The 67,354-nt window shown below is 28.6% G+C and overlaps 7 protein-coding genes across 7 annotated transcripts; 4 read left to right on the top strand and 3 right to left on the bottom strand.

Moving 5' to 3' along the window:
* Nucleotides 1-11,776: 11,776 nt before the first annotated feature.
* Nucleotides 11,777-12,720, top strand: Phum_PHUM556440 (uncharacterized protein; the record flags this gene model as incomplete). The annotated part of the gene is made up of 3 exons (XM_002431839.1): nucleotides 11,777-11,816; nucleotides 12,358-12,468; nucleotides 12,629-12,720. The coding sequence occupies 3 exons, from the start codon at nucleotides 11,777-11,779 to the stop codon at nucleotides 12,718-12,720; spliced, it is 243 nt and encodes an 80-aa protein (XP_002431884.1).
* Nucleotides 12,721-31,822: 19,102 nt separating this feature from the next.
* Phum_PHUM556430 (phosphatase and actin regulator, putative) lies at nucleotides 31,823-37,266 on the top strand (the record flags this gene model as incomplete). The annotated part of the gene is made up of 7 exons (XM_002431838.1): nucleotides 31,823-31,961; nucleotides 33,437-33,667; nucleotides 33,819-34,061; nucleotides 34,868-35,147; nucleotides 35,903-36,045; nucleotides 36,640-36,956; nucleotides 37,072-37,266. 7 exons carry the CDS (start codon nucleotides 31,823-31,825, stop codon nucleotides 37,264-37,266), a joined length of 1,548 nt encoding a protein of 515 aa, XP_002431883.1.
* Nucleotides 37,267-41,205: 3,939 nt separating this feature from the next.
* Nucleotides 41,206-44,707, bottom strand: Phum_PHUM556420 (uncharacterized protein; the record flags this gene model as incomplete). The annotated part of the gene is made up of 7 exons (XM_002431837.1): nucleotides 41,206-41,601; nucleotides 41,682-42,217; nucleotides 42,341-42,606; nucleotides 42,697-42,974; nucleotides 43,769-43,918; nucleotides 44,033-44,250; nucleotides 44,329-44,707. The coding sequence occupies 7 exons, from the start codon at nucleotides 44,705-44,707 to the stop codon at nucleotides 41,206-41,208; spliced, it is 2,223 nt and encodes a 740-aa protein (XP_002431882.1).
* A 562-nt stretch (nucleotides 44,708-45,269) lies between these two features.
* Nucleotides 45,270-46,781, top strand: Phum_PHUM556410 (vacuolar protein-sorting protein BRO1, putative; the record flags this gene model as incomplete). Its single annotated transcript, XM_002431836.1, has 2 exons — nucleotides 45,270-45,820; nucleotides 45,842-46,781. 2 exons carry the CDS (start codon nucleotides 45,270-45,272, stop codon nucleotides 46,779-46,781), a joined length of 1,491 nt encoding a protein of 496 aa, XP_002431881.1.
* Nucleotides 46,782-47,823: 1,042 nt separating this feature from the next.
* Phum_PHUM556400 (lactoylglutathione lyase, putative) lies at nucleotides 47,824-48,980 on the bottom strand (the record flags this gene model as incomplete). Its single annotated transcript, XM_002431835.1, has 3 exons — nucleotides 47,824-47,934; nucleotides 48,017-48,664; nucleotides 48,882-48,980. The coding sequence occupies 3 exons, from the start codon at nucleotides 48,978-48,980 to the stop codon at nucleotides 47,824-47,826; spliced, it is 858 nt and encodes a 285-aa protein (XP_002431880.1).
* Nucleotides 48,981-49,277: 297 nt separating this feature from the next.
* Nucleotides 49,278-50,959, top strand: Phum_PHUM556390 (uncharacterized protein; the record flags this gene model as incomplete). The annotated part of the gene is made up of 6 exons (XM_002431834.1): nucleotides 49,278-49,508; nucleotides 49,756-49,765; nucleotides 49,821-49,994; nucleotides 50,068-50,223; nucleotides 50,305-50,802; nucleotides 50,934-50,959. 6 exons carry the CDS (start codon nucleotides 49,278-49,280, stop codon nucleotides 50,957-50,959), a joined length of 1,095 nt encoding a protein of 364 aa, XP_002431879.1.
* A 103-nt stretch (nucleotides 50,960-51,062) lies between these two features.
* Phum_PHUM556380 (DNA cytosine-5,-methyltransferase, putative) lies at nucleotides 51,063-56,767 on the bottom strand (the record flags this gene model as incomplete). The annotated part of the gene is made up of 22 exons (XM_002431833.1): nucleotides 51,063-51,072; nucleotides 51,140-51,318; nucleotides 51,396-51,636; nucleotides 51,712-51,878; nucleotides 51,951-52,100; nucleotides 52,185-52,296; nucleotides 52,396-52,598; nucleotides 52,685-52,816; nucleotides 52,907-53,191; nucleotides 53,267-53,451; nucleotides 53,524-53,767; nucleotides 53,853-53,976; nucleotides 54,056-54,241; nucleotides 54,320-54,529; nucleotides 54,600-54,905; nucleotides 54,969-55,099; nucleotides 55,164-55,305; nucleotides 55,378-55,577; nucleotides 55,697-55,941; nucleotides 56,026-56,144; nucleotides 56,237-56,570; nucleotides 56,680-56,767. 22 exons carry the CDS (start codon nucleotides 56,765-56,767, stop codon nucleotides 51,063-51,065), a joined length of 3,993 nt encoding a protein of 1,330 aa, XP_002431878.1.
* Between the last annotated feature and the right edge of the window lie 10,587 nt (nucleotides 56,768-67,354).

Below are 67,354 nucleotides of genomic sequence, written 5' to 3'. Positions count from 1 at the left end.
CCGAATGAATGAATGAATGAATGAATGAGTGAGTGAGTGAGTGAGTGAATAAATAAATAAAAAGAGAAAAAAAATTCTCGGTTGAAGGTTAAAACTATAAAACCTTTCGAAACAGGAAATCATCCATCGATCGACCGACATCATCATCGTCATCCACCGCCTTTTAAAAAATTCTTTATCGATCTCGAATCTCGAACGAATAATGAATTTTATGTAACGAGAAATCGTTAATAATCGTTTAGTATGAATGTATTCATCCTTTGTTTGAAACCTGGAATTTTCCAGGTCGTTCCAAATAAAATTCATTTTCTGGGCAGGTTTTGTGAACGAAGTGAAATTTTTTTGTTTTTTTAATTTTTGTTGTTAGTGTGCCACATAAAAAAAAAAAAATGTGCGATTGTGTCACGATAATAATAATAATGATACTATCGTTCGCGAGACAAATTTTTTACAAAAAAAAAAAATTTCTTTGTTTTTGTTTTGACGCATAAACATGGTTGAACGGGTGTTAAAATTCTTTGCGGTTTATAAATGATTCGATTCGTGTCGTACTTTCACTTGTTCGCATTATTATGATGACCGTTGGAATTTTTTTTTTTTTTTTTTTGTCGTCCGTTCGACCGTTCGTTCGTTTGATTAGGGAGAAAACGGGTTAAATATTTGATTTCGATTCCTCGTATAAATTTTTGGCATGGTTTTCCTTTTTTCGCCCCCTCCCTCTCCCCAAAAACAAATTAAATTCTGATGCTGAATGAATGAAAAAACGGACTCAAATTTTACGATCGAACGTTGTGATAAAAAAAACGATTTGAAAAATCTTCTGCCACGTTTTTTTTTTTTTTTTCGGGGCAACATACGTACATGTAAACATAATTTTTTATTTCTTTTTTTTTTTTTTGGCTTTAAGAAAACGTTAAAATTATGATTGATGATTTTTTGTGTTTGTTTCCTAAGAGTACTCGGGGGGTTTTCTTTTTCCTATTTTCCCCTCATAGAAAAACAAAGGTAATTAATTTTTGTGTGTGTGTGTGTGTGTGAGATGTGGTGTGGGGTGGAAAAAGGAAAGAGAGAGGATTCGTTTTCCACGTCGCGATAGGTACGAACTTGACAAAAAAATTTTTTTTTTTATTTCCCGTTCGAGGAAAACGCACAGAAATTCGGGATGAAGAATTCTGGAAACGATTCTTGATATCCATCCAGCATTCAACCAGTCGTCATGGTAACCCCTTTCGGCGAATCTTTTCCCTTGCTTTCAATTACAAAATATACTACTACCATCCAATGTTTTGTGTTAAAACGCTTTTCCCTTTTTTCCTGTTGGAAACAAAAAAAATTTCGAATATTCATTTAGCATAATGAGTATTAAACGTCAACGAATTTCGAAAATTGTTTTTGTTTGATTATTTGAATCGATTTTGAAATCAATTTTCTCTCTCTCTCTCTCTCTCTCTCTCTCTCTCTCTCTTCGAATTATCTTCGCGTTTATTTATTTTTTTTTTTTTTCGGAAAATTTTACGGCTTTTGATTTTTAAATCATTCAAAAATTTGAGTTTTTATTAACTAGGAAAAGGTTAATTTTCCCAAGGGTTAAAAAGATAAAAAAAGGAAAGGTTCGAGCAACAGTGAATGAGGCTACCTCTCTCTCTCTCTTTCTCTCTCTCATTCTGACGAATTTTTTTTTAACCTCATCAAAGAAAATCGTGATTTTTTTTTTCAACTGTTATTTGTACTGTGTTGTCTGTCTACGCACGCTTTTCCTAACCGTCAAATAAAAAAAAAAAAAAAAAAAAAAGAAAATTTTTTTTTATTTTTATTTTTAAAACGTTTTTCGTTAATTAAATTTTTTTTTTTTTCTTTTTTTAATCTTTTTACGTCGTGGATGGAAAGTGAAAGAAAATCTTACGTGGAATTTTAAATGAGAAAAAAAAAAAAAGAAAAAACGGGAAAATGTGTTGTGTGTGTGTGTGGGGGTGCGCGCGTGTGTGTGTGCACACATTCAGTCCCATTAAATCCAAATAACTTTTATGGAGTCAAAAAAAAAAAAAAAAAGCAGAAGGGAAAAAGTTACGGGAAACCGGAGTAAGAGTAAAAAGGTTGAGAAAATATAAAAAAAATTTTTTTATTTTTTTGGTTTTTTTTTTAATTCTATCGGATAGAGTGAGAGAGAGATGAAAAGCGGGGGGAGGGGAAGGGGAAAAAAGTCGTAAAAAAAAACAATTTTTTTCTTTTTTTTTCCCCCCTCCCGTTTCCAAAAATTTCATTTCGGGTTTACGACGGATTTTAAAATGGAGAGAAAGGGAGTGAGGGAGGAAGAGGAGGAGACAGAAAGAAAATGAAAAAATTAGGTATTTGAATTTTTGCGGTTGTTCGGATGTTGTCGGATTTTGACGGAACAAACAAAAATTCGGTCATGAATGATGATTTAAACGTTGTTATCCGTGTTTGTACGCGTTTGTCGAATGAAAATTTTTTTTTTTTTTAATAATCGAAGGTGTTAATGATGGAAAGTGTGATTTGGTTGGTGACACGTGTGTGCGTGTGTGTGTGATCGTCACTTAAAAATCCGTTACGATCATCGTCGTCGCCGTCGGACATGTTTTTTTTTTTTTTTTTTTTTTTTTTTCATTTCGAATAAAATTAAAATATTTATTAGGCTTTCGTTCGTTAATTAATAAAAAAAAATTTTCCCCCCAAAAAAATATTTGATTACAATCGCGAAAAAGCCGGTATTCCATACACCAACAAGTTAAAATGGGGGGAGGGGAAAAGTGGCATTAACTAGTGTGGCTACTAGTGTTTATTGTAAACTAGGATAAAAAAAAAAACGTGATTTTCGGCTGCTACAAAAAAAAAAAAACTACTTTTTTGTTGTTGTTGTTGTTGTTCTTTTTGTTTATTTATGAATACGGGATTTAATAATAGCCTGAGAGAGTACGAAAATTATTATTATTATTATTATTATTATTATTATAACTCGTCATTCATTTTATTTATTATTAATTTATGTATTAATAACTAAAACGAATGAAACTTCATTTCGATGTTTATTTATTTATTTTTTGAAATAATCGATGGGTCGTGAGTGCTGTCGGTATCGAGAGTGACATTAAATTGATTTATCGATTAATAAATTTCCTGCCCCCTCTTTCTCCTCCTCACCACCCTTCCCCCGCCCCCTCTTATCGAAAATACGTTTTTATAATTGTCAGAATTAATAACGACGAATTTTGATTATTATTATTATTATTATTATTTGTTTTGTCACGATTTATTCGTTTTTGTTTTCAATCGCGATGCCGGAACCTGATTTTCCATCCTAAAATTCATATTTAAAAAAAAAAAAAAGGGAAAGGAAAAATGCTGGAGAAAAGAGAAAAAAGCGAGTGATAAAATTTTCCAGTCGGAAAAGTCCGAAGTTAACCGTAGATTTAACGATTTCCCGTAAAGATTTCATTCGATTTTTTTTTTTTGTCGTTTGTTTTTTCAATTAGGTTTATCAAGCATAAAAATGTGATTTTTCCCCTTTCCCCCCTTCACTCCCCGATTAAATTTTTTTTGTTTTTTTTTTTTTTGCGGTTAGAATTTTTGCGAATTTTGTCGTTTTTACAATTTTTTTTCTTCCCCCCTTTCTTTTTTACCCTTCGAAATTTTTGCAAATGTTGTTGTCGACAAGGTTGGTAGAACTGTTTGTTATCAATGGCGACGATAACTCCACGAGTTCGAGGTTTCATTTTTTACTTTTGATTTTACTCGTTTGTTATTTCAAAAAAAGGCGCTAAAAAAAATTTTTTTGTTCTTAAAAAATTTTCCTCTCTCACTATCTCTCTTATTCTCGCTCTCTCTCTCTCCCTCTCTTTCTTTTTTTTCCTTTAATTCAATCAATCGAAATAAATATCATTGTTTTTTCAATTTATTTGAAAATAAACCGCGAAAAGTTAAAATTACGAGACACGAAAAAGAAAACTCATCCCTCCCCCCAAAAAAAAGAGAAAAAAAATTAAATTTTTCGTTAAGAAATATTATTATTATTATTATTTTTTTAAATATTGTATTTTACGTGTAAATGAACAAACACAAGCACGCACACACACACTCATAAAAAAAAAAAAAAAAAAATCGAAAAGAGCTAAAGAGAGAGAGAAAAAAAAATGATAATAATGACATTGCTTTTTTTATTATTTTTATATTTTTGTTTCCTCCGGACATTTTCAAAAGCAGATGATTTTTTACAATCGAAAATATAACAACCAAAAAAAAAGAAAAAAAAAAAAAAAAGGAAAAAAGAAAAAAAGAAAAAAAAGAAAAAGTTTGTTTGTAGATTTGGAATTTTCTTTTCGCCAGGGTTTCCTTTTCTTTTTTTCTTTTTTTCTTATCCGGTTATTATATTTTTCGATATAAAAAAGTCCGGGAGATTAAAAATAAAAAATTATTATTATTATTATTATTATTATTATTATTGGAACGATAGTCGTCGAATGAAATTAATAAATAATAATAATAATAATAATTTCTTTTTCTTTTTTGTGAATAAAAAAAAAGAAATTTTAAGGAGGGAAAAACAAACTTTTTGTAATCGGCCATTTTTTAAAGGTACACGAAAATTTATTTTAGTTTTTCTTTACGAAGAAAATAAAATTCGTCTGCTCGTCTGAATTTTTTTTATTTTTATTTTGCTATCGTCAATTTCGAGATCTTGATAAAAGCAAAAAAAATTTATAGAAGAAAAAAAAAAAAAATTATATCTCGCGCGATATCAAAACGATGTAAAATATTTATTTATTTTTTTTTTTTTTAAGCCCTTCAAGATAATAATTTGCTTTAAATGGTGGTTGTTTTTCCTGTTTTCTTCTGCTTTTCGAAACGATGAAAATAATAATAATAATTTATATATATATTTTTTTTTGAAGTAGATGCGAAGGAAAAAATGAAAAAAAAAAAAAAATTTCTTTTTCTTTTCGATTTTTCTATAAATTTCAGTTTGAATTTGCAGTAGTCAGGATATGAAAATGATTGGGGGAAGGAAGGGGTGGGGACGTGAAAATAAATAAAACGGGGGTGAGAGGAGGGAGAAAAAAATTTTTTTTTGTTTGTGTTTTATTTTATTTTTCTAGTGTCGTCGTTATTATTATTATTACGATCGTTTATCCGGGACGCGTAGCTTTACTCGTTTCGAAACCTGAAATTTTTAAAGCGTGTGTTAATATGGTAAGGGGGGAAAGGAAACGGGGGGAGAAAAAAGCTCGAATGACGTAATAAATGTCCGGAAAGAAAAAAAATTTTCAATTTGTTACGTTTTGAATATATATATACATAAATGCGTCCGTGCGTGCGTCCGTGCGTATGTGTGTGTATTTTATTTTTTTTTTATTTTATCCCGTTTTTTTTTTTTTTCTCTCTCTCTCTCTCCGGTTCGATTGACCGGAAAAATTTTTGAAAAAGTTTTTTTTAAAACGATAATTCCTCCCGTAGGATAATAATCGCGAATTGAATTGAAAACAAAAAAAAAAATAAAAAATAAAAGGAAGAAACGTCATGTTCAATTAAACTTTCTCTCTTTTTTTTCGTTTTCTTTTAATTCGTTCGTTTGATAAATTTAAACGGTTTTTTTTTTTGCGAGAATAATAAACGAATGATAATAATAATAATAATAATGATAATAATAATAATAATGATAACAATAATGAAGTTGCATTTAAAACGCGGCTGGTATTTTTTTTTTTTTTTTTTTTTTTTGTTAAGATGGGGATTAAACAAAATTTAACAGTTTTTTCAAAAAATTTTCCGATAATTTTTTTTTTTTTTTTTTTACGCTTTTGTTTGTTTATAAATAATTTCAAAAAAAAAAAAAAAATTTACGTAAAAGAGGAAAAAGTTGGCAGTAATGACGGCAGTTTGCTGTTGTTGACGGCGTGGGTTGCTGTCGGCTGCTTTTAATATTTTTGTAAGTTAAAAAAAAAGAAAATTTTTCCTTTATAAATTTTAAAATTGAATGTTTTTATACACAGTCGCTCATTCATTCATTCATTCATTCATTCATTTTCGTCTGTAAATTTTTTTTACTACGGGGAGGGGGTGGTGGTGGTGGTGGTAAATGTTTTGATTTAACTTAGAAAAAAAAAAAAACATTGATTGACTAAAACGATTTCGTACTTTCTTTCTCGACGTACTCTTTAAAATTTTCATTTTATTTTATTTTTAAAATAAGCCGGAGGTGGTAGCCATGTTTCCCCTCCCCCCTCCTCCTCTCCACCAAAAGTTTGTAAATTTTGTATGCGCGTTAATAACTAATTAATTATTATTATTATTTTGTGTGTTAAAAACGTGGAAAATTATGTATTTTTTAAATAATTTATTTATTTGTGTTTTACAAGGGTTAACAACAAATTTACTTTTTATTACCGTTTTTGCTTGAGGATGGGGGGTGAGTTGGTGAGGGGAGGTAGAGGTAGGGGTGAAGGAAAAACTGAAATGTTTTACTTATTTATTTTTATTGAAAATCTAGTGAATTGATTTGAATTTTATAATTTTTTTTTTTTTACGAGTGCGTGTGTGTGTGCGTGTGCCTGGATTTAATTTTGTCGATGCGAACATGGAGTTTCCTTCGTGAGGGAGGAAACGAGAGGAGAAGGAGAGGGGAGGGCGGTTTTGAATTTTTTTCTGGAAAATTAAACATTCCAGACACACGTCAGTTGGTATGGTTACTACCAATATTTGTATTTGTGTCTTTGGTACGTACGTCTGGTCTGGGGAACCCTTTAAAAATCTCATGAATCTTTTATTATATTTATTTGAAATCGTCTTTTTTTTTTATTTTTATTCTTGTCTCTGTCTGTCTGTTTCTCTCTCTCTCTCTTTTCTCTCTCTTAAAAGACAATTCGATAATAAGTCGAAGGAAAATTTTGTTTTTCGCAAAACGAATTTAATAAGTTGATGGATTGTAAGTTTATAATAGGTAGAAGCATTCGCAGCATCCACATTTTATTAATGATTATTAATCGTTTTTATATTTTTTTACTTTTGTTTTCAACGGTTCGTTTGTTCCTTTTTCTGTTGTTATTATTATCGTCGGGGTGGGAGAGGGGAGTGGCGGGGTGGGGGAAAAAAAAAAAAAGAAAAACGGGTTAAAAAACAAGTGAAAAAATATTATCGTTCAAAGGATTTTTAATATTAAATCGTAGGCTGCAAAACAAAAAAAAAAGGCCGAAGGTTGAAAAAGTGAGAGAGAGAGAGAGAGAGAGAGAGAGGGGGGGGAGGGGGAAGAGAAAGACAAAAAAAAGGGGGAAAACGAAAAAAACCCTCGTAGGTTTAAAAATAAAAAAAAAAAAAAAAAAAAAAACAATTTCAATCTTCAATAAAACTTTTTTTTTTTTTATTTTATTTTATTCCGACCTCATTTTTTGTTGTTGTTGTTGTTGTTGTTGCTGTTGTTGTTGTAATTCGTTTGTTTTCGATTTGGTTCGTTAATTGAAATTTTTATGATAAAAAAAAAAAAAAATTTAAATATTTTTTTTTTTTTACCTTAATAAATTGTTTTCTCATTTGTTTTTGATTTTTTATTTATTTATTTTTTTTTGCGGTTTTTCGTTGTCGTTCGGATAGAGGGGAGGAGTGGAAGAAGGAGAAGGAAGGAGGGAGGAGAAAAATAAAAATAAAAACCGCAAATTATTATTTCGATTGCGTAGGGGGAAAAAAAAATGCGTCGTTTGAATACGGACGGAGAATCATCATCGAATTAAAAATCTCTTCATGGTTTACCTTGTTTTGGCGAATTTATCCCCCTCCCCTTCCCGTACCACTCTCACTTCTACCCACTCCCCTCCCATTCCCATCACTCATCGGCCGCGGAAAAGTTTAAACGTGGGTTTAAATTCAATTTTTTTTTGTGGGGGGGGGAGGGGAGGGAGCTTGGGCTTGCATAATGCGTTGTAGGTTTTTTTTTTTTTGTTGTTGCATTGTTGTTTGTCTTAATTGACGAGACCTTGTGAAATGAGTACGCGTGATATATCTCTCAATTGGAATTATGCAAATTCCGAATAACAACTAGTTTTTTTTTTTTTTTTTTTTTTTTTTTTTGTTATCAGGTTTAGTAGGTTTTTAGGCGTAGCAAATTTAGATTATTATTATTATTATTACTTTTTTTTATTAATATTTTCGTTAAATTTGTTTTTTTTTTTTTTTTTAATTTCAAAACAAACCCGTTTGTTGTTGTTGTTGTTTTATTTAATTTTTTTTTTAAAACGGGAGGGAGAAGCGAAAGGGGAGACGCGGGGAGGGGGAGGTATGTAAAAAAAAAAAAAATTCGTTCATTCGTTTCTTAAATTTTTTCAATTTCTTGTTACACTTTAAATTGTTCAAATTGTTTACGATAACACCGTTGACGTAAATATTGTTGTTATTATTATTATTAGAAATTTTGCCGATGGCATCATTATTATTTTAAATTTTTTTTTTTTAAATCCGAAAATATCGAATGATTTGATTTAAATTTTTTTTCTTTTTCCCCCCAATATCAAATAAAATTTAATGGAATCATAAATTTTTTTTTTTTTTTTACCTAAGGTATTATTAAAATTTATAACAATTTATATATATTTTTTTTAGGGTTGTAAACTTTAAAGAAAAATTTAAAGTTTACAACCCTTAAAAAAAAAAAAAAAACTATTAAATTTAATAATGCACGAAATAATAAAAAGAAAAAAATTTTTATGGGAATCAATGTTATTATCGTTTTTTAACGTTACGTCATCAAATTTTTTTTTTTTATAAACGGTTGGTTTGGTTGAAAACGAAAACAAATCGATCGATAAAGATTAATAAGTAATAATGTTTATTTATTTATTTATTTATTTATTTATTAACTAACTATAATGGTATTTTGTTATTAAAATAAATAAATTTGCAAATGCGTATAAAACCGCCGCCGTCGTCGAGAGATGATTATTTATTTATTTTTTCTTATTTTTTACTTTATCGATTTTAATTATTAACGTATCGATTAATTAGTTTTTAATTCATTTGAAAACGTGTCACGTGATGTGAGTTTGTTCGCGTGTTCGTACACGTGTTTAATAATTCACATATGTTTGTATATATATTATTATTTTTTTTTTATTAATGAAATATCCGGTCTAAGAAAGGTTTTTGATATTATTTATTACGTTTTAATTTTACACTTGATCAAATTTTGATTTCCCCGCTCTCCTCCCCCCTCTCTGCCCCCTCTCTCTTTCTCTAGACGTTTCAAACCTTTTTTCTGTAATAAAATTTTTTTTTAATACGCTCACGCAAAAAGGTTTATATTTATAAATATATCTACGTGTGGGAAAAAAAGGTTTCGAGATATTAAAATTATTTATTTATTTATTTTCCCCTTCTCCCGGCCCCCCGACCCCCACTTTCAAGGATGTCTCAATTTTTTTTTTTTCTTCAAAAAGAAAATTATATTTACATTAATAAATTTTATGTTTATTTTATTTAAAAGAGAGAGAAAAAAAAAGGTTTATTGAAAAAAAGGATTTTTGGATTAATTCGAAAAAAAAAAAATTAATTAATTAATTAGGATGATGTTGGTTAATGGATGCGTTTTTATAATTACGTAATAGAATTTTCTAGAAGGAGAGAAAAGAAAAACGATATAGTAATAAAGTATACGCGGTGTGTGCGTGTGTGTGTGTGGGTGCGTGTGTCATCATGAGGTGACGGGGAACGGACGCGTATATAAATAAATAAATTAATAAATTAATTTTTCCGTTATTTTTTTTTTCAGCTAAAAAACAAAATGGAGCAGCGTTGAGAACAAATAGTTTAGGTTCGACAATTAGAACTCCTGCCCTAGAAAGAAAAAGTAAATTTTCAGCATTAGGAAGATTATTTAAACCGTGGAAATGGAAAAGAAAGAAAAAATCGGAAAAATTCGAAGCCACTTCCAGATGTGAGTTTTCTTTTATAAATTATTATTAATATTTTCCCCCCCCCTCCCCCGACCCTCTTCGATTTTCATTTTTTTTTTTTTTTTTTTTTCAACGGATTTGTATGATAATTTCGTCTCGGATAAAAATGGAATTTTTTTTCCCTTTCTCTCTCTCACTCTCTCACTCTCTTTTTTTCCTTTTTTTCCTTTTTTTTTTTTGAAGTTTTTCCTTTGTTTAAAATTGACAAAATCAACCGGATATAAATCTATTTTAATTGAATTATTGATTTTTATTTATTAAAAAAAAAAAAAAAAAAGAAAAATGGAAAATTAGTTTTCCAGCTTTTCCAGCGTTAATTCACGTAGTTGTTGTTGTTGTTTTAACTTTAATTAATAGAAATAATTTTTTTTTTTTTAAATATTTTCCGGGATTTTGTCATAAAATTTCTTCATTTTCTCTTTCTCTCTCCTCCCCCTCTCCCTCTCTCTTTTTACAACGAATGAAATTATCATTTCCGGTCATTAAATCTCGAATTCGTTTTTCGTTTTCGTAGCTTCTTCTTATTATTTTTCAACCTAATAATGGCGGTATTGTTAACGATTGATAAGGAAAAAAAAAAATTTTAAATACGAAGGTTAAGCCTTCGAAAGGTTTTCGATAAATAATTTATTATTATTATTATTATTATTATTATTATTTTTTGCGGTTGTTTAAATGTTAGTTTTTTTTTTTTTTTTAATTATTAAGTTCAGGGTTTTTGTAATTTCATCTTGAGGCGGTTCACAAAACGCTCGATCTCAATCTTGGAAAATTTTCCGCGTTTCGTCTTTTTATTCTTTTTTTTTTTTTTTTAGGTTTCGTTTCGTTTATTATTTATTTATGTATTTATTAATATTTAAAAAAATTTTTTTTTCATATCACGAGTAGGTAAAAAAAAAAAAAAAATTGAAATTATTTATCCGAAAAAAAATCGATATTCGATAACTAAATATAAAATGTCTCCTTGTAATATTCCATTCATTCAATTTCACGTTCGAACATGAATTTTATTATTATTATTATTATTATTTTAATACGCTTCGTCGTCCCAATTTTAAGGTTCGTTTTCTTTTCATTTTCATTTTCTTGTCTACACACTTTTTTAACCTATTTATTTATTTTTTTTCCGATAATAAATAATGTTTAAATTTGATCCGACGACAAGAGGAAGAAAATTTTTTTTTTTTTTTTTTAATATTATTTTTCAAACTAATGGATTTTTATTTAATTTAACTGTTAAAAAAAAAGGGGGGGAAATTTTCCTTTCACGTCTTTTTTTTTTCCTTTTTTTTCCCTTTTTTTCTTTTTTTTATTAAAATTTTACGAACGTCGAAAAAAAAAACGAAGTTAAAAATCTTTAAAAATGTGAATATTATTAATGTCGCGTTAATATTGAAAGGATGGAAAAAAAAGAGAATGAATAAATGATCCGGAATAAAAGAATCAATGAAAGGTTTTCTTTCTTAAATGAAAGAAAAAGAAGAAGAAGAAGAGGAGAAGGAGGAGGAGGGAAAAAAACGGGATGAATGTGGGAAATTGTGTCGAAGGGAAAAAAGAAAAATGTGTGCGAAGAATGAAAAGAAAAAAAAATAAAAGAAAAATGTCAGGTTTCCTCGAGGTTTTTTTTTTTTTTTTTTTTTTTATTCGATGGATATTATTATTATTATTATTATTGAATGATGATCGTCTTTATGTCTGTGGTTGTTGTTTGTCTTCTTGACCTATCGTCATTTATTACGTTGTCATATCATTAACGTAAAATGATTTTTTTTTTTTTTTTTTTTTTTTAGCACTGGAAAGAAAAATTTCCGTCCGTGCCAATCGTGATGAGTTGGTCCAGAAGGGCATTCTTCTTCCGGACAGTCCGTCCTCGCCCTCATCACTACTCATAAATTCTTCAGGTAATTATTATTCGCAACAAAAGAAAAGAAAAGATATATTTAGTTTTTTTTATTACGTCATGAGACTCGAATAATAAATCCATTTGAAACGTCGGGTAAAATCCGTTCGGCAAAAGTCGTTTCGTTTTTAAATAAATTGCATACGATTGCAAACGAGAACAACGGGAAGGGGAGGGGGAGGAGAAGGAAATTTTCTATTTCTAAGCCAAAAAAGGAGTAAAAGGGGATAATAAAATACGAGAAGGGAAAAGAACGGAAAAGAGAAAGAGAGTTTAAAAGAAAAGAAAATTCCCCGCTTTTTAAATGTAAAATCTCGTAAGGTTTTCTTTTTTTTTTTATATAAAAGCCCTCTGGCGGAAAATTCTCGTATTAAATAAATCTCATCTGTTTTAACTTATTATTAAATAGAGGGATCCTTTCGTGAACTTGTATTGGATTTTTTTTTTGTACGCCATGTCATGTTTGATTTTTTTTTTTTTTTTTTTTTTTTTTTTTGCTTTTCCCAGGTGGAGGAGACATGCCACCTTTATATAGTTCTAATAACGGTCCAGCTACTACTGTGCCGCTGTCGCCGCGAACGCCTACCGGCCAATATACCTGTCCGACAACGACTCAAGGTAAATTGATTCATTAATCATTTTTTTTTTTGTGCAGTACATGCAAAACAATTTTTTTTTATTTGTTATCAAACTGCGTTCGTGTTGTGGTGGTGGTGGTGGTGGTGAAGGGGAAGGGGGGGTAAAATTTTAACGTCGTTAAATTTTGTCGTGGCAAAAGAAATGGAGGCGTGGAGAGATGAATGGATGGACGTTGTATGTGGAAAATTTTGCGTGATGGGCAAATTTGAACTTCCTCTCTCGAGTATTTAAAAACTTTTCATGCATTTTAATTATATTTCAACTCTCGCCAAATATTTTTTTTTATTTTTTTTTCTTCCGACGGGAAAATTTTAACCAAATAATAATAATAATAATAATAATAATAATAATAATAATAATAATAATAATAATAATAATAATAATAATAATAATAATAATAATGATAACGTTTTGAATAATCAAATTGTATTTTTTTTTTTTGTAAAAGAAAGAAGGGAAGAAAAAGGCTGAGGGAGGAGGGGGGGTCAAATTTAACTTTTCCATTGATTTCGAATTTAAATTTCTTTTCCGTTGATAAAAATTTTAGAATGAGAGAGAGAGAGAGAGAGATAGAGATAGAGAGGTTTTTAATTTCGAAAATTTGTGAAATTCGCGAACGTTTTTGATATCGTCGTGAATTTCAAAGGTCTTTCCTTCATTTTATCATTATAATTTTTTTTTTCTTTTAATCCGCCCCGCCCCCCTTCCCGTTTCCCCGATTTAATAAAAATTTTTGCGGGTGGGAAAAATCCATTCCGTTTCCGAAAGAATTTCCACGAATTTTAATTATTATTATTATTATTATTATTCAAACCTTTGATGATTTGCTCTCGGGTACGTTTTTGATTTATTTACTTTTTTCGTTTTTCCGGGTTTTCCCCCTCCCACCAAACAGCAATATTTATAATTTTCCTCTTGGCAAAAAAGGAAAGAAAAAAAAAAAAAAAAAAGAAAATTATTGCGAATATTAAAGGGAGCGAATGAATGAATGAATGAATGAATTAATAAAAAATTCAGGTTCGGCCGCCGGTTAAAAAAATTTTTTTTTTTTATTTGTGTGTTGTGTTTCGTTAATAAAACCTTTTTTAAAACCTTTTTTAAAAAGGTTTTTTTTTTTATATTTATATTTTTATAAATTTTTTTTTCTCGTAAAAAAAAAAAAAATTAAAACGAAAAAGTAAAGGAGAGAGAGAGAGAGAGAGTTTGTGTGAATTTATGATTTGAGTTTTTTTTTTTTTTTTTTTTTTTTTTATCCAAGTCGAAATGGCGCCCATTTTAGTTTTCTCTTCATCGCGTCGACTCAAAATTTTCTGTTTTCAGTTTTCAGTTTTCGATGAAAAGCGAGTGAAAAATTTTCTTTCTTTCTTTCTTTCTTTCTTTCCTTCTTTTTTCTTTTTTATTTTTTTATTTTTAAATTAATTTCCGTATTAATTTTTTTTACAAATTTTTTTTTTTTATTTCGTGTTTTGATTTTTTATTATTATTAAAATAAAAGAAAAAAATAGAGAGAGAGAGAGAGAAAAAGAAAGAGAGAAAGAAAGAAAAATAATTATTTTAATTTATTTTATTTTTAAATATTGCATTTTTTTTTTTTTTTTTACCGCACTAATAAAGGCCGCCGCGCAGTTTTCGCAGTGTGTTGTTGTTTGTTCGTTCGTTCGTTCGTTCGTTTGTTTGTTTGTTTGTTTTAATTTCAATCGAATGAAAATGTTGTAAATTTTGTTGTTAAGTATTGGTACGCGTGTGAGTCGTAAAACATGTGAAAAATCATTATTATCGTTATTGACGTTATTTACTTACGCATTTTTTTTCGTTTGAATCGCGGATTCAATGAAAAGTACGACGACGACGACGACAATAACAAAAACGACAACAGCAACAGCAACGACGATGACGACGACAAAAAAAAAAGAAACAAAGGGTTTTCCCCGTGAAAATTTTTTTTGTTTTTTGTTTTATTTTTTCTTATTGGAATTGTTGCAAAGGAAATTTTCTTTTATTTTTATTTTCGTAAACATCATTAATTTTTTCTTTACCCATCCATCCATCCATTCATTCATTCATTCATTCATTCATTCATTCATTCGTTCGTTATTTCAAGAATTTTTTTACCTTTTGAACGAATCGTTTTATCATCGTAAATGATGATTATAGTTTTTTAGGTAACGAACCTTAAACTTTCCATACGATTTTCTTTTGTATTTTTCTCTCTCACTTTCCTTGCGCCCCCCTTGGCCCCTTGGTCCCCTCTCGCCTTACAATTTGTGTCCCTGAATGTATATATTCGTTTTGATATTTTAATATTTGAGGGAAGGAGGGAGACTAAATTGTGGAAAATTAATTTCGTTCCAAGATTTTTTTTTTTTTTTTTTTTTGAAATTTACAATTTGCCCCGCGTTCTATTTTCTCTCTCTCTCTCTCTCTCTCTCTTTCTCTCTTTATATTTTTTTGTATTTTATAGTCTTTAATTGTTATTCATTCCTCACTGGCTTTGGATTTTTTTTTCTCTCTCTCTCTTTCTCTCTTTAATTCCATTCTGGAAAATTAAAATCGTGGGAATTTTTCTTTTTCTATTTTTAAAGTTAATAAATACGTTGGGAGCGTAGAGGGAAAAAAAAAAAAAATATTGTCATAAAAACTTTGCGGGGGCAAAGGGCGGGGGCGGGAGCGCGGGGGGGCGGAGAGGAAGAAATGTGACGTGAATTTTTATTAAATATTTATTTACTCGTTTATTTTTATTTAATTTAAATGTAATGTGAGTTATTCGTAATCCTTTTTAAATTGGGAATTAATATAATAATAATAATATTGATGATGATGATGATGATAATTCCCTGCGTTCTATATAAAAAGCGAATTAAAAACGATTAAATTTTTTCTAATAATAATATTTATTTATAAATAAATGTAAGAGGAAATTTATCTTTATTATTATTATTAACTTGTTTCGATTTAAAAAAAAATAATAATAATAATAATTTTTTGAAGGATTTAATGAGGTCGGGCGATTTGATGCGGTTTTAAATTCGTTCGGAAAAATTGCCACATTATTATTATTATTGTCCACCATTAAACACAACAAGGCTACTTGTCGGGGTTTTTTTTTTTAAGTATTTATCCGAGGTTTCTACCCGATTCCTTAGAAACAAATACTCGAATTTCGGTGGTGCCACTTATTATAAGATAGCACCACATCAATTCTTGAAGGTCTTCCTGAGTCCATCTTTTATTCGATGGGAACGATTTGTCTCCTGAACTGGGCTCCAGTGACTAACATCTTTGGAGTGGCCAAGGTCAGAAGCAGTGAAATTCACATTCTCGTCGAGCTGCCTCAGGTCGACAGTAGAACAAGATTTGTTTTTGGTTCTTACTTTGTCTTGTTCTCATTTTTTTTTTTTTGCTCTTTTTTTAAGCCAACGGCACGTGGCGTTCTCAAACGGTCACCCATCCAAGTTTGCACCACGCCCAATGCTGCTTAACTTCGGTGATCGTACGGGAACCGGTGTGACCAGCACGGTATAGCCGTTGACTTTATTATTATTATTATTATTATTATTATTACACGTATTGAACGAACGTCGTTAATGTTTGTTTGACTATAAATATATATATATACAATCGCCGTTAATTTGGTACAGAAATAGAAAGATTAAAGTCGAAGATAAATAGCCTTTTCTCTCTCTCTCTCTCTCTCTCTTTCGGACCCTGAAATTTATTGCTTTTCACGCTCTAAATTTCTATCATTTGGCGTAAAACTGCTGACAGCTAAGACGTATATATTTTCCCTCATTTCGCGCGTATTTCCGGTACCACGTAACGTTTTTCTCATTGAATCGTTGTTGGCAAATATGAAAATTTCAAAAATGATTTTCTTTCTTGAGTTATATTGAATTCACACACGCACGCACGCACGCACGCAACAATGCGATCAATTTATAATCATTATTATCATTGTTATTATCCCCGTCACGTTTTGTCTCTTCGTGTGTACACGCACGCACGCACACACACACACCTTTTAGAACTTGTGAAATCCTTTGACCATTTGTTTCCTCGGAGGCATTTAAAAAAATAATAATAATAATAATATTCCCGGATGTGATATTTTCATGTAATTATACATTCATACCTGGAATACGAAACAACGACCGTGGCCGACCTGAATCGTTTGAATATATATTTTTTTTTAAATATGTCTGCGACCAAAAAAAAAAAAAAAAGCGTTCGTGGTTCGATCGATCGATAGTTGTCGTCGTCGTCGTCGTCATGGTGTTGTTTTCATTGTTTATAAATTTTTTTGTTCGTGGATACGTACGTACGTTTGTTTGTTTGCCCTTAATTTTCCTTTCGTGTAACATTTACTACTACTACTACGATTTGAACCATTTCCTAAAATGGCGGATAATATTCATTCGACATTTAGTATTCTAAACGATGCGTAAATAAAACGCATTCCATTTGAAATTCCTCCCCTTTTCTCCCCTTCCTCCCCGTTGGATTTCCATAATGCGTTAACCATAAAGGAATCATTTGAGATTTTTTTTTTTTTTTTTTTTTTTTGGTTTTCTCTTTCCGGTTTAACCTCGATTGACCGGTTAACGGAATTTTTTTTTTCTTCGTAAAAATATTTTTTTTTTAATATAAGGAAAAATTAGGGGGTGGGGGGGAATTTGGGAGATTTTGTTTGCATGTTGGAAAAAAAAACAGAAAAAAAATTTTTCCCCCGACGGATTTTTTTTTCCCTCCCATTTTAGGGTAATGATTTTTCTTCTGTCGTTTCCGAGTTTCCCATTTTTTTTTTTTTATACATGACGCATTTCACGCATTTATAAAAAATAAATATACAAGCATTACCGTAATTATTATTATTATTATTATTAAGAATATTTTTCAAAAAAAAAATGGAAAAAAACTGGAAAAGTTACGTAGGCGGCTGTGGAAAATTCTTTTTTTTCTTTTTTTTTTTATTATTATTATTATGCTCGCTGGGATGGAAAATATAATGTAATAATTAATTAGAGAGAGAGAGAGAGAGAGCCGGGCTGTGATTGCTGTTGGTGAGACGATCGTAAAAGAAAAAGTTGTTGTTGTTGTTGCTGTTGTCATCCGGGGCGTGATAATTATTCGATTTATGTGCGAAGTTAATTAGTGACCACATTGTGCACATCATATGGTCGTCGTAGGATTTTTTTTTTCCTTTTTTTCCTTTTTTTAAAACCCGCATTTCCTTTTTTTTATTATTACGTAACGACAAACGTGTAAAATGTAAACGAACGACAGCGACAGCAAAAAAAAAAAAAAAAAAAAATCCGACCGCCGCATCGCATATATATTTTATTTATTTGTTTTTTTTTTTTTCTTCCTAGCCGTCATTTATTTTTATTTAGTCGTTTGTTTGTTGTCAAACCTTTTTTTTTTTGTTTGTTTGTTTGTTTTATTTATATTTTTTATTTCTTCTTACGTAGAAATGCAAAATTTTCATGCATTTCGAAAGAATGATTTCGGAAAAATAAAAAATAAAATAAAGGAAACAAATGATAAATAAAAACGAATTTTTATTTTTAGATTTACATTTGTTTAACCTTGACCATGGGCGTCTGCTTGACCAGTAGTAACGGATATTATTAAAAACAAAATTTTTGTTTGTTTGTTTGTTCGTTTGTTTCCTTTTTTTTTTTTTTTTTTTAAATCTTTGATCGAGAAAAATTTTATTTACAAAAAAAAAAAAATAAAAAAGGAAGCAGGTGGAAATATTTTAATTTTTACGTTGTTCTTTCCATTATCATTATTATTATTATTATTGTTATTGTTGTTTATTGTTGTTGTTGTTTTAGTTGTTGCTGTTGTTAATTTTTCAAATTTTTTTATTTCAATTTGAGTTTATATAAAAGTTTTAATTGAAAACATATTGTAAAAGAAATTTTTTTTTTTTTTTTTGTAATAATAGCGTGAAATTTGCACACTCATCGCATAGACGTTTTTTTTTTTTTTGTACGTGTTCTCCGTTCGTTCGTTTGTCGTTTGTTGTTGTTGTTGTTTTTCCCTCTCTCTCTCTTCTTCTTATTCTTATTCTTGTTGCGGTATTAAATACGTTAAACATGAGTAATTGATTATTAATAGAGTTTTAAAGTCGCGTATGTTTAGAAAAATTTAAAAGAAGTTTGTTCGGTGGAGGGAAGTTGGTGGGCAGGTAGAGGAGAGGGGAGGATGAGCGGAAGGAAATTGAAAGGAAGAAAGGGAGGGGAAACAAATGAATTTCAATGCGATTTTTAATAATAATAAACGATCGACTTATATATATATATATACAATTCGTCGAGTTTTAGTTTGTTATGAAATTTTGTTGCGGTTGTTTGTTTGTCAGTCGGTTGATTTTTTTTCGTTATTTGTTATTATCATTATTATTATTATTATTATTATTATTATTATTATTATTATTATTATTATGAATCTCTTTGGAATCGTTTTCGGTTCGTAGTAAATAACAATCATTAATTTAAATTGAAAAATTAACAAATGCGGATTTTATTTTCATTTTCGGCGGAAACGAAATGCGGATTCATGTTACCGGAAACGGGTGCGGAGGTGGATGTGTTATTATTTTCTCGGAAAATTGGTTTTTTGATTTTTTTGATTTTCTTCCGTATCCGATTTGATTTTTTATTTTTGTGATTTCATGCACGCGCATGTACGAAATTTTCTTTTTGCTTTCCCCGGGTTTTTTTTCTTTTTTTCCCCTCCCCTCCCGCGCCTCCGTTTTTCCGGGTTAAAAAATTTTTTTTTAAAACTTTTCCTTTCGATTCGTTAAACGTTGTTTAAAAAAAAAAAAAAAAAAAAAAGAGAAAAGAATAAAATTTTTTAAAATTGAGTTTTTTAACGAACGGATTATTTGGCGAACCGTCATCGTTATTAATTATACTTTAGTTAATTGACGTCGACGACGACAAAGATGGCCGATTTTTTTTTCTCTCTTGCGATGGTTTTTAAATTATTTAAAAAATTTGTCGTCGTCTGCTGCGAAAAAAAAAAAAAAAAAAAAAACAATCGCTCGTTATCAACGGTTCGCATCGACGATAACAATTATTTGTCGTATTTACGGTCTCGGTCTTGTTATAGGACAAAGATAAAAAATTAAATAAATAAGTAAATTATTATTATTATTATTATTATTGTTGTTCAAGGTCCCAATTAAATAAATAAATAAATAAAAGGAAAATCGTACGACTTCGTAGCAATGAAAAAAAAAAAAAAAAATTGAACGGAACATTCGTGGTCACGTGGATGTTTTTCGATCTCGGTTGTGATTTTTCTTTTCGTCGTGGCGTTAGAAAATAGAAAAAAAAAAAAAAAAAGGGAAAGAAAATGAAAAAGTAAAATTTTTACTTTTCCCCTATTATTATTATTAATTTTATTTTGTTTCCTTTGTGTGTTTACGTTTGTTTTCCTTTTTGATTTTTTTTTTTTTTCCGTGGTTGAAAAAATCGTGGGGAGAAGTCATGTGTAATGACATTTTTTTTTCCCCCCGCTTATTGATTTCCGTCATTGCGTAATGAATGAATGAAACAAACAAACAAACAAACAAACAGACGAGCGTCCAAAAAAAAAAAGAAAAATTTATTATTTTATTTTATTTTATTTATTTTTTTCGTTGTTGTCGTCCGTCGTTTTTGCCGTCGTAATCGTCGTCCTTATAATTTTTTTTTTTTTTTTTAAAGTTGGCATTATTGTTTTTTTTTTTCTCGCAGTGAATAATAATAATAATAATAATAATAATAATGACATGTCGCGATAATTCGTAATTATAATTAAATACACACACACACATAAGTAATAAAAATGTTTGTTTGCGGTTATCGGATCTTATTATTGTTTACGTATTCGTAACGTCATATGCGAGAACGGGTGGAAGGGGGGAACGGAAAAAAAAAAAAAAGTGACAAAAGAAAAAACGATGATAATGAAAACAAATTGAAAAGAAGTTAAGAAAAAAGTGCCTTTTTTTTTGTTTTGTTTTGTTTTTAATTTTCGTCGGAAAATTGGGAAAAAGAAAAAGAAAAAAAAAAAACTCGATCCAATGATGGGATATATTATGGGATGTGCTTGCTTTTCAAAAGGTATATGTAACAATTTTTTTTTTAATTGGTTTTTTGTTTGTTGTTGTTTTTAATTTATTGCTTTTTTTTTTTAAAATAAGAATGCGGATGAAAATGAGAGAGAGAGAGAGAGAGGGAGAGAGTGAGTGAGGAAAATTATTCAATGAAGCAGCCGATTTTTTTTTTCTTCGGAAAATGATTATTCGAAGCCAAATTTTTTCATAACGAAATGACAGGTGCATGAGATTGAGTGTGTTCTCCTCCTCTTCCCCCTTTCTCTCTCCTTCTTCCCCCTCTCGAAATATTACCACTCCCCCCGTTTTATTTTCTGAAAGATTTGATAATGTTTTGCATACGTGCATTTTAAATAAAACAATCATTATTATTATTATTTGAAAAATTTTAAACATTCCATTTTTTTTTCTTTCTCATTTTTCTGTTTGTGTTATATTGAATAATATCGATTCGATTGATTGATTGATTTTTTTTTCGTGAAACGTATCGACGAGTAGGCGATAGGAAAATTGAAAAATTTTTTTGTTACGAAGTGATTTAAAAATGTTTGTTTTTGTTTTCGATCTAAAAATAATAATAATAAAATCAGATACGAACAATTATTATAGGTGACATTAATTGATAATCGATCACTTTGATAAGAAATCGAAAAAAAAAATTGAGAAAAACGTAACTGATTTAAATTTTTAATTTTATTTTCATAAGTGTCTGTCTACCATCTCTCTCTTTCTCTATGCTCTTCCTCTCTCTCTCTCTCTCTCTCTCTCTCTCTGTTTTCAAAGATTGTTTTAATTTTTGGGCGTCTCCAACGCCCAATTGTGCAAAATTTATGCAAATAAATTTCGACCGGAGGAAACAAAAGGGAAAAAGGAAATTTTTTTTTTAAAACGTGGTAGGTCGTAGCGTAGGTCGAACCTGTGGGTTCCCCCCTCCTTTTTTTTAAAAATGGGTTCCCCGTATTCCATTTTTGTAAAAAAAAATTAATAATAATTTAAATTATTTAATTATGTTGCTTGTTGTTGTGTGATAAAAAACCGAATACAAAACCGAGAAAAAAAAAACCTTTTAATTTGTTTTTATTAGTCGTTGTTATTATCATTATTAAATTTTTTTAAGAATTAAATATGGCTTCGGAAAAATTCCGATTTTCCTTTTATTCATTCATTCGAGAGTTTTGCCAAAGAATTTTTAAAATCAATATAATATTCTGGTTAAATGAATTTCGTGTTAAGCTTACGGCCTAAATACTCGCGTTTGACCGAAAAACGTTGAACCGGAAATGGAACGCGATGATAGTTTTCTCGGAAAAGTGTCATCACGACAATAACATTACATTTTCCCTAGATTTTTATTTTTCGTTTTTTTTTTTTTTTTTTTTTTTTGAAATGGTGGCATTTCCTCTTTTCCTTTTTTTCCTTTCCTCTCCCTCCCTCCCTTCCCCTCATCTTTCGAGTCAGTTCGGATGCGCGTCAATTTTTTGTCGTAATGATCCTTCCTATTTCCCAAAATTTGTTGCTTTTGTCGTTGTCGTTGGTGATGTTGAATAAAAGCGACACTTCCTGTACGGTTATCCCCTCATTCCCCACGATCAACGATGAATTTTTTTTTTTTTTCGAGTTTTTTTTCCTTCATGGTTTTCTCTCGAATTTGTTTCACTTGTTATCATCGTCCATGTTTGTTTTCTTATCATTATTCTCTTAATTTTTCTAGAATAGCAGTCAACATTTAACTTATGTAACGAAATGTGACATTGTTGATTTTATTCATCGTAAATTTTTTTTGACGATGCATAATAATAATAATAATAATAATAATAATAATAATAATAATAATAATAATAATAATACAGACGCGATTATTACTTATTGAATTTTTTTTTTTTTAATTTGTTTCTAAATATAATTGTTTTTGTTTGTCGGATTTCGATATCAGTAAATATATATAATTTTTTTTTTTTTTAAATGTTGGCCATGCGCCTGTTGTTACAATTTTATTTTAATTTTTTTTTTTTGTTTTGAAAGAATTTAACGTGGGGGGTAGAAAAAAAAAAGAAGAAGAAGAAAAAATGAGAAAGAATCGTTTAAAAGATTAAAAAGATTTTAACGATGCCAAAAAAATTTCTATCTCTTTCTCTCTTTTTTTTCCCCCTCCCCTTCCCTCCCCTCCATCTCCCCGTACGTGTGCGTACGTACACTTGCACATGCACATAAAAAAAACAAAAAAAATAATGAATATAATATTGAGCCAAGCGATTTTTAAATTGACAATTAAATCTACAATCGGTCAGATATTATTTTTTTTTTTTTTGGCAAAAGGAAAATTAATAACGATAATGATGATGATAATAATCAGTGGGGGGGGGGAACGACAAACGACAAACGCCTTGCAAAATAAAAAAATAAAAAATCCCGAAATTCAAATGAGGAAATTTCTGTTTGTCGTTTCAATTTAAAAATTAATAAGGTGAAAGATTTAATAATAATAATAATGAAATCCTTTGCTTTTAAATATTGTAATAAACGAGGGATTTACGAGGGAGGAAGGGGAAGGGGCAGGGGCGGGGAAATACAAGCAAACAAAAAAAAAAAGAAAATACGATGAAGTAAATCTTTCTCGTCCGAAAAGGTTGCGCCCCCCGTAATTATCATAAATTTTGTGTTTGGCAGGTTGTGTGGATTTTCCTCTCCTCCCCTTTTTTTTCCTACCACGCGATTTCGTACTTAAATTTATTCTGGTAATCTAACAGTTTGAATCCCCTTTTTTCCGACGGTAAAATCAAAAAGAAAACTTTTCTGGGGCTTCTTTTTATTATTACATGTTATTTTATGTTTTCAAGCCATTTTTTTCCCTTCTTTTTTCTTTTCCTTTTTCATCCGTTTCCGCTTTTGTTTCTCGATTTTTTTTCCTTTTTTTCCCCTCCTCTCTCTCTCTCCCTTTTTTTTTTTGTTAAATTTTCCAAAAATTATTATTTTTTTTTTCCCAGAAAAAAATTTTCAAAAAAAGGGAAAAATTTTAGAGCTCGGGGGGTAATTGGGAAGATTTTTATATTTATTATTTATTTAGATTATTGGTTTTTAATATTTTCTTCTGCTTTTGTAAATAAAATAATAATGATAATAAAATTTCAGGCCGAACCGACGGATTTATTATTATTATTATTATTATTATTATTATTATTATTATTATTTTTTTTTTTTGTTTAATTCTCAAGGGATGATCGAAAAATAAAATTTAAAAAAAATTCAATCCCTTCAACGCGTTTTCCTTCGCCCCTCCCCCCTCCCTCCCTCTTTTATCATTTTCTCCCATCTTTTTAACTCGATGGCTTTTTATTTATTTTTATTTCCCCCCCCCCAGCTCCTACTCCCCATTAAATGGACACTCATCGATTTTTTCTCTGCATTTTCTTTTTTCATATAAAATATTATTTGATTATTAATTTTTTTTATCGTCTGCTAAAATATTAAAATTTTTTTTAAAATGAAAATGGCGGAAATTTTTCACCTGGTCGGTTTTAAAAAAAAAAATTTTTGGTTTTAACGTTAATAAATCGAGGGAAGAAGGAAAGTGGGGGGTTGGGATGGAAGTGGGGGGTGGAAAAGTGTCTAAAAAATTTTTTTTTTAAATTATTCATTTTTGTTTTTGTTTTTTTTTATTATTATTTTCTTATGCGTGATAAGAATAAATTATTATTATTATTATTAATCGCTGGAGGACCGTTCGTGTCGCCATTTTGTTTTTTTTTTTTTAATAAAATTTATTAAGCGGGTTGTGTAGTGCGTGTGCGTGTGCGTGTGCGTGCGTGTGTGTGTTGTTGCTAACGGGTATGTAAATTCATTTTTTTTAAAATAAAAAGGAAAAAGAAAATGAAAAGGGAAAATTTTTCACTCTCTCTCTTTAGTTTTCTATTTTTTCTTTCGGAAAAAAAGGAAAAACTTTTTTTCTCTTCTTAGAGGGAGGAAAAGAAAAAAACAAAAGTCAAAAACCGGTTTTGGTTTTATCCACTCTCTTCTTTCTTTCTCTCTCTATCTCTCTCTTTCTTTCCTATCCGATGTCAAAAGCACGTATTTCGGGTTCGGGTCTCTTATCAAATTAAATTATAAGGATTCAATTTCCTCCCCCCCCCTTTTTTTCTGTGGATCTTTTTTCTCGAAAAAAAAAAAAAAATCGATTTCATGTGGAAAATCCCGAAAATGAACCGCGAGAAAAAAAAATGCGGGAAGGGGTAAAAAAATTTTTTTTTAAATAGCATTTTGCAATTTTTCATTTTGTGTTTTCCCCCACCCCCTCCCGTGAAAATTAGATTATTAAAACCGAGTAAAAAAAAAAAAAAAAAAAAAAAAAGAAAAGCTGAGATTGGAAAAATCTATAACAGGGATCCATAATTTATTTTGATTTCATCGAATTATTAAATCGTTTTTTTTTTTTTTTGAAAAATCTTTTTTCTTTTTTTGTTTTAATGGGAAACCTGTCGTGAAATACGTCACACACACAAAAAAAACTTTTTTGGGGGGGGGGTTCGAAAAAGAAAAAGGAATCAATGAATGGAAGGAAACTTTTACCCGTTTGATTTATGACTCTTAAAAAAGGAAGGAAAGAAAGAAAGAAAAAAGGAAAAAAAGGAAAATAATGAAATTTTCTTTTCCTCTTTCTCTCTCTCTCCCCTCCCTCCTTCCTCCTGCCTCCTCCCTCCTCAAAAAAAACAATTGCGTGTTTTATTTTCACGTAATTTAATTATAAATTAAAAAATGGCGGATTTCATTCTTTTTTTTCTTTCTTCCCACTTCGTAAAAAGTGAAATAAATAAATAAATAAAAAGTGGCGACATTTCGAAACGATTTTTTTTTTTTTTTTTTTTTTTTGCAAAAAGGCGACAATTTTATTCGGAAAAAAAATAAAATAGTGAAAATGTCGAAAAGTTGGAGAATTTTTTTCCATTTTCCAAATTTTTTACCGACGGTAATCCGGTCCCATTGATTTGAAAGAAAAAAAAGGGGGGGACTCATGTGCGAAAAAAGTAGAAGTAATTGAAGGTTTAAAAAAAAAAAAAAAAATAAATAAATAACCGTAGGGGAAAAAAGAAAATGGAGAAAGAAGAAAAGTGATAGAATCACGTGATTAAACGATTTATTTTGTCACGAAACTGTTAATTAACTGTTTGTCGTTTGTCGTGAAATCGAAGAGACGGAAAAACGACGTTGAAAGGAGGAAAGAAAAAAAAAAAAAAATTCGTCATCCCGTTAGCGCACTCGTTAGCGGCCATTTTTATTATTATTATTATTATTATTACTATTTTTTTTTTCCTTTTGTTGTTTAGTCGTTGTTGTCGTCGTTATTCGCTCCAGGATTCGATTCGATTTTCTCGAACTCGAAAGCGATACACAAATCCTTCTGGTAGGTCAGATAAAATTTTTTTCGATTTTTAATCGTGGAGTGATAATAACGGAAAATTTTGAAAATTGGCATTCATCGTCATCATTATTATTATTATTATTATTATGTTCGTAATTCTGGTTCGTTCGTTAAAGGGGGGAGAGGCGAGGGCGGGGGGTTTCGTATCTGAAATTCTTTCGTCGTTTCGCCGCATTTTCATTACGGAAAAAAAGAAAGAAAAACGTTTAACGTTTTGTTGACATTGAGCCGAGCGACCTCAAACTGTTATTATTATTATTATTTAGTTAAATAAAAAATCGATTTGGTAATACTTTGCGGTTTTATCTAGTCATTCATTCATTCATTCATTCGATTATTAGGATTTTAATCAATGAATGAATGAATGATTCATTCACGTTTGAAAAAAAAAAAAAATATTTTATTGCTGAGACGAGGAGGGGAGGGAAAAATTATTTTTGTAGCAGTGAAAAGTCGCCGTAGATAAAACTTAATAAAATTATGTTGAAAAGAGAAATAAAACTGTTGGTTGTTGTTGTTGTTGTTGGGTATTACAACATCAGAGCGGTCCGAAAATAAATTTTCTTGTTTCTTGTGGTTGAAAATTTTTTTTTTTTTTTTTTTTTTCGAAAAGGAAAATTCGTTGTTCACGATTACTCTCTCTCTCTCTTTCTTTCTCTCTTTGTGTCTGTCTCTCTTTCTTTTTGTCTCTCTTTTGTGAAATGATTAATTCGGTAGTTGTTATTCGGAGTTGTTTAAATAAAGTGGAAAATTAAAATCAAAGTTTGAATATTCATTTTTTTTTTTTAGGTTTTCAGGTTTTTTTTTCTATTACGCACACTCGATCCGACAGAAGGGAAAAAAAATTTTAATATTTAAACATTTTCAAGTTTGTCTTTGTTTTCCTTTTTTCCTTTTTTTTCCTTTTTTTTCCTTTTTTTTACTTTCTTTTCTTTGAATTTAAAAAAAAAATAAATATGTGTGTGTGTGTGTGTGTGTATTTCAATCTGGTTATTTGCGCACGAACGGTTGACAAAATTTCATTCCGGTTGTTTTATTTATTTTTAATCAAACGTCAACAACAACAAACAACAAGTGAATAAAAAAAAAAAATCTAATTTCGGTGACGCCTTATTATTTTACGAGTGACAAAATTTTCTAGAAGTCGAAAGAACAAAAAAAAAGTAAAAATAAAGAGTCTTGCAAATTCCAATTGATTCGTCATCGCGCGGATTTTTTTTTTTTTTGTTTGTTTGTTGCTTATTACGTTTTCAATTGTTTTTTAAATATATTTTTTCCCTCCCCTCCCCTCCGTCTCTTTCTACCTACTTACCTACCACCTACCCACCTTTTTTCCCTCCAAAAAAAAATTCTTTTTTTTTCTCCTTTTCTCTTTATCTATTTTTTATTTTTTTTATTTTTTTTCGAACAAGAATCTATATTTAATAAAGTAGGAAAAGGAAAAAGAGAGAGAGAGAGAGAGTGAGTGACTAAAAAAGAGAGAGTCGTTGGGATTAAGGAGAGAGATAGAGAAGGGAAGTGAAAAGAAAAAGGAAATGAGAGCAGACGAAAAAGTAGGAGAAAGGAAGAGAGAGAGAGAGAGAGGAAATTTTTGTACTGCTGCAGTCGCTTACAAAATTTCGAACGCAGCGTTTGCTTTGCTTTCGGGAAAAAAAAGAAAAAATTTTTTGCTTTTGTTTAAAAAAAAAAAAAAAATTATTGTTAATTGTTATTGTTCTTTTCGTTTGTTTATTTATTTATTCGTTTGTTTGTTTGTTCGTTCGTTTGTTTGTTTTTGTACGGAAAATGGTTTTTTTTTTTTCGAATTGAATTGGAAATTAAAGTTAACGTGTAAAGTGTTCGAGTGTTGTATTTCCGGTAAACACTCGCGTTTAATTAAAAAAAAAAAAATTTTCTTTTTTTGTTTCTGTTTCCGTTTCCGGTTTTTTTCCCCCACTTTTCTTTTCTTTTTACTTTCTTTCTTTCCTATCGGTTATTTCGAAACTACTTTAAAATGTGAAGGGAGAGAGAGAGGGAGGAGGGAAAGGTCAGATGTCATCCGTCAGTTCAATTTAAAAAAAAAAAAAATTTTTTTTAATATGAATTAATACGAGTTAAAAAGAAAGGTTTTCTTGTAAATCCTACGGGAAATCACGGGGAAAATTTTATATAAAAAAAAAAAAAAAACGAAAAACAGGGAAATAGGAGAACATTGAATTGAGTCTTCTCGAATTCCTCCTCCTCCTCCTGTTCCTCCTTTGTAAATTTTTAACTTGGTTAAATATTAATGTCGGTTAAAGTGGAAAATTCCAAAAGAATAAACCTTTATTATTATTATTATAATCGTGAAATTTATTACCGTTGCTGTCTTTATTATTATTATTATTATTATTATTATCATTATCATCATCATCATTATTATTTATTTTAAATATGTGAAACCGAATGTCAAAATTTGATGATGAAGGGATAAACGAAAAAGAGAGATTTGTATGAATGTAATTCGCGCGGATTCGATCACCGATTAAAAATTTTTTTGATTTGTGACGTCATCGTAGGTATTTACCACCCCCACCCCAAACCCCTCCCCGTTCGTTTGTAACGTTCGACTTTTGGATTTCAACCAAATTTTTTTTTTTTTTTTTTTATTGTCCCTTAAATTTTATTATTATTGTTATTGATGATTTAAAATTTGGTAATTTTTTTTGTCACATTTTCTTATTCCCCGATTTTTGTCGTGGTTTTAAATTCCATTGCAAACCCTCCCTTCCCCCTATTCCCCCACAATAATCGGAATATAAAAAATCCGTCTGCTTTTTTCTTTTTTTTTTTTTATTTGTCAACATCTGGCGATTTAAATTTTTTTTTTTTTTTTTAAATTTTATTTCCCGCCATCGTCTGCCGTCGTGTGAGTTTTAAAATTATTATTATTATTATTATTGCCTTGTATTCCTTTTGTTTTTTAAATATTTGTTTCTAAAAAAAAAAAAAAAAATGGGGGGGAGGGGAGTGGAAAACGTCAGATGATTCGTTTCAAATAGTTCGAACGAACAAATTTTATTACGTAGCGCGAATTTATGAGTGGAAAATTCTCAAAAGTGAAAATTTTGTTGTTTTCCACATCGCTAGGGAATTCAGGCATAAAAATACCGTTTTCTCTCTATCTCTTTGTCTCTCTCTATTTCTCTTTCTCTCTCTTTTTAATTTTTTTTATTTTTACATCGAGTAAATAACAAAAAAAAAAAAAAAAAAAAATTAAAAAAATGGCCGAAATGTGATTTAATACGAGTAATGAAAAGGTTTGGCGAAAATAAAATAAAAATTATTATTTTTCTCGTTGTTTGTCGTTTGTTGTTTGTCGCGTATTCAAAAATTCGATCAATCGAAACGATTTTTTTTTTTCTGTCGTAACGTTTTTAAGAAAACCTTTTTTTTCCGAGTTTAAAATGAATTTAAAGCCTTTACGTGAAACCTTTTTTACATTTTTTATTTTTTTGTTCGTACAAAAAACAAAAGATGAAAGGAAAATTATTGAATGGAAAATGATTTCAAGTGCAGTGGCGGATTAAGTACAAAGAACCAAAAAAAGAAGAAGGTTTTTTGTTTAAATGATGACGTGATTGACATAAAAAATTGAAGAAAAAAGAAAATTTTTTTTCGGAAAATTATCGAATTTGTGAGCCGAGGGGATCTCAACTCAGGTCGACGTTTTTTTGATTTAAAATTTCCCGTAAAAATTTTTTTTTGTCAAAAATTCCGTGTGAATTATTATTATTATTATTATTATTATTATTATTATTATTATTATTATTATTAATGTCACTTGCGTTGTTTTATTTAAAAAAAATAATAATAATAATAATAGGAAGGAAGGAAGAAAAATTGCCGGAAGTAGTGAAAATTTTTTATTCGAATCCTGTAAATTTTGAGTTTTTTTTTAAGAAAGAGAGAGAGGGGAGAAGGGGATAACGAAGAAAAATGACTTTTATTTTCTTCTAAATGAATGAGAGAGGAAGGGGAGAGAGGGGGAAATGGAACGTTTAGAAGGGATTAAACGAGTACACAACGTCAAAAGGGTTTTATTATAAACGCGAAATCTCGGGCATAATTTAATTTAATTTTTTTTTTTTTTTTAATTAATTTTTTTGTTACTTTTTGCAAAACCGTGAAAACAGCAGAAAAGTCGTTTTGTTTTTCGCGCGCGCGCACTTCACCACCTCATTATCTCACATTTCTATTTGTCTACATTTGTAAAAATACAGGGGGGAGAAAGAGAGAGTGAGAGAGAGAGAGAGAAAGGGAAAATTTTCGGAAAAATTATGAAAACTGTTGCAGCACGAGTAAATGAAATTTTTTTTTCCTTTTTTTTTTAAATCCTCCTTCCTCCCCCCTCCTTTCCTCTTCCCTCCCCTCCTCCCTTTGTAACACTTTGTTCGTTACGCTCTGTATTATTATTTATTTTATTTTTTTTTCCCGTTTGTTTGTTTGTTTGTGTTGTCGGTCGGTTTTTTGTTTGTCTTTCGACTTAATTTTCCGTTGAAATCGACGTTTTTTTCCCTTCCCCTCCTCTTCTCCTCCCCACGACGTTAATTATTTATTTTTGTTTCCTATTTTGAAATTTCACACTTAATTATGTTTGGGTTTAACGAAATTGTTTCGCGTTTTTTTTTCCCCCTTCCTATTAATATTGATTTGACACATCGCGTCACGGTCGATTATTATTATTATTATCATTATTATTATTTTATATTTAACAAAAGTCGAACGAAAGTTTGAATCACTCAAAAATTCAATAATAAAAAAAAAAAAAAAAAAAAAAAAAAGGAGAGAGAAAAACGAACGTCAAATTTCAAAGAATTTATAATTCGAGTGTTTGTTTGTTTGAAAATTAAATTCAAACATTTAAAAATTCGGTGTCAATTGGGGGGATGGTAGGAGGGAGGTAGGGAGGAGGAGGAGACTCAGGGGAAAAATTAAATGGCGGATCGTTTCTTTTTTTTTTTCTCCTTCTTGTTTTGAGTGAGTCTGGACGAGAAGGATGATTGACTGACTTGTTATCAATTCATTAAAAGATTTTAATTTTGGTCCGTGATAACACCCCCTCCCTCCCTTCCCTCTCCCTCAGGAATTTTTAATTTTCATTTTTCTCACAGTTTTCCATGGTCGACAAGTGTTGAAAAAAGTAGTTTTGAAATTATGTGGTTTTTGTCGATTCGAGAGTTGAATTCTTTTTTTTTTTAAAGAAAAAAAAAATAATTGTTTGGGTCCGTTCGCAAAAAAGAAAATTACACGGGAAAAAAAGGGAAAGAAAGAAAGAAAGAAAAAAAAAGGAAAAGAAGGAAAAGAAAAACCAAAACAAAATATTTGAATGATGAAGTCGTTTATTTTGAAAACAAATTGACCGTTTGACGTGTTTGAAATAGAGAGAGAGAGAGAAAAAGAAAAAAAATTTATTTTTAACTTTCGAAACCGTTAAAAAGAAAAAAAGAAATTTTGCGTGTGTGTGCGCGTGCGCGTTTGCGTAATTTCAATTTAATTTATTATTATTATTTATTTTTTATTCGAACGATTTAATTTTCCCGCCAGTTTTTTTTTTTTTTTTTATTTGCGAGAGCGACGAAAGGATTGAAAAAAATATAATTATCATCATTATTATTATTGTTGTTGTTGTTGATGTGATGACGTGATCATTCTCTATGATTTGAAATCATAGAGTAATAAAATGTTATTATACCGACGAGTGATGAACGGGGCGAATTATCTCGTGAAGAAAAAAGAAAATTTTTTCGCGACGATTTTCGTGAAGGAAAAATCGTAAGCGGGAAATGAATGAAATGGAGAAAAATTACCGGAAATCGTCGGATGAAAATTCACGGGATGGGTCGGAAAATGAAATTTCTGTCCGTCACATAATTTTCCTCAATCGTTCTTCGTCTTCGAAATTCAAATCGAAAAAAAAAATTAATTTATCAGGTGAGACGCGGATATGGAAAATTGGTGACGCGTGACGTCATTCATTCGTATGGGAATGACAAAAAAAAAATTTCCCGAATTATTATCATTATTATTATTACCATTGTTTGCTTTCGTGCAGAAAAAAAAAAAAAAAAAACTTTTTATCCTCACGAAATATTTTATTTATTTACTTTTACTAAAAATAACGGATTACGTTGGTAGTTATTAAAATCGCGTGGCGCTAATAACCTGAGTAATTTTTGTTTGCAAGTTGGCGACGCTGAATTTCCAAAAAAAAAAAAAAAAAACAAGAAATAAACTTTGAACACCTGTTTATAATCTCATAACTTTATTTATTAATTAATAAATAAATAAATGAGAAAAATGCACACGTAAGGTAAACAACACATACAAAAAGTGAAAAGTTGTTTCGCGAGCGGTTATTTATTTTTCAAAATTTTCCCGCCAAAAATTTTTCCGTTATTTATTTATTTTCCCCGAAAATAAATAAAGGATAAACGCGTTTTAAATTCTTTCCTTATTTTTTTTTTTTTTTTGGAAAATTTTTGTTCGTGTTATAATACAAAAGAAAAATGGCGGCGACGGGTTAAAGAAAAGTAGGGGAAAAGGGGAAACGGAAAAGGGTTTTTCGCAAATAATAATAATGATGATACTAATTTAGTTTTTGGAAATTAACGTTCATTAGATTCATTTATTAATAATAATTTTGGTTAAAATAAAACTTATTGTTTAAATAATTACGTTACCGCACATACGAAATCTAACAAAATTTTATTTTATGTTAACGATGACGACGTTAATAATAATAATAATAATAATAATAATAATAATAATAATAATAATAATAATAATAATAATTTAAATAATTGATTGAGTTTAAAATTTGTTTTTGCGAAATTGAAAGTCTTTTTTTTTTTTTTTTTTTTTTTTGGAAAAGGGGGGGGGGCTGATGAGGGAGATCGTCGTTGTCGTCGTCGTTTGTTGCATAATAAATAATTTTTTTAGAAAGGTATTTTTTTTTTTTTTTTTAATTATTTAATTGAACTTGTTTTCGATTCGTTTCAATATTATATAAAAGGTCAACCGGTTCAAAACTAATTTTACCTCTTTTTTTTTTCAAGGTACGTACCTGTATAACCATAATTTTTTTTGTTGTTTTTGGAATTTACATTGAATTTTTTGATGAAAGAAAAAAATTAATAAATAATGATAATAATAATTTATTTGCATGCGTTTATGAGTTTATTATTATTATTATTATTATTGCTGTTGTTGCATTGCTTGTGACCGAGTTATAAAAATTTTTCACGTTTTTTTTTTTGCGCGCCGAAAGAAAATTTATTTATGGCGATTTTTAATTTTTCTTGTTTTTTTTTTTTTTTTTTTTTTTAATAATGAGCTTATCGTGTTTGATTGCGGCTAATATGTGCTATATTGTTTTATTATTATTGTTATTATTTATATAATTGCAGAGCCGAAAAAGGATAAGACTGATCAGGCAAATGGATCCGTGTCGATAAATCCGGACGAGGGAGGAGGACAAGATCAGGTGCCTTCAGTAACGGAAGCTCAACCTAAACCGGAGCGTCCGTCCTCGTTGGGACCGGGAAAGCTCACGAGAAGACTGCTTTGTTATCACAACGATCATTGCATGTCGCATAATTCACCGACGAAAGGAACGTCGTCATCTCCCACTTCTCCGGGTGCGAACCCGATTCACGAAGAAGGAGGAGGAGGAGGAGGAGGAGATACAAATCAAGCGGGTAGATGAAGAAAAATTATTATTATTATTATTAATTTAAAGTTTTCATGTTTTCCAAGGTTTTCATTTTTTTTTTTTTCATTTTTTTCTAGATGCTCCACCGAAAATAGCGTTTCAAAATTTAACAGGTAGAGGAACTCCTCCACCGGATAGAACTAACACTTCTAATGCTTTAACTTTGTCAGAGTTACCGGAGCCTCCGATACCTGTTTCAGAAATTGGTCCAATTCCTCCGCCTCCAATGTTTAGTTCTCCGAGTCCGACATTGTTATTGCGACAAGACACCGGAATTCATAATGTCGTGTCACTAGATTTGCCGGATTATAGCTACGAAGGTGAGGTTATACATATATTATTAATTTTATGATAATGACGAGCATCGTGACGTTGACTTTTCTCTTTTTTCCCCCCAAAATTTGAAAATAATTCCGTCGAAGGCCATTACGCGAACAATAAAATTATAATGATGATAATGTTTAATAACTTATTATTATTATTATCATCATTGTTATTTTGTTAATTAATGAATAAAATTCTAAAGGATTAAGTCGTTTGTTTGTTTGTTTGTTTGTTATTGCTTCGTTTACTAAGGCCTTAAATTAAAAAAAATTTATTCGTTTGAATTGATTTTTTCATAATGTTTAACGTACTGGAAAGTCATTTTCCAAAAAAAAAAAAAATTCTCGTCTTTTTTTTTTTGTTTAAAAAATAACGAGGGGGGTAAGGGTGGGGGTAAAGAGGAGGGAGGTCGCTTTTTATCCAGTCAAGAGTCACACAATTGAAAACGCCAACGCAAAACCCTCTCTAAACATTTTCCGAACACAAAAGTTCAAACCGAACCAAATAACAAACGTTTTCTCGATTTAAGGAAACAAACAACAACCACAACCACCGATCGTTTGTTTGTATTTTTTTTTTTTTTTTGCATTTCGATTGTCAATAAAATCTTTTCTCGGAAGTTTTTTTTTTTTTTTTTTATTTCGGATCGACGTAATAAAATGCGGTTGTTGTTGTTATTGTTGTTTGTTGTTTGTTTTTTTTTTTTTTTTTAATAGTCGGGATGACGGTTGCGATGATGATCGCATAATAATAATTAAAATCATTTATTTATTTATGGCATTGAAAATTGTTGTTGTTTAAGGACCTGATGACGTCGAAACGGATCCCGACGATCTCGAATCGGAGGACGTTGACAATATGGTATTTAGATTTCCTCAACCGGATCCGAATATTGACACGTCGAGGGTTGAAGAAATCCCGGCAAAAGAACCCAAATTTCACGCCATGCCCTTAAAATCAGCATTGAAAAAAAAGGGAAACTCAGGAGGCGGAGGTTCGGGTCAAGTTACGTCATCACAAGGTACTCCTACCCAGGAAAATCGTCCGTTACAAATTCGGCAAGAACATTATATCTCGTTTAAGTAAGTTTTTTTCTCTCTCTCTCTCTCTCTCTCTCTCTCTCTCTCTGTTTTTCCCCACTATGATGATCATCTGATGATACGTGGCAAAAAAAAAGAAAAAAAAAACGTCGTGTCAGAAGTTATTTATTTATTGATGTTTTTTTTTTTTGCTTTTGGTAATTTTCCACGTTTCACGATTTTTTCATCTTTTTCTTCTTCTTCTACGTTTAATTGAATTTAAAAACAAAAAAAAAAAATTTGTTTTGTTTTTTTTTTTATGTGTGATCCATTTTTATTTTTATGCAAACTAAAGAAGACCATCTTTCAGATCTAGGATAAAAATAAGGTAAAAAAAAAAAAACAAAAAAAATGATAATAATAATAAAAAAAAAGAAAATGAGTGTCGCACTAGTGTCAATAATTTTTTTTTTAACACGTCGCCGTAGTTTGTTGTTGTTGCTGTTAAATTTTTATTATTATTATTATTATTATTACTATCATTATTATTATTATTTTTACTCGTTCGAATACGGGACATCAAATCCTTTTTCTAACGCACGTCTTAATTTCATTTAAAAAAATTTTAAGGGACGAGTTTTTTTTTTTTTTTTTTTTCTGTTGGCCACCTGTGTGGTGGTGTGTCCTCTTAATATTCCTGCACTTCATCATTATCATTATCATTGTGAATGGATGTACGTGCGTGCGTGCGTTCGTGCGTGCGTCATTCCGTTCGGTTTTCTTTTTTTTTTTTCTATTGTTTTTTTTTTGTCCAGCAGCCGGCCCGTTAAATTTGGTATACCTCTTCCGTGCACCGTCGAAAACAAAGAAAATGCGAGACCCTTCATAATAAGAGAAGATTCCGACGGGGATTCCGGTGACGGACCCATTTTGTACAGAGACGAAGAAGAAAACGAAGAAAGTGAGTTTGAAATTTCAACAATTTTCCTTTTTTTTTTTTTCTCGGTCCTCCGACGAATGAATTCGTTGAAGAAAAGGAAAACGATTGACGACGGCCGGGAGAATCGTGTTAAGGGGTTGTTCGGGGGGCGGGGTGGGGGTGAATGGAATAAGAGAGAGAAAGCCTGGGAAGAAAAGGAAACCGTTGAAATTAAATTAAAATTAAATTAATCGATCGTTATTGAATAGTGAGGGGTGGGGGTGGGGGTGTTGGTGGTTGTTCGAGTGAAAGATTTAATTTAAATTTAAATTTGAATTCAAATATTTTTTTTTTTTTTCATTCTTCTTCCTGTTCATTCAATTGTAATAGTAGTTAAAGTAGTTGTAGTATAATTAGTAGTAATTGAACGATCGAGAAATCGGAAAGGGGAGGGGTGGGAGGGGAATGAAAACGATTAAATTTTTTTTGTTTAACCTGTCGAATCCAACAGGAATTACGCTGTCGTCGTCGTCGTCGTTTGTCGCAAAATTAAAAATGTCCCCCGTTGAAATTTGCTGCAAATAAAATTATTATTATTATTATTATCATTAAAATATTTTGTTATTTAATTTGCAGGTCGACTGGCGGCGAAAATAGCAAGGAAAGATAGTTTAGCTTTAAAATTAGCCCTACGTCCCGACCGTCAAGAATTGATCGATCGAAACATATTACAAGTTCAATCGGAAAAGGAAAGGTTGGAAAGTAAGGAGGCCGTTGGTGCGAGGCTCATAAGGCGTTTGAGCATGAGGCCGACGGCGGAAGAACTCGTCGATAGAAACATATTAAAAACTCAAACCCCTGCCGAAGAGAAAAAATCTAAAGAAGAAAAGAAAAAAATGCTTTTGAGAAAACTCAGTTTCAGGCCGACGGTGGAAGAGCTCAAAGAGAAAAAGGTTAGAGAGGGGAAGGAGAGGGAGGGATAAAAATCTCGATTTGGTCGCGGATTAACATTAAATGTATGATGATGATGATTTGTTTGTTTGTTTGTTTGTTTGTTGTTTCGAACAGATAATTAGATTTAACGATTATATCGAAGTGACTCAAGCTCACGAATACGATAGAAGGGCAGACAAACCGTGGACGAGACTCACGCCCAAAGATAAGGCAGCCATAAGAAAAGAATTGAACGAATTTAAAAGTTCGGAAATGGAAGTTCACGAAAGCAGCAGACATTTGACCAGGTTCGACGGAATTCGATTATAAACGATGTATCGATCGATCGATCGATCGATTTATCGATGACTAATACCTAACGGTTTTTTTAAAAGGTTTCACAGGCCCTGACAGTTTCAATGGAAAGGTCGGATGGATGATGATGTATCGTGTGTTACGCGAGAGAGTCGATATTGGAGGCCACGTCCGAGAGGAAAAATCCGTGGAAACGGTTGATGAAGAAAATCATTAAGAGGCCGATGAAGGAAAAAAGCGATGATATGTATGGTCTTTCTCTCTTTGTGATCTCTTTTATTAATAATAATAATAATAATAATAATAATATAAAAATGACGTCGTCGGCGGCGACGGTGACGACGATAACCACAACAACCACAACAACAGCAACAGGAATCGGATAATGAAACAATTGTTTATGGAAGGAGAAAAAAAGTCAACAAAAACAACATTAACGAGGAGACGGTAAAAAAAAAGTAATCAAAAAAAAAATATATATATAAATTTGTATATATCGATTATCGATTCATTATTACCAATCTTGGAAAAAAAAAAAAAAAAAAATTAATCGAACTCGAAACGAATATATAAAAATTCTATTGACACGGCGAATAAATTATTTAAAAAAAAAAAAAATTTTATTGTTAATAAAAATTAATCAAATTACGGTTGTTCGTTACTTTTTTAATTTTTTTTAATTTTTTTTTTTTTTTTTAATTTTTTTCGTTTATAAATCAAATATGGCAGATTTTGTTTTGTTTTTGTTTTTTTTATATAAGTTATTTGTTGTTTAAATCTTTTTATTATTATTATTATTATTATTATTATTATTATTATTATTATTTTAATTTTTATTCGTCAGTTAATTATATCTTGCCGTCGGGTTTTTATTTATTTATTTATTTTTTTTATTTACTTATTATTATTATTATTATTATTATTATTATTATTATTATTAATTATTGGTATCGTTTTATTATTTCGAACGTTTGCTTGTTTGTTTGTTTGTTTTTGTTCGTTTTAAAATTTTAATACTTTATTGGGAGGAGGGGGGGGGGAAATTGATTGACGTGAGTTTTTTTTTTTTTTTCTGTTCGAATTCTTCGTCTATTTCCACGTTTAAAAAAAAAAATCAAATTTATTATTATTATTTCAAGTCCGTTATCGTTATTATGACGTAGTAAATTTTTATCACGAATCGATTATCGATAATTAAAAAATGATAAAAACAAAATTAATAAACGAAATAAATAAACAAAATAAATAAATTAATAAATAGATCAATTTAATGATGTGTTATTATTATTATTATTATTATTATTATTATTATTATTATTATTATTATTATTATTATTATTATTATTATTATTATTATTATTATTATTATTATTAATCAATTTTCCGTTAACGACAAAAAAAAAAAAACGCGAGATTTAACGTATTTTATTTTTTTTTAATTTTTTTTTTTTTGTCATTATTATTATTATTATTATTATTATTATTATTATTATTATTAATTTTTTTTTTTTAAATATTTTAATCGTCTCGTTCGTTATACGACCGGTTTTTATTATTATTATTATTATTACGAGAGAAAAAAATTGAAATTTTACGCGCGCATGCACACGAGTACGCGTGTGATAGAAAAGAAATTCGGGAATGAAAGGAAATGACGTCACCAATGAGCTCTTTACAATTTTTCTATTTGTGATGATGATGATGATGATGATGATGCGTGCGTTAACGCGGGCGTAAATCGTCACTCCCCGTTAAGTAATTTTCCACCGTTGTAATAATAATAATAATAATAATAATAATGATAATGATGATGATAATGATAATATTGATAATTAAACAAACGAAATAAAAGGAAAAAAGTATTCGTGTATATTACATACATATATATATATATAAATATAAATAGGAAAAAATTATTTAGAAAAATAATAATAATAATAATAATATGAATATTTTTATTTCTTACCTGATGCGATTAATTAATTAATTAATTAATAAAAAGTATACGTGAAAAGTAAATAAATAAATAAATAATAATAATAATTTATATGCTCTTATGTACATAAAATAAATTTATACAATGATTCACGACGATTCATTTATTTTTATTTTTTTTTATTTTTAAATTTTTTTATGTAATAAAATAATAATAATAATAATAATAATAATAATAATAATAATAATAATAATAATCAGGATGCGTGGGAAGTGAAGAGAAAAACGAGAAAAATTTGAAGATTTTTCAAGAAGAAACCGTTAAAGAAAATGGCGTCGGACGGAATGACGTAATGACATTCTTAATTATCATTGTTATTTGATAAGTTTTTATCCCAAAGGAATGAGATGGAATCCTGGGAAAGGAATGAAGGATAAATTTCAATTGGAACGTGAAATTCGATCGTGTTTCGAAAGTGATAATAATAATAATAATAACGGATTTAACGTAATTTTTTCCTTTCATAAAAAAAAAAAAAAGAAAATTAATTAGGCGCCATTTTTTAAATTTTTTATTCCGTTAAAAATATTCGAATGGTTTTTTTTTTCCCGCTAAATTTTTAATTTCGAAAAGGGAAAATTTTTTACGCGGTGAAATTTAAGAAATTTTCTTTTATAAGAATTTAATTTGTTTTTAATTTCCTTTAATAATAATAATAATTAATGGAAAATAAATAAACTCTTAACATCAATCATTTAAATTTAACTTCAACTAATAACTTAAAGTTAATAAGATTTTGTTTAATTTCGATATACTCGAGAAAGATTTAAGAAAATTTTAATAATTAAAAGGAAAAATACTTTTTTTTTTAAGTTTATTAATAACGCGCGTTAAAAATTTATAATGATTTGGAGAATTCCTGGAGAAAGTGCTTTTGAGAATTCTACGGAAAATGCTAGAGAAACCTGAAAAAATTGCTGAGAATTCTGGATAAAACGTTGGAGAATTCCTGGAGAAAATTCTGGAAAATTCTGGAGGACTCTGGAAAAAATGCTGAAAAATTTTTGAGAAGTTTGGAGAAAATGCTGGAGAACTCTGGAGAAAATGTTAAAGAAATTCTGGGAAATTCTGAAAAAATGCTAGAGAACTCTGGAAAATTCTGAAGAAAATGTTAGGGAAAATGCTGGAGAACTCTGGAGAAAATGTTAAAGAAATTCTGAGAAATTCTGAAAAAATGCTAGAGAACTCTGGAAAATTCTGAAGAAAATGTTAGGGAAAATGCTGGAGAACTCTGGAGAAAATGTTAAAGAAATTCTGGGAAATTCTGAAAAAATGCTAGAGAACTCTGGAAAATTCTGAAGAAAATGTTAGGGAAAATGCTGGAGAACTCTGGAGAAAATGTTGAAGAAATTCTGGAAAATTTTGAAAAAATCCTGGAGAAAATGCTAAAGAATTTGACATTATAATAACAATATTCATCCATTCGAACATCACTGATATTAAGAAACATTTATTCCTGACGGATGCGGATAAAGATCTGGAATAAAATTGGCTGGAATAAAATTCCTAACGACATCACCGTGATTAAAAAAAAAATAATAATAATAATAATAATAATAATAATGAAAAAAGCACGTAAAATGAATTAAAAGAGTCTCGAAAATTTCTTTCATATTCAGGTAAGTTTTTTTTTTTTTAATTAATTTTTCATTGATTGATTGACTATCATTACAAAATCAATTTCCGGCGGTAAAATATAAAACTTTTCCATTGTTTAAATTTGCCGCCATTTAAATTTCAAATAACGATCACTTTAAAAACGAAAACTAAAAAAAGGATGAGTCTCAAACAAAAAAAAAACAAAAAAAAACTTTTAATCATTTATTTGTTTACTCTCATGAGTTATTTTAAATAAAACGATGTATATATACGATCCACGTCATAACCGCTTTTTATCTAATTATTCATAAAAAAAATAATAATAATAATAATAATAATAATAATTAAACAACCGTTGACTAGTCTACGAATGAAACGTCGAGAGGAACGAAACGTTCCGATTCAGGTTGAGGATTCGTCTCGTTGCTTCGCCTTCCCATCGAATACCATTCGACGAAAGCTTTCACCAGTATAAGAAATACGAATAAAAGAAAAACGAAAAAATAAAATGGTATAATCGGATAACCGTAGAAATAAGCCAAAACTCCAGACAATGATATGTAACTTAATGTTTGATAACTCGCCAATGCTCTAAGGCAAACTCTCGCCGGAAGTTCGTCACAAACTCTCGGAGCAAAATTTCCAGGTATGCTTTTATCAAAATAATAATATTTACAAGGCGGAGCGAGTAATTGTCTGGCCACGCAACCTATAAAATTTTGACTTTCCCACATTTTAATCAATTCGTTTTTGTACTGAAAAAAAAAAAAAAAAAAAATTAAATCAAAAATCGAAACGTGTCAGTAGAAAAGATGAAAAAAGACAAAAAACTAACCTTTTCATTTATTCTCATGCTCAAATGATGGAAAAATCTTAGTAAAAACGTCACTTCCGTTGATCTTATGGGTTCCAAATCGGGATTCGATTCGTAACGTATAAATTTTGTTCTTTTTTGCCAGTCTTTTGGATTTATTATCGTAGGTTCGACGATTCTCATTTGTTGCGAACACGATGAATTTATCGAAGAACCCGATAAATCCGCTTTGCTCCGATTGTTGACCGGAAATTGAAGCGGCGGCAAATCGAATACCTGAGTTAAAAACGTTATCGAATGTTCTAGATAAGAAACGGTTTTTTGCCTTTCGTCGACCGTGTAATCATCACCGAAAGGACACTGAAATAAAAAATCTTGTATTCTCAACAATATGTTTTTCCTTCTCAGTTGTCTTTGAGCCAGTGCCGAATTCAGTAAATAATTGACCAAATTCAACGATTGCTGTATCGACAATACGAATTCGTGAACCTGATCCTGAAATTCTTTTCCGAAAAGAGTTTTGTATTGAAAATTTGACGATTCCAATTCTTGTATTTCTTGTCTTATAATGACGTTCAACCGATTGAAAAGCGGAAATGACACGGAATTCGAATGATTCGGTGACGTGGGAGGAGAATTCGGAGACATGCACGGGGATTTTGGTGTTCCCACCAGAGGACTTCCGACGGAAGTGTCCGCCGAATGATCCATTCCCGTTGTCGTAAAATCATCGAAATGTTTTTCAATATCTCTGAGTATGGGTGCCAAATCGGGTTGGGATAAAACTTTGGATAATCTGAACAACATGTGAGCGTGTTTGGGACACGTGAGATCCATTCTTGAAAATCTCGGGATTATTTCTCTCATTATGATTGTGTATGCGGGAAAACTTTCGACTATGAAATTATACCATCTGTGGTCGATGGCGTTCGATTCTCCGGTTGCGCTATATTTGAACAAACAACAACAAGAAATTAATATCATCACAATTGAAAATTTTTAAATTTAACGGTCGTTTTTTACTTCTTCACCTCACCTGGCATTGTATTTAACGTAACGCCAAGGTTGTATAAAACTAAGATAAGTTTCCAAAATTAAAATGAAAGAAGAATCGAGGGGCCAATGATTTATGTGCCTCCTTAAAAATGTATACAAAGGCCTCCGACATAAACTTGTTATCGTTCTTCTAAGTTCATCCATGGCACTTCCATCATTATGAACGTTATTGACAAAATAATGAATGTGTTTTATCATGTTTCTGACGACACGCAGATGATCTTCCTTTGGTAAAATGTCACCGAAGGTTTTGATATCCTGCAGGTGAGTAATAAAAAACATTTCGTTACATATCAATGATCGTTTTTGAGTAATAAATCTTTTTTCTTTTTTTTTTTTTTAACGATAGTGACAAACAAAAGAAAAAACAGAAAACAGTGTAATAAAAATTATTATTAAAAAGCAATTATTTAAATGCAGTCTAAGTAAATAAAAAAAAAATCAAGTTTTTTAAAAATGTTTTTTTAAGTTGTGAAGTGATTTAGTGTTGGTGTTGATGTTTGTGCTTGTTGTTGTTGTTGTTCTTCTGTACGCAGGTAAGTAAACATGTTTTTTATCTTTTTAAAATTAGTTTATAAACATTTCGTTAACAGTAGTAAAAAAAAAATTAAATTTATGCTAATCTAATTAAAGCTATTAATCATAATTAATGTCGTTATTAAAATTTTAATCGTGTGAATACAAAAACAAACAAAACAAAACAAAATTTCCACAATAAGCGAGTTTATGTTGTTGATTTTAACTAAATTTACAAAAAAAAAAAAATGGCCAAAACGTCGTCGAATAAAACTTACAGGTTGGTAATAAGGCATCAAGGGATAATAGGAATAATGTCCAAATCCTATAGGATACCTGCACATTTTCTGTGGAAAAAAAATTAATTTTCCTTTTTCATGTAATATTTTAAAATCTGTTTCCGATATCATTTCATAACTATCTACATATTTTAGTTGTTTCGATGAGAATATTTCGATTGTTTTTTTAATAATGAAAGTAATATTTACCTCAGTTTTTAATTTAACAAAAGGATTAGAACTCATTTGATCAGGAACTGTGAGCCAGAAATTTATAATTATTTGTAAAAAAGCTTCACTTCTCCAAATTTCTGCATTAGATTGAGTTACTGTAGTCGGAGACAAACTAGTCGATCCAATTTTAACAACAGAATTTTTGAATAACTTTGATGTTTTAGGCGGTTGAACCTTTAAGCAAAATATTTTCAGTTTGAGTAAATTTTTTTTAACAATGATTAAATTGTATCGTGACAAAAAAAAATACTTTTTTCAAAATAACTGGCAAGATTTATTCAATTTTACCTGAGATGGAGGAGGTGATCTTGGTAACTGTATTGTCTGATGCACAGGCACTATCGGAAGTACAACTGATGTTTCAATAGGCAAAAAATGCTGCAAGTATTGGTCACTTAAATGTAGGTAAACAGTCTCATGGTCTTCAATTATATCAGGATCACATAATGGCTGCCAAGAATGAATTAAATGATAAGTAAAATGAAATAAATAAAATTCAAATGCATCTGAAATAATATTAATTAAATCATATCTATAACTGCAATAATGAATATTTTATAATGATATCAAGTTTATTGACATACTCAATAATAATCCTGTGGGTTCTCTTAAATTTGGATCAATGTGTAATTTATCAATGTAAAATTGAGAAACTGATCCTTCTAATATGACATGTTTCAATTTGGAGGGTAAGAGTGTTAGGGGATATTCAAATTTTAAATAAACATCAATAAGAAGTTTATATATAATGTCAAAAAATGGCCCAAATGGATGTAAAAATTTAAAAAGAGCTTCAAAATCGCTCGGATTTTGCCTTCTGAAAGTTTTCAACAAATTCCAACCACTTCCATAGGGAGGATTTATTCCAAATATATGTTCAACTAAATAAGGGAAAAATATTTGAAGATCTTTTATATTACATTCTAGTAAAATATTTGTAAGTTCTACTACTCTTCTTTGCATGGGACGTATAAATAGCGCATTTCTCAAACGGACTTGTACCTGAAATCAAAAAATAAATTTAATTAAATTAATATTACTTTTAAGTGATCAAGTAACAAGTAAAACGCTTTAGGATTGACAACAACTAAGGTTAAATTTCAAAACTAATATTGGAAAATACGTTCGATGAAAGAAAATTAACTTATAAAAATAAGGCATGGAAAAATTATTTGAATTTTATAAACTATTTTTCAATTTATAAATTTCATTTTTAAAATTTTTATAATGAAATATAAGTAAAAATAATTTTACCGTATTTGAATCTGCCCCATGAACCGCCATGCTTATTACAATATCAATTTGGCACAATTTTAAGCATTATTTACGGCCCTAATTATTTATTTAGGGCCTTTTTATATTATTTTAAAATGGGATGTTTATTTATATGACAATAATAATATTTATTTAAAATGCTTTTTACTTATTATTTTTATTTTTAATTATGGTATTTAAATGAGCCGAGTGATATTTTTAGTTAAAATTAATTACCGTGTTCAAAGTAGATAACTCGATTTATATAAAAATGAGTTATTTCGATGAGCCTATGGACACATTAGAAACTTATTACGAAGAAGGTGAAATAAGTGGTGACGATGATGAAAACGATTTTGAATATACTACTCCAACGAAAAATTTAAAATCGAATAATTTTACTAGAAAAGTTAGTTATGAGCTAGTTAAAGACGATTTAATTTCCGAATTAAATGATGTCAATGATGAAAATGATACGTATGAAATCCCAAATGAATCCGATCTCCCAATCTCCATTGGCGACACATCTAAAACTTTTAAAGAAAGATTGTTAATTTTATTTAGAGACTTAGGAATAAATAAAGAAAATGAGCGACATTACAGATTTAACACTCTTCGCGTTAAAGGAGTTGAAAATATGAGCACGGAAGATGTTTATCAATATTTTGCTTCATTTGCTCCATCTCATGTAGAGTGGATTGACAATGACACTTGTAATGTTGTTTGGTTAGATGATTTATCTGCTGCTCGAGTACTTTTGAGTCAATCGAAAAAAATTATAAATTTGCATGGAAATTCTTTAAAAACTGTATCAAATGACAGGTACACTGATTTAAATGATAGTATCGATGAATGTGTAGATGCTAGAGATTTAAATATAGAAATACCTTCTGGTGTGTGGAGGTTTGGAGAGCCTGGGAAAAAAAGTTCAACCATTTTATTAAGGTATGCTACTAGATCTGATAAAAAGCAATCGATGGCAGCAAAAAGTGGTGTGTATTCGAAAAAATTTGGTACTGTGCCTGGTTTAATGTCAAAATCTGTTAGGAATGGAACAGTTAAATTAATCAACAAAGTTCACACTCCAAATAACATATGGAAAACTGATAGCATTGAAACATCCATGCATTCAAGTGATAAACCAAATCCTTGGGAAGAGCTGGCTTATGAATGGGGTAAAATTGAAAGAGTCAAAGACAATGACTTTTTAGAATTGAATAATAAAAGACCCCTGATAAAAGCCAATGTTCCAGATTTGAGAATATCATTGAAACAAAAAAAAGAAAATAGGAAAAGACTGTTGAATTTAAAAACTAGTCACAGTTTAAATGAAGAATGGGAGAGTAAAGCCAAAGTTCCAAGAATGAAAATGTATGCAGATGATGAGGAAAAAGTTGTTAAAAATAAACAAAAAAAAACCAATGTTCAATCTCATGGAGTTGAAGATTTAAGAAGTAAAATAAACAGGCTCAAAAGTAGAGAAAGAATAAATTTAAAAGTTGAAAGGGATAATATTAGATCTCAGAGTAATACAAGTGAGAGTGAAAATGAATCGGATGATGGCAGCTCTCAAAATTGGGCTTTAGAACAATATCATACGATAAGAGAATCTGTCGAAACTAAAAATAGAAAATTAGGATTAGCTAAATATGATAGTGATGAAAGTGATTTGAGTGATGATGATAATTATACATCACAAAAGAAAAATATAAGGCAAAGATCTCCATTACAAATAGAAATCGATAATGATGAATATTATCAAAGGAGATCAAGTGAAAAGTAATTCTTATAAATATTAGATTTAGTTTTTTTTTTTAGATGATATTTTCATTTTTTATCAAAGCCAATTGTAATTTTTTTAATAATTTTTTCATATGTACAATTTAAATTTAGTGAATTGATAAGTTTTTTTTTTTTCTTTGTATTTATTATTAAGATATATATATTATTTCAGATTTATTTTTTGTAGAAAAATTTAAGTTAGTGTTTATATTAATTTTTTTTTTTTTAATTTTTCATATTATTCAGGTTTTATATAAGTTTAATAACCAGTAAGATTAAATACTTTTTTTTTAAAAATGTTTTACAAAAGTTTTAGAAAAGAAATTAATTTTAATTTAACAATCGTGGTAATATTTATGAAGATCACAGTCCTTTAGATTCTATTTTTATTTTTATTTATGTTAACATAAAGTTAACATAAAAAGTTTATACAATGAGACGATACTAATACATTTTTTAATAATTTTAACGAAAAATTATCATTTGTAAACCACATTACTGTAAGTTTTTGCATACGAAACAGAATTTATTATTACAATTAGCTTTTACTATATCTTACTGTAAAATAATTTTTTTTTTCTTTTAACTGTTAAAGGAAAAAGTAATAGTGGTTGTTGGATTTAAGATAAAATGTTTTACAGCTATAGAATTTTTTTTTTTTTTAATAATTTTATTAATTATTAAATTTTTCATTGAGAATAAAAATATATAAAAAATAATATTTATTAAATAACAAAAAATAATTTTTTTAAAATAAAATTTATCAAAATTAAAATTAAAATATAAAATATAATAAACATAATTAAAGTAGTAGTGATGATTAAATATAAGAAAAATGTTTCATTTATATTAATCGATAATTGTATTAATAACAATTTTTAAATAAAAAAAAAAAAAAAGTTGTAAATAATTTTAAAAAATTAAGTTGCATGGCCATTTTTTTTCCCCATAATTTATATAATTTTTATTGTTTATATATTGTAATTTGTGAAATTTAAGAAAAAGTAAACAAAGGCACCAAATAAAATGACAATAATCTCAATTTAACTTCTATCGACCCTCATATATTTGTTCAAATCTGCATCTCCTTTCGGATCAACTTGTGATAATTGTCTAAAACTTTCATCATCCACAAAGCAAATTTCATGATTGTCCTGTAATGCAAATAAATGATTATTATTATTATTATCACCATACAATATGTTTTGAAAATTAATCGACTTGAAAATAACTTACAGGATCTGCTAAAATAACAACAGTTACAGTTGCTTTTCCGGGAGTATCCAAAGAAATCAGTGGTTTTAATATAGTTTGCTTTTCAGATTCCATTCTGCTTTGTATTGCAGGTAGTGAAGCTTTTGGCACAGAAAAAGCTATTCTACCATATGCTAATGCATGATTAACAGGTCCTCCGATATCTTTAAATTCGAGAACGCATTGATTTTCACCAAATGAAAATGATACTGTTTTATCAGTTTTGTTAATTATTTTCATTCCCAAAATGCCATTCCAATATTTTACTGTTTTTTCCAAATTAGAAGAAGCTAGGGTTACTTTTTCTACAGGATCTTTGTTTTGTGGTTGAGGTTCATTAATAATATTATATTTATAACCACCGGGAGCTTCTAATACAAAATTACCATGGGCTTCTTCCATTGCCCAATTCATTTCTTTGGCTCTTTTTATTATTTCACTTGATCTAATTGTTATACCCAAAAAATCATTTCCTTTTTCATAAGATTTAACTCCATAATTATAAGTCAATTCAATAACAAAATGACTATCTTCAGGACCGTATCCTATCATTGTCTTACTCCATCTGTTATCGTACAATCCGTTGCAAGCAGCTTCACAACCTTCTTTAAATTCTTCATGACGTAAAACCTAAAAAAGGAACAATATTTCTTTTCAGGGGGGAAAAAAAAAAATGAATATTGATACTTATACTGATAGTTAATAATAATTTCGATAAGATCAAAAGGAAAAATAATTGTTTTTTATCGATTAACGTTTGATAATAAAAATTTTAGTTTTGCGTAATTAGTGTAATTACTCACTTCCCAGTACTTTGCAAAAAAAAATTACACATATTGAAATTTACCTTCATTCCTAATAAATCTCTATAAAATCGTGCTGTAGCAGCACGATCAGCAACTTTAAATACAAAATGAAGAGCTCTTCCATTTAAACTCAATGCCATTTTGTTAAATAAAAGTTATATATTTTTTTTTTTTAAATGAAAAAAAAATAATAAACTTCTTTCAAAAACTAAACAGTTTTAAATCAAGTCAGGTGACCTTGCTAAAAAAAAAAATGGCGGCAGACACTCGTGCTTTATAAACAAGTTTTTTGTTTTAACGAAATTATATAATTTTTTTTAATATTTAAATCAATTCCCGTTTTTGTCGGTTTCAGTCATTAAATTATCCTTAAACATTAATCACTTTCATAATATTTATACAGTTTGGTTTTTCTTTCATTTTCTATTTTAAAAAAAATGTTATCAACAATAGTAAGAATAAGTACAAATAAATTTATTCGATCTTTTTCTTTTAAATTTGGACAATTAGAAAATAATTCCCGTGTCATAAAACAAAAAACGCTTTTAAATAAACAATTATTATTCAGTCACAATAAATCAAGTTCAAAATATTTTTGTAATTGGAAAGAAAAAGATCTGAATTACGATGAAAATTTGGGAAAAATAATACTTTTAGATCCAAATGAAGTTGAAGAAATACATGTTGAAGATAAAAATAAAATTAAAAAAACGAAAAGTAAAAAACCGGAAAAGAAAAAAATTAAAAATCCAGCAGTTTTAGATTGGAAAATAAAAAAAAGCAATGATGCAAATTTATTACGGTAATAATTAAAAAAAAAATATAGATGAAAATTGTCAAAAATATTTCATGAGATTTTGTTTTATTTTAAATGAATTAAATTTAATGTAATTTTTTTTTCTTTTTTCTTTTTAGTACTCTGGCAGTGAAATTAAAGAATAAAAAAAATAGAGAAAAACATAAAAAAATATTTATCGAAGGTAAAAGACTTATACAGGATGCTTTGTCCATTGATCTTCAACCTAAAATTATTTTTTACAGTAGATTATCTGATATTGAAAATTTAAAATTATCTGAAAATGTGAGAAAGTGTCAAGTCGATTATAAACAATTAAGAATTTGGAGTGATGTCGCAACTAGCCAAGGAGTTATTGGTAAATTTTATATGTACTTCTCAAAGTAAATTCACATTACACAACTTATTTTTATATTTAATTATTTTTTTAGCTGTGTTTGATTTGCCTGATCAAAAAAAAATTATAAATAAATTTAAAACAGTGCCTCTTACTATTATTTGTGACAATATTAGAGAACCAGGAAATTTAGGTTCTATTTTAAGAGTAGCAGGTGCAGTCGGATGCAAAAAAGTTATCATGACAACAGGTATTAATTTAAGCCTTGAATTTCATTTAAAAAAATTTTTTTTTATAATTACCTAATGAAAAATATTCTTTATCGAAAAAGGATGTGTCGATTTGTGGAATGCAAAAGTCATCAGATCTGCAGCTGGAATTCATTTTAGACTACCAATATCATCAAATGTTGAATGGGATGATATTGATAAACAAATACCTGATGACTCTCAAATTATTTTAGCAGATAACAGGACACTCTGTGATGATAACAGTACTGACAGTTCAATTGTTGAAAATCAAGATGGCGATGAGTATGTTAGTGACGAAGATAGTGATGAAAATGATGACAGTTCTTCCGACGATGAAAATGAGAGTAGTGTGAAAAAAAATAGTTTATGTAGGTCAGATAATATTGATGACTATAATTTACCATTACTTAATTACAATGATGTTAATTATTCTAATAACAGTATAGTAATTATAATCGGTGGTGAAAGTTATGGGATAAGTGAAGATGCTTACAAGTTTGGGGAAAGGAGGAAGGGTTTAAGAGTTACCATACCATTGTTGAACAATGTTGATTCCTTAAATTCTTCAGTTGCTCTGGGTATTTTATCATTTGAAGCTAAAAAAAATTTATCAATTGAATCACCAAAAGAAAAAAATAATAATTTAATTAAATCTGATATGATAGAAACGAGTGAAAAAATTTAATTTAAAAAAAATGTAGTTTAAAAGTGGAGTGTGTAAAAAACAATAAGTAATGAATGAAAAAAAATTTTTTTTTTTTTCTAAAACGATGATTTTATTGATTAAAATAATTTTAACAAAAAGTTTTTTTTTTTTTTTTTTTTTAAACAATTATTATCAATTAATACTGAGTTAAAAAAATGTTAACAGAGTTAAAAAAAATTAATTATTTAGCAACTAATGTATTTTCAAACATGCTTTTTCTTATTTCTAAGCCTATAGCTCGAGCCATTGGAGGAGGTACTGCATTACCCACTTGTCTATGTTTTTCTATAATCGGTCCATAAAATTGAAACGAATCTGGAAATCCTTGAGATCTTGCACATTCTCTCACGCTGACGACTCTAGTTTGTTCCGGGTGAAGAACTCTTCCCTGTTAACATAATATTTACGTTTAAAATTTTTTTTTTTTGTAATGAAAACTAAACTCAAAATATTTTTTTTTTTTACCTGTTTTCCCATAGGTTCTGGATTGGTTACCGTCGTGCTAAAATAACCGTCCCATTCTAATCTTCCGTACAAGCCGGACCAATGATTGTGACGATTTGCCGTGTGTGGTAAACACCAAGGGATTAAAGTATTATATTGACGATCTAATGGGTCACATCTTCTTCCCGAAGCGCAGGCACAAACTCCTCTCAGGTATCCTTGAGGTGATTTTCCATTTTTACGATCGTGATGCATGTATTTTCTAATAAAATATATTTTTTTTTTTTTTTTTTACGTAAATCGCGGATTTTGAAACGTTTAAAATATTTTGACATACAATTGTTTAATCGTCGTTCCGTCCGAAAGGGTCATTGAAATATTTGGCAAATCTCTCCAATCTGATCCTTTCGTCGTAGGTATATGACGAATTCTTGCTTCTACCAATGGACTCATGTATTTACATGTATGATCTCTCAAAATAGGTTGACTTTGATTTCCCCTTATCTACCAAAAAAGAAAATTTTTTTAAGGGAATTCAATTAATTTAAAAAAAATAAAAATATTAAATAAACCAACCAGTCTTTGAAAATGTGTTTTACAATCTTCATTATAATTCATAACGACACGATCGGCACCGTTTGGAATTTCCGGTAAATCCGATAAAGCATCGCGAACGGTTATAGTTCTTAAAGGTGCAGAAGTGCTCCATTTACAATTAGTCGTAAACTGAAAATAAATTATTATTATTATTATTATTATTTTGCTGATATTGTGTGCTGATTTTTTCTATTTTCAGGAGTTTTCACGTACTCTTTTGTCGTCGACGGTGACTTGAAGATTACTCGCTCTTAAACTAAATACGTGAGTCGGTTCCGGAAATAAAGGAAGTTTTAAATTGGGAGCTGCTGCCAAAATAAACAACCTTTAAAAGGTAAAAAAAAAAAATTAAATTTTAATTTAAAAACTAATTAGTCGTCGTTGTCGTGCATTGTTCAAAAAAAAAAAATTTTTTTCGTAATACCTTCTCCTCGTTTGTGGTATACCATAATTACCGGCTTGAAGTACTCCGAAAGTACATTGATAACCCATTGATATTAAACAATAGAGTGTTTGTTTGAGTACCATTGATCTTTTAAATGCAACAAAATTTCTCACGTTTTCCAATATGAAATATTTCGGACGAAAATAATCACAATAGGATAGAAAAGACACGACCAAAGAATTCTGTAATATTTTTAAGGTACGATTTTAACAATAATAATAATAGGTATAATTAATTTATTAAAATCAAAAAAAAAAAAAGAATTAACCTTAAATTGAGAATATTGACGAGAATTAAATCGATTCATTCCGCTAAATCCCTGACACGGTGGTCCCCCGCATATTAAATCCACTTCACCCTTTTGCGGTAAACATTGACCCTTATCATTTTTTAATTTTCCCTGCGAATATATATATAAATTTTTTCCGAATATTAATTTCTTCTTACGATATGAAAAAAATTTTCTTTTTTTTTGTTTTTGACGACTCACAGACATGACTTCTTTCAATAGAGTATTACAATCTTCTGTGAAAACCGTAGCGTTCGGATTATTTTGTTTAAAAGCGGAAGCAGCATCCGAATCTTGTTCAATTGCCCAAAGAGTTTTGGAAACTCCACTTTGATGTAATCCCTCGGATAAACCTCCACATCCGGCAAAAACGTCTAGAGTTCTTAATTTATCACTTATTTCCGGCCAAATAATATCCTCCATGTTTTCTTCATCTAATTTCGATGAAATTTGTTCAGTTTTTTTTAATTTACCCTTTCCTTTTCCCTAGAAAAAAAAAAAAAATATTTTTATCGTGAAAATTTACATTTTTTTTTTTTTTTTTTTAAATTTTTATTTTACCTTATTAGATTTTCCAGTTATGGAAAAATATGATTTTGGTTCGGTAAAATTTTCCGATTCCGAATCGTATGATTCTTGAAAATAAAATCTATTGGGACCATTTTTTAACCAATTATCTTTATTATCATCTTCCAAATATCGTACGTAACATTTTCCTTCGACGTCGGTAAACGAAATTTTTTCCTCTGAAGGAGGGAAAATTTAATTAATAACGTTAATTTCACACACAAAAAGGAAAATTTTAAATTAATTTTTACCTTCGGTCGACCAATATAAAAGATTTAAATCGTAAAAAAGATCTTTTCTCGTTTTATTTAGATGAGTATTTTCCGGACGATAAAATTTATTTACTTTAAGCTTAATTACATCTTCGCCTTTAAACGTTTCCGTATATATTTCCCTTATGTAACCTATATTAAAAGGTCCTGGAGTTTTTTCATTGCATCCTTTTATATTTTCCGTCGTTTTACGATAAAATTCTGGATACATTCCATCATCAACCTGTAAATAATTTTTTTTTTTTTTTTTATTTGAACGCTAATTTAAGGAAAATGTAATGAAAAGACAGTCGTTTTATAATAATCACATCTGTTTTAGATTTTAATTTTTCCTTTTCCACCGGTTGAATTTTAAATTTAAATGTTTCGGGATGTAGAAAAACGCAAGAACCGATAGAATAGACTTCACCACGCCAATCCACAAAACGATACCTCAAAAAAAAAATTCATATATAAATATTCCAAAATGGAAAATAATTATAATTAATTAAACAATTTTTTTTTCTTTTACTTTTTCTGATTTGAATTTTTATCTTCTATCAAACTTCGAGTCGTCGGAATATTTTTATTTTTTTCCCTTTCCGACCATTTACAAATTCCGCAAAATAATTTCGTGTCAGGTTTTTGATTTTCAATATTGTTGTCTCCTTTTTCAAATTCTATCAAATTTTCAAATCTTGCATAATTGGAAAAGTAACTAAAAAAAAAAAATAATAATAATAATTTAATAATAATTTTTCTCTTAAACCCGGGAGGGGAGGGGGGGGTTTAATACCTTTTTTTTACAAAAAATGTTTTTCCATCATCATTTAAATCTTCCTTTTCTTCATTTACTCCTCCCAATTCGAACCAATTACTCGGTGGTTTTTGAATTTTGACATTTATTTTCATTGCTATTTTATGAATTGGCCAATCTACGCATTCGTATATCATAAATAATTCTTGAGGATGACTCATTTCTCCCAAAACAGTTTCAGAACCTCTGCTGCAAAAAGAAAATTGAATAATTAGGTTTTATTTGGCTTTTTTAATTGATGATAATAATAATAATTTACCATAATTTTTGACAGTGAACTTTATCGCAAAAATTTCTTTTAAAGAAAAATTCAACTCTTGCTATGTGCATAGGCGAGGACGCCATTTCTTCAAAAGCAAAAATAAAATCACCGGCGGAAATAGTTTCGCCATTTACGACAGCTGTTTGAGAAATTCCATCCCAAGTGTATGGATTTCTTCTTGTGGATATCAATGATATATCAATAGATTGGATTTTTTTTTCTAATTTTTCAGATTTAGCCTGATAAACTTCTTCATCTTCAGGATCTGATTCTTCGGCTTCTTCGAGAGCGATGTAGGGACACCTTGAAATTCCACAAAAAATTTAATAACTTCTTTCAACGAAGAAATTTTTATTAATTTTTTACCTTCTATTTTTACAAGCTTGTTTTCCTCTTCCTGATCCTCCGAATTTAATCATGTCACGACAGAAAACGCATTCACCACAATCTGGTTGTTGGCATGCTTCACATACATTGCATCGTCTTCGACGTTCCGTCTGAAATTTTACACTTTTTTAGATGCACACAAAAAAATTTGAACTACTTAAAATACAAACTTACCCTCATTTTACTTTCTTCTTCGTCGTTATCTAATTGTTTAGGAAAAAACGATTCGAAAACTTCTGCAACTAAACATGTTGTAGTAGCCTTGGTCCATTTGGGTCTTTCTCTTTTTTTTGCTGCCATCATTCTCTTTGTAGCCCTAATTAAAATAAATTTTTTTAAAAAGCCTATTATTCATACTAGAACTCATTACAAATGAAAAAATTTTTACTTTTTTCCAAGTGTAGCCCCTGAAAGTCTGATGATAGTTCTCATAGCCGGAGTAGTTATAAGTAATTGATCATCATCATCTGCAGAACTATCTTTTTTAGCTGCTGTATCCATATTTGTGACTTGATCAATTAAAAATTGAGCATTTCTCATTAATGTATCTTCATCGAATTGAGCCATAGTCTTGGGAACATTAACAGCCTTAAAATATGATATCAAATAATTTTATATTACATACCATAATATAATAATGGATAATACTAAACTTTAATATTAGGTTTGTGTGTGGAACAGTTTTTTGTGTATAATAAAATTTATACCTGTAATCTATTTAGCAATTCTTCATATGTAGGATTAGGTGAATCATACAAAAACTCGATAACTGTTTTACTGAGTAATGATTTCTGTCTAGCAAGTTTCATGTAAGGTTCATATTCAGGACTTGGCTCCATTAGGTAATAATCGCAGTAAGGTGTTGAAATTCCCAATAATCCATTTTCTCCTCCATCAAATCCTGTTATCCACCATTCACTAAGGGGTCCCAATTTGTGAGCGGGAACTCCATCTATGAAAATTTAAAAAATTACTATTAATTACAAATTAATGAGTAACTTTTATGTTTTAATAGATGTGCAATTAGTTAAATCACCTTCAGGAGATGAATTTTCATCGTAAATAGGTTTAATGTAACCAGATACATATAATAATGCATTTTTTTCTATTAAACCAGAATCGAAAAAACATAAATGTCCATATTCGTCAAACACACTAAAATACAAAATATTTTACATCATTAATAGCATTTAATAAAAATAATTAAATATAATATGAAATCATATAGTGAAAGTTAAAAAAGTAACCTAAAATGAGTTAATTTATTCGAGGGTCTAGTATCTTCAAATGAAACATCCTCTTCAGTTCCATTAAACAATGATAATTTAGGATCGAATAAAGCAACTTCTTCTTCGAGGGCATCATTAGGAAGAGCTTGAAACATTCGTAATTCAGGATCATCCAAATCTTGCCTACAAACTTTACACCTTGAACTGAAGTCAAAATTAATTGATATTTTTTTAGATTTATCTTTAATTTTTTTATTTTCTTTTTCTTTATCTGTATTATCATTGTTAATTTCATTTTCTGAAACATTTGGTTCATCATTGTCGATTTTTATTTTTTTTGCAGGAGGATCATCTAATAAAAAAAGATTAAGGATATTTAAAATAATAAATGTGTGTGCATTCATAAATCCAATAAATGATACATAGATTAATACTTCATTAATTATAAAATTTAGACTTACAATCGGAAACAGTTTCATTTAATTTTTGTGCATTTTTTTGACGTATGGAAGCAAACATTTTACCAATTTGAGAATCATTCACACTCATTTTTATCAAATTAAAATGTTCTCCTAATAGATAAAACGATAATTTTCGCGCCTTTTTTTTCCCTTAATTATTTAAACTTACAGTGCTGCCAACTATAAATTTACTGTCTGAAAAAACATCAGTTCGAAAAATTTTCAACTCGAAGCAACAACAAAGTTTAATAATAATTTAAATTAAAATTATTTTTGTGAATTCGTGAAAATTTTGTTTAACGAGAAAAAAGAAAAGATTATAATTATAGTTAATAAGTGTAATAATTAAATAATACAATTCGTTTATATCTTAGATACAAAATTAAAAATAAAATTCGAACGGGACGGTTAAAAAAAAATTCCGATAGATCGCACCACCGTTTAAAAAAAAAAAAATTTTCAACAAGTCGAAAACGAACACGCAACTGTTTTAGATATTTTCATAGTAAAATTTATTTAATTTAAAAATAAAAAGATGGCCGAAGAATAAGGATTTTGTGTTAAGAATGTTGCGGGTCGTGAAATTAAAGAGGCGCGCGCAACGCGGTCAATACTCACCCAACTGGTGTGATCACACTAACTCGAGAGATGATCAAAACCTCTCACTAGTATAAAATTTAAAAAAAAATTAAAAGATAAAACAAATTTTTTCTTTTTTTTTTTTTTCTCGATAAATTTTTATTAATAATAATAATAATAATTCGTTTGTACCGACAATAACGAATAAATTTTTATTTTATTTATTTATTTAATAATCGCATTAATTGTTATAAAAACCGTTTTATATTATGTGACTTTAACTTATTGGGGTTGTTTTAAAGCCCCTAATAAATAATAATAAGTGGATAAAAATTCCACCGTTCGGTTTTGTTTAAATAAACAAATTCTATTATTATTAACGCTAATAATAATAATAATAATTACGTTCATTATGGGTTACGATTGTGTGATTTATTAAAACGATATTTATTTTTAAATAGTGCCGGTAATTTTATTTGTGAAAGTGGTTAAGTAGTGGTGATAGTAGTAGTAGTAGCAGTAGTAGTAGCAGTGGTAATTTTTTTTTTTTTTTATATTTTAAGTCATGTTTTTTTAAAAAAATTTGAATTTAAAATATTTATTATAAGCACACAAACAGACACACACACAGAGAGAGAGAGAGATAGCAGAAGACGACTGGAAATAAATAAATAAAAAACAAAAAAAAAAAAAAACAAAATTATTAATGGATTTATGGATTTTGTTAGTTTTGGCCATTGCTGGTAAGTCGTCATTTTTTTTTTTAAACTTTTATTATAATAAATGAAAAAAATATTTTCGATTCGTGAAAATGTTTTTTTTTTTTTAAACAATTTCTCAACGTGTACACTTAAAATTTGTCTTTCTTTTATCCATTTTTTGTTATTCGTAAATAATTTTTTAATAGACCGTGAAAGGTATTATGTTAACGGAAGTGTCAAATGTAAAATATGGATATTAAATTCCATGCATTGCATAATTACATCTTAACATTTTAATTTTCCAAAGGGGGGAGGGAGGGGAGTAGGGAAGAGATAGAGAGAGAGAGTAAATGAGTGTGATGATTATAGTGGAGAGAAAAAAAATAAATTTAATTCTTGTTAAGAGAGAGAGAGAGAGAAAGGTTCAAAAGGAAAAAAACTCATGGAAGAAATAATGGTTTTAAAATAAACATTTTTCTTCTTATTTTAATAGTTAAGTTTCTTTTTGTATGTTAAAAAAAATTATTTTACTTCCCACGAATTCATTCTCTCTCTCTCTCTCTCTCTCTCTTTCTCTCTCTTTACAAAAAAAAAAAGAACATTGAAGGGTTACCCTTTAAAGAATAAAGAACTGTCTTATATAAAAGTGAATAAAAGTTTAATTCGGTTTTGTCTTTGGGGGTCTCAAAATCCTTTCCTCCTCCTCCTCCTCATCATCATCCTCCTTCTACTCCTACTGCTGCCCGCCCCCCTCCCCAACCCTACATGCATAGTATGTATGATCCCAACCGAAATATTCCCCACACGGTCATAAATTACATTTTCTTAACAGAAAGCAATACAGTAAATTTTTTTTACTTTTGTTCTTCTTCTGCTTTTTTTTTTTTTTTTTTTTTATATATGTATTTTTCAAACGATGTAAATGTGGGAGAGAGGTAGAGAGGAGGAGCGGGAGGGGGGAAAGAGAGCAAAATGAGAGTAAAAATTAGTATTTCAGTCATGTATTCCTTAAAAAAAAAAAAAATAATAAAAATAAATCGTACTTTTTTTTTTTTTTTTTTTTATTGTATGCTAAATAAAACGTAGAGGATTTTTTTTGTATACGAAAAGGTTCAGTTTTTTCAAAACTAAAAAACTAAAAGGCTAAAAGTTTAAAAAGAGAGAACTTTTTTACACGATGACCTAAATGTCAACCGCAAAGCAACAAAAAAAAACTAATAATAATAATAATAATAATAATAATTTTTTTTTTTGTAAATTTTCTTTCGGCGTTGCTCGGAGTTTATTTCGTAATATTCATCATTATTATCATCATCATCATCGATTCGTAATTTTATATTAATTATCATCGCCGATTACCTTTAATTATACTCATTTACAATGTTGCGGTTTTTTTTCTTTTTTAGTCATTAAATTTTTTTTTTTTTTTTTGAATATATGTACCTGAATTAATTTAAATAAAAATTTTACCCCCAAGGTTTTGAAAATAATTTGAAATCGTTAAAAAAAAAAATCACGACGACGACGACGACGACGATGACGATGACGATAAATAATTGGTTAACGATTAAATTTCTAATTGATGTTGTCTTCGTCGGTACCATTTTTGTTTTTATAATAATAATGATTACCGATCGTTTTTTTCCCCCCCCCCCTCACAATAAGATAAATTTTTTTTTTCAAATCGATCGATCGTTTGTTTATTTCTGTTTGTTTTTTGTTTATGTACAACCAAAGTTTTTTTTTGCAACGTCATGATATACCTTACAAAACTCTCATGTAATAATTTTTCTTACCTTCCTTTTTTTTTTTCTTTTTTTTTATTTATGTGTTTCAAGAAGCCGTGTTCAGTTTAAAAAAAAAAAAAACATGGTCATTGTTTTTCCCCTCATCATCATTATCATCATTATTATTATTGCTATTTCGGAATCGTTTTTTACCTTCAGCGAAAAAAATTTAAATTTTGGAAAATTTTGAGTATCGTATTGATAATGATGGCGACAATAATATTTCCACGTTTTCCGTTTTATTATTATTATTATTATTCGATTGGGCACCTTCAGGAAAAGGTTTACAAAAATAATAATAATAATAATAATAACAATAATGTGTCGTTTTATTTATTTTTTTATTTGAACGTGAAAAAAATTGGCAAAGATGTGAAAATCATCTTCGTCATTCATTTTATTTTTATTTTTATTTTTTTACGGTTCAAATATCATTCGATTGTTGTTGTTATGTGTTAACAATCGCCATCTTTTTTTTTTTCTTACTTATGTGTTTTTATTTGTTTTTCGTTGGTTTTTTTTTTTTTTTTTAAAAACAATTTTTGGTCAGTTACGTAAATGTTTATGTCGGTTTTTGAAATGTTTTGTATCGAATGTTATGAGTTTCGATAAGTAAACGCAAAATTTGGTGGTTTTTTTTTTTTTTTTCGAAATTTATTGTAAATTCTTATAAATCAAATAATCGTCTAGACGTACATTTTTTTTAACTATTGCTTAATTTTACAACCGAAAAAAAAAAAAAAAACAAAACAACATTTGGACCTATTGCCACATCCGATTATTTAACTTTCACCATCTTGAATAAAATATGTTTAAATAACAAAACAAATTGGTAAAGTTTCAAATATTTAAAAAGAAAGGAAAAAAACAATAATAATAATAATAATAATAATTTAATAATGTTTTTACGGGAGCAGGAAGAAAATTATAGAATATATGAGGTAGTTTTCTAATGGTTAATCAATAGGGTCATAACTAAAATTGGTATAGACGATGAGGACGACGACGAATACGACGTGGATTTTTGGATTTTGTTTATGTGTCGTCGTCGTCGTGAAATTCGGTCATAAATTTTTTTAAAATGCATTTATTTTCATTTTAAAAATTAAATTATATATTGGCAAAGGGACGGAAAAGGTATATGTATAAATCTACCTGTATTTACAGGTTCATTAACAATACGAAAAAATCGAATATAAAAAAAAAAAAAATCAATCACCCATGATTTTGTAGTTTTTTTGGGTAAATTACAGCTGCTTCTTATTTGAGAAAAGAACACGAAAATAACCGAAAGTTTTTTTTTTTTTTTTTTTAATGGATAAAAATCTATAAAGTCAATGAATTTTTTTTTTTTTAAAATCATTTTACTTATTCATTTTCGGCTTAAGAGAAAAAAAAAAAAAAGGCAAAAAGTCGTTTTGAATTATAGCAGGGTCCTGATTGTGTATTGGTAGGCGGACTAAACTGTTTAAATTACCTGAGATGGGGTCGAGAAGAGGATTGTTTGAGGGATATTTAACTTTTTTTTTTTTTTTTTTTTTTTTCCTTATGATGTTGAAGTATTATTTGCGCAGACGAAAAAAAAAAAAAATAGTAAATTTAACGGTTTGAAGGAATCTCTCTCTCTTTTTATTTTGTACTATAGTTTCTCGTATATATTGATAGCCTATATACCTGAAGAGTTTTGTCGAAAAGATTCGTATTGATGCGATGTGCGTTTTTTTTTTTTTTTTTTTTTTTTATTATTTCTTACTTGGAGTTATTAAATTCACATGCGTGTCTTTGGTTTCTTTTTTTCTTTCTTTCTTTCTTTTATCTTTATTAGTTCAAGATAATTTTATCTTTTAACTTTTTTTTATTTTTTCCGTTCGTTCGTTCCCGGTCGGTCTATTATATATATATCCCAGGTTTCGGAGCAATAAAATTAATCAAATACAATCATAATTTATTACCTTAAGAGGTCATTAAATTTCTGGTGTCATCATCATCATCATCATCATCATCATCAATGGAATCTTTGCCCTGAGGGATTTCCTGTGTTTGTCTACTACGTTTGTGTGTGTATGAGTTGTTTGTGTTTTTTTTTAAGTTTCTAAAGTCAAGATTGATTTTAAAAAATTCAATCGTTATAATATTCCCGAAATTTTTAACTAAGTTCGTATTAATAATAATAATAATAATAATGTTTATGTTTTTATTTAACGGTCGACGATTTTTCTTTTTTTTTTTTTTTTTTTTGGGACGTGAAATTGTGGTGATAAGTTTGTCTTCTTCTTCTTATTTACCATTTTTATTTTATCTATTTCGTTATAAATTTATCAAAACAAATCTCGGGGGGAGGGATAGACTAATAAAATAACCTTTCAACTTGAAATCTATCGCGTGTGATTAACGTAATAATATTTAAAAATATTTTGGAAAAAAAAATCCACACACACACACACGCACACGCATGAAAATAACGACTACGTTAAAAAAAAAAAGAAATGGAAACGTGAATAAATCGTGGCAGAATCATTCCAAATGTTTTATATATATATATATAAAAAATTTAATTCGTTAGCATCTTTATAACAGCTTAACGGATCATTTATTCCAGAACATTCCCTTGTGACACAAAGAAATTCTCTCTCCCATCTGCCACGATGAAACGTCGTAGTTCGTCGTAGTTTGTCTCTCTCTCTCTCTCTCACTCGTTTACATGCCCGATATTATTATGATTATTATTTCGAAATATTTCTAAATATTTTGTTTTATTAATTAATTAATTTGTCGTTATACTCGAATGCGAAAAATAATAATAATAATATTTAAAATTTAAAAAAAATTTCAAATTTGATTTTTTTAATTGCCATAATGATAATAATAATAATAATTAAATTAATTAAGTACCTTTTTCACATGTCCAAACTTGTTTTTATTCACGTTGTTTATAATTACATTAGAAATTTCTCGAAAAAAAAAAAATAATAATAATTTTTATTTAAACGGTTTTTTTAAATATTCTCAATTCGTAAAAATAATAATGATAAAAAAATTAAAAATTATTCGAGGTTTAATGATAATGATGATGAAAAATAAGAAAGAATTCGTTACGACGAATCAAAAAAAAAAAAAAAAAATGGTGAAAGGGCGAGAAAAAAATAATCACTATAATTTTTTTTTCGATAGGGCATAGGTTTAACCTTTGTGCGGGTACCGGTACTACAGATACCGTTTTTATAAAATAACGCATTAATATTTATTAAACCCCCCCCTCCCCCTTTAAAAAAGTATGTGCGTGCGTGCGAGTGTGTACATAATATTATCATTATTATTGTTTACCGAAAACCACACACGCTCGTGATAAAAGTTTTTTTTTTTTTTTTTTATTATTTATTAATTTTAATAATTATCGTGATTTTCTTTCTGTTTTTTTTTCTACTGCAACCGTAAAAAATAAAAAATTAGGTCAAAAATATCAGGATTTAGTTGTTGTTGTTGTTGTTTGTTGTTTGTTAACACAAAACTAACTAATTTTAGCTCGAAGGAAAAACGATTCTCGTTACATACATTCATATCCGTGAATTATTGCCGCACTTTTTTTTTTTTTTTTTTTTTTTTACCCCCCTTAATTAAAATTTAATTTGTTGTTGCCTTGTTGTTTTTATTATTATTATTATTATTATTATTATTACCATTAAAAAAAAAGTAAAGAGAAGAAGAATAAGAAAAAAAAAAGGGGAAATTTTTTTTTTTTTTTTTTTTACCTTTCGCGTAAGTTTAATAATAAAAAAAAGGAAAAGAAAAGAAATAATAATAATAATGATGAAAAAGGAGAAGGGGGAAGGAAAAGGGGGGAGAGGGGGGAGAAAGGGAAAAAATTACAAAACAAAATAATTTAAAATATTCTCTTGAACCCTTGTTCAAATTTCACAACCTATTTATTACTCCCCCGAGAAAAGTTTTACGAAAAAAGATGGAGGAAGAAAAAAGGAAAAAAAAAAAAAAAAGTCGAAACTTGTACAATATTACAGGGAAAGTTTTCTTATAAAATGTGAACCGATTCAAAACAATGGTGTAATGTTTTCTTTTAATTTTTTTTTGAGAAAAAATTTTTTTTCTACGGATTTCTACACCGCCTTTTTTTTCGTTTGTGAAGGGATGGGATAAACGGGGATCCCCCCCCCCAAACAAAACAACATCCTGGAACGATCGAACTTGTTTTTGATTTTTCATCACTTTTTATTTAACGATTCTTGTTTTTTTTTTTTTTTTGTTTATTAATTTCTTACCGTGGTATTTAACCCTTATTATTATTATTTCAATACATATTTTCGTCGTTTTACAAATCGATCGATATTTTTCGTTCGATTATTAGAGATATTTTTTTTTGGAAGAAAACAAAAACAAAACAATTTAAAGTAAACAAAAGAATGGTCGGGGGATTAGTCACGTGGTCACAACTTCGGTAAATTAATTAAAAAAAAAAAAAAAGAATTTTTTTTTTCCTTCTGGAAATCCTCCTGGAAAGGTGGGAAAAAAAATTCTCGGTATTTAATAATTTAAAAAATTATTAAAAATTCTCGTCGATCGATATACCGGATATGGAATTAATTAATTTGAAAAGTTTTTTTTTACTAAAAATCGATAAATTGATTTTGTTAACCCAAAAAAAAAAAAAAAATTTTTGTTTTAATAACGCAAAAAAATTTTATTACGTATTTTATTACGTTTTTATATACAATGCAAAGTTGAAAAAGGGCAACAACGCAAAACAAACACACAAACACATTAAAAGGAAATTTTCACAAAAACACAAAACAACAACAATCAATCGTTTGTCGTTTTATTTATCAATGAATGAATGAATAATTTTAAATCAATATTTAATTATTTACTTTATTTTTTCTTTTACGATTACGCGTGCGTAAACAAACAAAAATTTTAAAATGTTTCAATTAAACGAAAAAAAAAATTTTTTGTTTTTTTTTGAATGATTTGTGCAAAAGAGGTCAAAGTTAAAGTAAAAAGGTTAAATGAAAAACGTTGTTGATTTGACCCCAAAATAATTTTTTTCTTTTTTTTTTTTAAATCAACTTACCCTACCTTCCATCCCCTTTCAGGAAAAATTTTTCTCAAATGAATTTTTAAATAAAAATAATAATAATATTATTATTATTATTCGAGTTTTAAACAGGAAAATTCGTGTTTGTCACGTGATAATCAATAGTAAAAAAAAAAAAAACAATGGAGGTCATTTTTTTTTCGATTATTAATTTTTTGTTTCTTGTTTTTCATGTCCCGTTGGCAAAAATGTTGTTGTTTTACTTCTCATTTATAACTCTCACGCAAATAATAAATTATTTATATTCTTACTCGTAAAAAGAAGAAAAAAAAATTAAAACAAATAAATCTGGAATTTTTAAAAATGATAATAATAATAACTCCTATACGTGATAATTTACCGTGGCAAAAATTTTCGACGCATGAATATTATTAATATTATTTTTTTTTTTTAGTTATTCTCTCTGACAGTTTTATTTTATTTTTTAAAATTATTATTTGCACGCAAATTATTATAATTATTATAATTATTATTATTATTATTATTATTATTATTATTTTTATTCTTGACGTTAAATTAAAAAAAAATAATAATAATAATTAAATTCAATTGATTAAAAAAAAAAAAAATTTTTTTTTGTATGTTCGTTCGTTCGACGTACGATGAAAAATAATTTTTGTTTGTTTGTTTGTTTTCCCACTTTCTGTTTGTTTGTTTGTCGATATTTTAACCTTTTTTTGGTTTTTTCTGTTTGTACCCAGCTGATTAGTAATAACAAAACTGTCGAAAGATCAATAATTATACTAAAAAAAAAAAAATTGAATTGATAAAGGGATAGAGAATGATAAGAGCGTCAAATGGGTAAAAAAAAAAAAAAATTTTTTACGGTTGTTGGTTTGTTTAATTTCTTTATTATCATTATTATCATAAAGTTTTTTTTTTTTTTAAATAAATAATTAATTATATATTCGTTTGTTAAAATATTAACATCGCGTGTAATTAATTATTTATTATAAATAAATAATTTTGCCCAAAAAAAAAACCCGAGATTTTTATTTACGAAAAATTAAAATTTTGTAGCAGTAAATAAAATAATAATAATAATAATAATAATAATAATAATAAATAAAAAGGGAGGGGAAAGATTACGAAACCGAAAAAAAAAAAAAAATTAAACCGGAATAAAATTTTAAAAATTGATGTTTAAGATTAAAACCTGGTTTTTTTTTTTTACAAAAAAATTTAAATTTAAGTAAAATTTAAAAAAAAAATTACACTCGTAATAATTTATATTTGAATTTATAAATACAAAAAAAAATTCCGGCCCCCGTGAAATGCACGTGCGAATGCGCGTAAACAGGTGGCCTGTGTTAAAAAAAAAAAAAAAACGCGCGTAAGTGTCAAGTTCAGAAAGCAAGTTGAACTTTAAACAAGTGAAAAATGTAGTAGCTAGAATTACTAGTGTGTGGTATAAAAAAAAAAATTAATAATAACAGTATGAATAAAAGAATTTATTTATTTTTTTTTTGTTTGTTTGTTTGTTCGTTTGTTGTTTTTTACAAAAAAATAAAAAGTAAACGGATATTCAACAACAACAACAACAACAAACAGCAATAAATTAAATAAAAATTTGCATTGTCATGAGGAACGATCCGTTAAAAATCACAAGTTACCGTTTACAAAAAAAGGTGTGTGTATGCACACGACCTCGTGCTTCTAATTTACGTACCTGAATTTTTAATTTTTACCCCTTCCCCTCCCCTCCCCTCCCCTTTTGTTTTGTTTTCAATGAGAACCGAACCGAACGACAGAAATTTATAATTTATTAAATCGTTTTTTTTTTTTTAAATACTTTTTTCTAGTCGTTTTTCAAAGTATCCACACACACACACACACAAATAAATCGTGTAAATAATAATAATAATTATACAATACGGTGTTGAAAACGTAACGAGTAAATTAATGACGTCATTTAAATAAAAATTCTCTTATTTTAAAAAAACGTTGATGACACGTTCGAGAACTTTACAAAACCTCTCGATTGTTTTTTTTTATTTTTATTGAAATCAACAACGACATGTCGGTTATTATTGATTTGACAACAAATCAAAACAAACAAACAAACGAAAAATTAATTAATTCAATTTTTTATTAAACGATTTTCGATTTGAAAATCGTATCGGGGCAGGAGATAAATTTTTAAAAAACACTTCGATAAAAAAAAAAAATGATAAATTCCAGTTTGAAAAAATTCAATTTAAGTAATTACCAATTTATCGATCATTAGCTACCGTTAAATTTAAATTTTTGAAAATTCTCATAATTTTTAACGTTATTAATAATAATAATGATAATGATAATGATAATTAAAAAAGAGGGAAAAATAATAAAACGGACGGTGGACAACAACCGAAATATTTATAGTTATAAAAAAACTTGTTTTTTTTTTCGCATTCGTACGCACGCACACACAACGTAGTAGTGTACGTGCGCGTGCACGTGTACAAATTTTTAAAAATTTATTTTTATTATTTAACAATAACGAATTTATTTTCAAATTT

Source organism: Pediculus humanus, genomic scaffold, assembly GCF_000006295.1.
Source record: "Pediculus humanus corporis 1103172108296 genomic scaffold, whole genome shotgun sequence".
Lineage (NCBI taxonomy): Eukaryota > Metazoa > Arthropoda > Insecta > Psocodea > Pediculidae > Pediculus > Pediculus humanus.
This window is presented reverse-complemented; position numbering and strand designations above follow the sequence as displayed.